The sequence below is a fragment of the Salvia miltiorrhiza genome, chromosome 3 (genome assembly GCF_028751815.1).
Source record: "Salvia miltiorrhiza cultivar Shanhuang (shh) chromosome 3, IMPLAD_Smil_shh, whole genome shotgun sequence".
Taxonomy (NCBI): domain Eukaryota; kingdom Viridiplantae; phylum Streptophyta; class Magnoliopsida; order Lamiales; family Lamiaceae; genus Salvia; species Salvia miltiorrhiza.
The window spans coordinates 20,293,662-20,365,750 of record NC_080389.1 but is presented as its reverse complement, the minus strand read 5'-3'; the positions used below and the strand labels follow the sequence as shown (position 1 = coordinate 20,365,750).

Genomic DNA, 72,089 nt, shown 5'->3' with positions numbered 1-72,089 from the left:
TTTCAGTAAAACAGGAGTCCTTGTTTGCGTGCAAAGTTTCATTTTGATCTCTGACTGAGATCCCTCTGATTGAGGTCAGTAGATTAAGTGAAAAATAGCCCATAAGTGTATTCCCCCCCTCCATACACCTATTCGAGACCCTCTGGACCTAACAATTGGTATCAGAGCAAGTTGTTCGCAAGAACTGTCTGCATCTGACTAGGTTCTACTTGAACTAGATCATTTTTCTTAAAGGTCTCGAAAAAGTTTTACTCTTTTTTTTTTGCTTGCTATTTGCTCTATCTGCTGTTATCTGTTCTCTCTTTTTTGATGGAGACTAACCACAACAGATTATCTTCTCTACCTATGTTTAGTATTGAAAAATACGACATATATAAGTTTCGGCTTGAAAGCTTCCTCACCGCCCAACATTGCCGAATGTGGGAAGTCATCACCAGCGGACCGATCACCATCACCAAAACTGTTCCTAATGATCTCCATCAGGATCCTTACGATGAGGTCCAGCCCAAGTCAAAGGCAGACTTCACCACAGAAGAAAGGAAGCAAGATGAGTTAGACAACCTCGCCAAAAGTATCATCTCCGGCACTGTTCCCGACAAGCATGTCATGAAGATCATCAAGTGCGGAACTACAAAGGAGATGTGGGACATTCTGGAAAGAATGTGCGTAGGTTCCGAGGAAATCAAGGAGAATAAGCTATCGATAGCTTACCAGAAGTTCGACTCCTTCCTCATGCTCAAGAATGAATCTGTCGAGGAAATGGAACAAAGATTCAATCTCATCTTGAATGAAGTTCAATCCATTTCCAAAGACAAATACACTCAACGAGAAATCAACCTGAAGATTCTTCGAGCACTGCCACGTGGAGAATGGCAGATCTACTCAGTCGCTCATCAACATAAGCCAGGATTCAGTCAGCTCCCGACAAATAAGCTTTTCTCCGATCTCATGGCAAATGAGTTCGACCTTCTGAGAAATCTTGGTAACAAGAAGGCTGGAGGATCAGACGAAGATGGTCCATCAACCTCAAGAGGAGTGGCAATGAAGGCCTCAACCAGAGAAGGCAAGAAGCAGATCAGGGAACCAACGGAACTCAATCCAGAGGACTTCTTCAGTCAATATGCCTTGTTGACTGAAAGATTCAACAAGATGGAGTCCAAGTTCCGGAAGTACAGAAGGTTCCACAAGCAGCACTACAAAGGAAAAGAAAGAGAAGACAACTCCAGACATTCCACAGATCGAAGCGGAGAAGGGAAGTCAGCCGCTTACGACATCAAAGATATGGAATGCTTTGGATGTAGAAAGAAAGGGCACTTTCAACATGAATGCCCTGATCTCCAGCTGAGCGCAGAGAACTGAAAGCTAAGAAAGATCGTAGCATTTCGAAGAAGAAAGCGATGGTTGTTGACGATGCTGACTCTTCCAAGGACACATCAGAATCATCCGACTTTGACAGTTCCAGCTCAGATGATGAGAGCCGAGCCCTGATGGCCAATGAATCAGAAAGCGTGGCTGACAACAGCTACGACAATGGAATGAATGGCTCAGAGGTAAACTCTCACTCAAAAACTCCATTTACTGATAACTTCCTGATGCTTTCAGGAGACCACTCAGAATCTGGAGATAGCTCATCCGATGAAACTGACGAGTTTGATCAGCTCATGACTGATCACTGTTAGCTGAGAAAAATGTTCGAAGATCTCCTCAAGCAGAATCAGAAAATGGACAAGGAGATCAATGATGAATGAGCTAAGAATCAGACAATCATCTACTTTCCGGATGAAACTTGTCTTGATCAGCTAATCATGGAGAACAGCCGACTGGAAAAAGAGCTCAGAATCTCCAATTCAGAATGTGAAAGAGCGTCTCATGAAATCAAGAGGATCAATCACAAGCTGGAAGAAACAGTCAAGAACTGCATGATGTAGTCTCCCATGATGAGCAACTTTCCATCGAAAGGACTGGTCAACAGCATCGGAGGAAAGGTTACAGCTGTCAAAGGAAAATATATCATGATCATCTCAAAGGACGATCCTTCTGAAATCACAACCTCAGAAGAATCAAGAGATCATGATATGGATGAAGTTCGCAAGCGCAGACTGATGGCTAGATCAAATGTTCCACCTCCACGAAGCTTCAGACGAGCTAAGAAGGCCCCCAACCAGATCATTCTATTGAAAAGGCTGGAAAGCAGATTTCAGTCAAAGATCAGGGAAGAAACATCAGGAGCCAAGAAGAATCTTCCTCATCAATCCAGGGGGAAGAAAAGCCACATCAGTCAGAAACTGACATCCTCAGTTCAGTTTCAGAAGGAACAACATCCATGGAGACCAAGCAATGCTGAGTCCAGACGAACTGAGAGCCAACCACGACAACTAGCTACTGGATGTCAGTCAAGTCTCCAAAAGTCTGCAAAGACTCAAGTATCTCAGGGAATATACTTCGCCGAGCAAAGAAGACCTCAACCACTCATCAGACAGAATTGCTACAAGAGTGAGGCCTTCAAAAGGATTTCTCAACAAAAGAATGCTCATGTGCCACATGAAGCGCCAACGACGTCAATCAGACATTCAACAAAGCGCAAGAGATCAGCCAGACCAACTCTGAAGCAGATATGGGTTCCAAAGGGAACTCGAGCTAACATCGAAGGACCCAAAGCTTGATTGGGTGCCTGAAGCAACTCTTCCTTGCAGGTCAATGTTAGGAAACACAAAAAGAAGGAAGAGGCCAAAGCTTCGATCAGAACGTGGTATCTGGACAGTGGCTGTTCTAAGCACATGACGGGCTACAAAGAATATCTATCTCAGTATGTTGAGAAAGCTGGATCCAAAGTTGCATTCGGAGACAACTCAATCGGAGAAACAAAAGGCTACGGTGTGCTCAACATGGGTAACGCCAGTATCAGTAATGTTAGCTTTGTTTCTGGTCTTAAACATAATCTGTTGTCTGTGAGTCAATTTTGTGACAGTGGTTTCACAGTGAAGATCAAGAAGGATGAATTCGCTGTTAGAAACAATCAAAAGAAGGTGGTTCTGAAAGGATTCAGACAAGAGAGTCTCTATGTCGTTTCTTGGGAAGACAGCCCACCAGAAACGTGCCTCATCAGCAAGAGCAGCTTGGAGCTTAATTGGCTATGGCACAAGAGACTCAACCATCTCAACTTCAAGACGATCAACAAACTTGCTAAACATCAACTGGTAGAAGGCCTTCCTTCTATTGTGTTCCAGAAGAAGCAAGAATGTGAAGCATGCCTCAGAGGAAAGCAGACGCGGACATCATTCAAGTCAAAGTTAGGACACTCCTCTGAAAGGATTCTGCATCTACTTCACATGGATCTGTTTGGCCCGATCACTCCAAGAAGCTACAACGGTAGGAAGTACACCTTAGTAGTTGTGGATGATTATTCACGATATACTTGGGTTATCTTTCTCTTCAAGAAGAAAGAGACACTGGAGGAACTGCCAAAGCTGCTGAGAAGACTGAGCGTTGAAAAGGAAGTCAACATCATCATCATCAGATCAGATCGTGGGACTGAGTTCCTCAATACTGTCATTCGTAAGTATTGTGATGAACAAGGAATCAGTCATCAAACTTCTACAGCAAGAACTCCACAGCAGAACGGAGTTGCAGAAAGAAGAAACAGGTCTCTAAAGGAAGCAGCAAGGACGATGCTAGCCGAGTCAAAACTCCCCTTGAAGTTTTGGGCCGAAGCAGTCAATAACGCATGCTACACGCAGAATCGCTCCTTCCTCACTCAGAGACATGGAAGAACTCCATACGAGTTATGGAAGAACAGAAAGCCATCAATTGTCTACTTTCATGCTTTCGGTTCTAAGTGTTTCATACACAACAATGATAAGAAGAGGTTGAACACTTTCGATAGCAAGGCTGATCCAGGAGTCTTCCTTGGATATTCTGGAACAGAACGTTCAAGCAAAGCCTATCGAGTGTTTAATACTCAAACTCTTTGTGTTGAAGAAACACCTCATGTGATCTTTGATGAGTCTATAGATGGTTTCAGGGAACAAGAAGCTGAAAAGTGTGTTCAGATCGCTGAAGGTTCCAAAGCTGAAATCCACAACACTGAGCCCTCTACTGTCTTGATATGGGGACCAGGCAAAGATGAAGATACTGAGATGCTTCAGTATCAGAAGATCAACCAAAGGTCTGAAGTTCAGACTGGAGCCAATGCAGATGGCATCAGTCAAGGGAGAACTCCAGATGCTGAAGTTCGAGTTGAACGCGCAGAAGCCGCCCCAGCTCAACTCTCCCCTGCTCCAGAAGGTGCTCAACACCCCAGAACCATTCTGACCGAAGAAGCCCCACCTTCCCCAGAAGAAATCAAGAAGTATCGAAGATGGTTTGAACTCCACTCAAAGGAGAACATCATTGGAGAACCATCAAATGGCGTCAAGACTCGGAGATCAATGTGCAACCTCGTCTTCGACATCAATCAGAACTGCATCAACGAAGATAAGAATTTCAGCTGTTTCTTATCAACTACAGAGCCCAAGGATATTGAAGAAGCTCTGAAGTCTACTCAGTGGGTCATCGCAATGCTAGAAGAACTCAATGAATTCAACCGGAATTCAGTTTGGGAGCTTGTGGATCGACCAGAAGATGCAAATGTGATTGGCTTGAAATGGATTTTCAAGAACAAGGAAGACGAAGAAGGAAACGTTGTGAGAAACAAAGCAAGGCTAGTGGCTAAAGGATACAGTCAAGAAGAAGGAATCGACTACGACGAGACGTTCGCCCCAGTTGCCAGATTGGAAGCAGTCAGACTCTTCTTAGCCTTCGCAGCTCACAAAGGTTTCAAGGTACACCAAATGGATGTCAAGTGTGCATTTCTCAATGGAGTGCTCACAGATGAAGTCTATGTAGAACAACCTCCAGGGTTTGAGGTTGCTGGACCAGAAAAGGTGTACAAGCTGAAGAAAGCGCTCTATGGGTTGAAGCAACCACCAAGAGCGTGGTATGATACTCTCTCGGAGTATCTGGTTGAACAAGGCTTCAAAAAGGGATCTGTGGACAGAACTCTGTTCACTCTCAAAGAAGGAGAAGATCTCTTGCTTGTTCAGATTTATGTCGATGACATAATCTTCGGATCCAAATCCGAACGCATGTGCAAGAAGTTTGCTGACATCATAACCAAGAAGTTTCAAATGTCCATGATGGGAGAAATGAATTTCTTTCTCGGATTGCAAGTCAAGCAGACCAACGAAGGAATACTGATCAGCCAGTCCAAGTATGCAAAGGAGCTGATAGCTAAGTTCGATATTCAGCACATGAAGTCAGTCAAGATCCCAATGAACACAAACTGGAAAGTTGATCCAGGTTCAGAAGGAAACTCTGTCTCTTCGAAGAAGTACAGAGAAATCATTGGATCTTTGTTGTATTTGACTGCGAGCAGACCAGATATCGCATTTGCAGTCGGTGTATGTGCAAGATATCAATCAGATCCTAAGGAAGCTCATTTGGATGCAGCAAAGCGGATTCTGAGATATCTAAAAGGCACGCCCAATTTAGGAATGTGGTATCCAGCAGACGACGACATTAAGCTCACCGGATATTCAGATTCAGACTTCGGTGGATGCAAGCTTGATCGAAAATCAACCTCCGAAATATGTCAATTCCTAGGCAACAAGCTCATTTCTTGGTTTTCAAAGAAGCATACTTCAGTCGCTACCTCTACAACTGAAGCTGAATATGTTGCTGCCGGAAGCTGCTGCTCACAAATCCTGTGGTTAGTCCATCAACTAAAGGACTATGGGATCGACGAAAAGGAAGTTCCTATCTATTGCGACAGCTCCAGTGCTATTGCAATCTCCCAGAATCCAGTTTACCACACCAGAGTAAAGCATATTGAAATTCGACATCACTTCATTCGTGATCATGTCGAAAAGAAGAATGTCTCTGTGGAATGGATTCCCACTGCTATTCAGAGAGCGGACCTGCTGACCAAGGCTCTTCCAGAAGAGAGGTTCAATGATCTATGTGCAAAGATCGGCCTCATCAACCCTGAAGAGTGATGCTGTGTTTGAAGATATTCTCAAACAGTCATGCTGACTGGTGGTCAACCAACTGATGCTTCTACGATAGACGACGTGGAAAGCAATGAAGTCCGAATGCTCATCTGAAGAAGAAGTCATCCTGATGAATCAACCAGGATCACGTGGTATCAACTGACTACTATGCTCAATTGATCAGTAAGTATTTTAAATGCTTACATTTCAAAATCAGTTATTTCAGTTAAGAGCTTTAAGTTTTTAGTTCAAAATCTTTTCTCTAACTGATCAGTTTCTTTCAAAAACTTTAACTGATTGTTGGAAATTGTTGGAAAATGGAATATCCGAGAAGGACAAGATTTTTATAAAGTGAAAATCTGTTTTGATTGAACTTGTCCTGATCTTATTGCCAAAAATCTTTCCAACCTTTTTGCCTCTGCAATAAAATTTCTTGAAAAGCTTATTGACATGACAGTATGTAATGATGCCTTTCAACTTTTTGAAGACGCAGTTGTCACAGCCCACTATCCCAATGACGGGTTAACCGGGGTTATGACTTGGGTGAACGATAAGAAATGGAAATTTAAAAGGGATTTACTAAATAACCAACATTAATAACAACAAACTAGTGGTATATATATATATATATATATATATATAACCACTTGGGTAATTAACAAATGAGCCAGCCATAATGACTAAACCCCAAATGAAAGTTAAACAAAATGAAGGAGTAATAAGTTCCACAATACGATAACAAATTCAGAGTGTTTGCAGCGGAAAAACGTGTGAGTTATGCATATGGAGATGCATACTCAAGGTTTCATTACATAAACATCAAAAGGGAAATCCGCTCAACACCGATCCATTCCATCGCCTGCTCAACCTGCACATTTAGAAATACATGCAGGGCTGAGTATAAAAATACTCAGTGACATAAGCCGAAAATACAACATGCATACATATATAAATTGAACTGCCATAACAGTAACACACAGGGGTTTTCATAAATGACCTGCGCTTACTAAAACATTTCGTTCATTTTCATAAAGGTGGATGCATCCCATTTTCAGTCTATATGATCCATATCTGCCCTTTCTATCACGCGCCGGGAAGGAGGCCTCCTTACCACGGACGCCAAGACCGGTCGCAAGCGACTCGCGGTCTCCATGAGTGTACACGTTAACCCTAGCTAGCGACCTTTGTCTAGCATAGGATCCCAATTGGATTTCCTTTAAAGTTGGCGAACCAACACAGATAGGATACATATAAAAACATAAACATTTTTGGCAGTCAATCATTTCATAAACATTTCATTTCATTTCATGAACATTTCATTTTCATTTCATAAGAGTCATTTATCATTTGGGCATAATAATAAACTGAAATTAACAGTTAAAATCATCTCATGCATATATTCGTATAAGAGGCCTACGACACGCAGGGGATCTCTATATACGTATAGTAAAAGTAATGCCCACCTCAATTGTTCTTAAAGCTGGCGTGGAGTCGTTTCTTCTTCTGCTTCACTTTCTGTTGCCCGGGCCTTCATTGATGAAGAGTCGATAAGTTCGTGAAGAAATTGTCATAAGACAAAGTCTAATTCTACGTGCCTAGGGTATCTTTTAAAGTTTTAGGGTTCTAGCAGCATCCATATTAATCTCGTTTCATTCAATCAATAAAATGTAATCACTTATCATGTAACTATCATATAGGTTCGAACATCAACATGTACATAATCCATAACTTCCTTCTACACCCGTCATTTAGTCAAGTACTCCATCAATTAAGAACAAGCTATATATTATTACCCTGAAAATTTAATCATTATAAATCATGCTTTCTCATACTTCGCACATTTTCATCACTTAAATAAATAAATCATTTAAAAAAACACATGCTTAGTAATTTAATATCTCAATTAAATCCCAAGCTCATTTGATAAAGTAAATCATATACTTAATCATTCTATAACACAATTCCACATTTTTTTATCATGTAAATAAATAAGAAATTCCATTATTCATTTATAAATAATAAAACATTTTAAAAATCCATTGAGATGAAATAAAACATTTTAACCATTTAAAAATCCATACTCAAAAAGCCTTGAAATATTATAAAAATGAGGGTTTAATCCCAAATTATTTTTTTTTAGTCCTTCAATAAATTAAATAAAAGAACGGACTTCATTTAAAATAAATAGTCCCAACCTTAAATATTAAAAATTAAATCAAGATATTTAAATTCACTAAATTAATTTAGTGAAAATTCAAACATTTTAAACTAAATAAGGCCAAAAATTCGTAGGCTTTATTAATCAATTTACAGTTCAAAACTTAATTAAAATGGGCCCATTACATTTTATTAAATAAAAATCGGCCCGTTCCTTTTTTTTTTTACAAAGCAGGAAGGCCCAGCAACATAAAATAAAATTGGCCCATTTTATTTAAAATTTTCGGCCCAAGCTAAATAAATAAATCGGCCCAAACAAAATTAATAAAGAGCCCAATTAAATCCTAACCCTAACACCTATACACACATATACATAAACTCACACAACACATAAAACACTCACAGCTGCTCTCTCACTCTTACGCCTCTCTCTCCCTCTCAGCTTCCTGCCTGCCGCCGCCACCGGACGGTCGCGCCGTCGCCGGAGGCCGGCGGCTCTACCTCCCTCTCTCTCTCTCACTTCTCGCCCTCTTCCCTCAACTCTATCTCACTCGATCGTCTCTCTCTCACTGTTTTCCTCGCGAGCTCCGCCGTGAGCTGCTCCGGCGACCACAGGACAGCCATGGCCGCCGCCCTTCTCTCCATCTCACTCTCCATCGTTGGCCGGACAACAGCAGCAAAGCCGCCGTTGCCGGCGCCTCCCTCTGCTCACTCCTCTTCTCCCTTCCTCCCTCGGCCATCTCCCTTTCTCTCGGACTCACGGTCACTGGGGCTACCTCCTCCGTCGTCCGTCTGGCTGGAATCGTGGTGGAGGCCGAGCCTTGCCTCGCCGGAAAGGTAGGTTCCAAATCTTCCCCTTTTCCTCTCTTTTCTATTTTTAAACCCAGATCTGAAATTTCCCTTCTTTCCCTCTTTTCCGGCCGGTCAGGAACAGCCCGTTGCTCCCGCCGCCGTGTCGCCGCTGCCGATGCCGCCGCGTCGTCGTCACCGGAGAAGATAAGTCCTCCCCTCCCTCTCTTCTTCCTTTCCCCTTTTTTTTTCTTTAACCTAATCTCTCTCTCTCTCGGTTGTTTCAGACAGAAAAAGGAAAAAGGCGGTGGCTTGCCGTCGCGCCGCCTTCGGCCGTGAGCAGCCGCCGCCTGCTCTCACCCCCATTACTCCGTTCCCGGACACACATACAAGACAGAGTACAAGAACCCCCAAATTCAGTCCAGATTCACAAGTATAGCAAAGCTAGGGTTTTGTTTAGAAATCTGTTCTTTCATCATTCATTTATCATTTTCTTAGCAAAAATCGAACCTTGTAAATGTAATAGCTTAGAAAATATATTAACATGTGTGCGTGCGTATTCTTCTGTTCTTTGATGCTTGAATCGATATTAACTAGAAAAAAAAATATAAAGAGAAATTTGGAGTAACCTCGATGTAGCTGGTATTTGGTGTTTAGCTGGAATCTGTGAATTATAATTCAAGCATAAGAACGTATGGCTTGAATCAGAATGTTAGAAACTGAAAATTAATGGAGTATTAAAGCAAGTTTTACCTCTTGAGGTTTACTGTAAGAGCTTTGAATGAAGTCAATCTCTTCTTTGGCTATTGAAGAACTAAGGAGGAATGGGAGGAATGTTGGCTGCTGATTTTGGTTAAATAAAAGTAAGTTGCATGTTGAGATGTTAAAGGTGTAGAAGATGGCTGGCAAAAGGAATGGGCTGATCTGGAGAATCTCTTTATTTAGTGGAATGGTTGGCATATGATGAGTGTTTCCAACACCATCAATTTATTTAAGAGTAAGATGGATGTGGAAATGAAACGTATGTGTTATTTAGTGGAATGGTTGGCATATGATGAGTGTTTCCAACACCATCAATTTATTTAAGAGTAAGATGGATGTGGAAATGAAAAGTATGTGTAGGTGCTAGATGAATGTGATGAATAAAATCCTTATTCTGTATTTGTAATACTAATTTCGGGTTCCCATATAACGAAGCTTCGTTATAACTCTCTATAAATTACATATTTTATAACTCGTTTTATAAGTCGAAAATTAATTACAACTTCAAGTAAATAATAGAAATACTATTTCTATCGTATATAAATTAATTAACATGACTTTGCTAAGTCAGTTATAATCCGAAATAATAATTATTGACTACTCAATAATCCTTTAAATCTCAAACGGATTCAAATAATAATAAGAATTTAGCACATCAAAACACATATATAACAATTAAATCACATCAGATAAATCAAATCAGTTTTATTATTAATGGATGCCGAACCCTAATTATTAAGTCTTTAATCAGTGATTAAAAACTGGGATATGACATACTATCCCCCTTAAAATAAATTTCGTCCCGAAATTTGTACCTCAGGAAATAATTCTGGGTATTTCTCCTTCATGCTAGACTCGAGTTCCCATGTCGCCTCTTCTTGATCATGGTGCTTCCAAAGGACTTTTACTAAGGGTATCGACTTATTCCTTAGTACTTGAACCTTCCGATCTAGAATAGATTCGGGTCTCTCTTCATAGCTCATATCTGGGCTTAGGATAACGTCGTCCCTTTGGATCACGTGTTTTGGATCATAAACATATTTTCTCAACTGCGACACATGAAACACATTATGCACATTCCCAAGGCTTGGCGGCAACGCCAGCCTGTAAGCTACCGGGCCCACCCTTTCTAGGATCTCATAGGGTCCTATAAAACGGGGTCTAAGCTTACCCTTTACGCCAAATCTTGTAATCCCTTTAGAGGGAGAAATCTTCAAAAAGACTTTATCCCCACACTCAAACTGCAAGTCGGTTCGACGTTTGTCGGCATAAGACTTCTGTCTATCTTGGGCCTCTTTAATACGCTGTCGAATCTGACGGACGATCTCAATCATCTCGCCTACTGTATCTGGCCCCAAGATTCTTCTTTCGCCGACTTCATCCCAGTAAAGCGGCGATCTACATTTCTTCCCGTATAACGCCTCATAAGGTGCCATGGCGATAGTTGCTTGATAGCTGTTGTTGTAAGCAAATTCGATTAGTGGCAACACACGCTCCCAATCTTCTCCTCTATCTAGCACGACAGTCCTTAACATATCTTCTAGCGTTTGAATTGTCCTTTCGGACTGACCGTCGGTCTGCGGGTGGAAAGATGTGCTGAAATTCAACCTTGTCCCCAATTCCTTCTGCAAGCTTATCCAGAATCTGGAGGTAAACTTAGAATCTCTGTCGGACGTGATTGTCTTCGGCACCCCATGTAAACGCACGATCTCCTTGATGTAGAGTTGGGCTAACTTATCTGATCTATACGTGATAGGGATAGGCAGAAAGTGTGCACTCTTTGTGAGTCTGTCTACAATGACCCATATTACCGTGTTACCTCGTCTTGTTTTTGGCAATCCTGTAACAAAGTCCATTGCAATATCGTCCCATTTCCATTCTGGAATCTCCAAAGGCTGTAGCTCGCCGTAAGGTCGTTGGTGTAAAGCCTTTACTTGCTGGCAAACTAGACACTTTTCGACGAATAAAGCCACGTCTCGTTTCATTCCTTCCCACCAGAAATTCTCTTTTAGATCTTGATACATCTTAGTGCTTCCCGGGTGGGCGACATAAGGAGTGTCATGGGCTTCGCTCATGATCTTGTTCTTGAGTTCCTCGTCATGAGGGATGCATATTCTCCTCTCAAAGAAAATAGCATTATCGGCTTCTTCGTGGTAGTTCTTAAGATTTCCTTATCTTATCTTAGCTCGTAATTTCTCCAATTTATCATCCTTCCTTTGAGCTTCTACCACCAATTTCCTCAAATTCGGTATAATCGCGACCACCCCCGCTATTGTAGCAGGTGGGTTTATCACCTCTAATTTCATCCTATCAAAATCTCGTATGAGCTCTTCTTCCTTTGTAAGGATGTATCCCAGTTTCAATGGGACCTTGCGGCTCAATGCGTCGGCTACTACATTGGCCTTCCCCGGGTGATAATTTATACCACAGTCATAATCTTTTACTAATTCGAGCCACCTTCGCTGTCTCATGTTGAGATCTTTTTGCTCGAAGAAGTACTTCAGACTTTTGTGATCGGTGTAAATCTCACACCTGACACCATATAGATGATGTCTCCAAATTTTTAGTGCGTGCACTACCGCCGCTAGTTCAAGATCATGGGTCGGATAATTCAATTCGTGTGGCCTAAGTTGCCGCGATGCATATGCAATCACTTTGCCTTCCTGCATCAAAACGCATCCTAGTCCGTTCTTTGATGCATCCGTGTAGACCACATACTCCTTGTCTGGTTCCGGAATTGTTAGCACTGGCGCTGTAGTTAGCTTTTCCTTGAGCAGCTGAGAACTTTCTTCACACTCGTTAGTCCATGTGTATTTAATTCCCTTTCGGAGCAATTGCGTCATCGGCCTTGCTATCTTGGAAAATCCCTCAATGAATCTTCGATAGTAGCCAGCCAATCCCAAGAAACTTCTGATCTCGTTTGGGGTAGTTGGCGACTTCCATCCTTGTACTGCTTCCACTTTGGCGGGGTCCACCTTAATACCTTCTGAAGATACAATATGTCCCAGAAATGTAACTTCTTTGAGCCAAAACTCACATTTGTTGAATTTGGCATAAAGGCGTTCATCCCTAAGAGTTTGCAAAACAGTTGTCAGATGTTCCCTGTGTTCTTCTTCATTCTTGGAGTAAATGAGGATATCATCAATAAACACCAAGATGAATTTATCCAAATAAGGATGAAATACTCTGTTCATGAGGTCCATGAACACAGCTGGTGCATTTGTTAGTCCGAACGGTACAACTACGAACTCGTAGTGACCATATCTTGTTCGGAAAGCCGTTTTGGGTATATCTTCATGTCTAACCTTTAACTGATGATACCCAGACTTCAAATCGATTTTGGAGAAAACACTCGCGCCCTTGAGTTGGTCGAATAAATCATCAATTCTGGGCAATGGATACTTGTTCTTAAGCGTTAGCTTGTTCAGCTCTCGATAATCGATGCACAATCTCAAGGTTCCATCTTTCTTCTTGACAAACAGCACCGGCGCTCCCCATGGGGACACACTAGGCCTGATGAAGCCTAGGTCCAGCAACTCTTGTAACTGGATTTTCAACTCTTCCAATTCCTTCGGGCCCATTCTGTACGGTGCTTTTGATACCGGCGCCGCTCCTAGCTCTAGATCGATGGTGAATTCTACTTGTCTGTCAGGTGGTAATCCTGGCAAATTTTCTGGGAAAACATCTTGAAAATCCCGCACGATCTCTACATCTTCTATTGTCTTTTCGGTCTCAATTCCCCCGTTCAGGTATACGAGGAAGGCTTGGCAGTCTTTCTTGTTCATCATTTTCCTTGCCTGTAAAGCTGAAATAATCGGCACTCTGTTCCTCCTGCATATTCCGTGGAAACTCAAAGCGTCCCTTCCTGGAAAGTTGAAAGCGATTCTCCGCTCTTGGCACAATATCGTGGCATAGTTCTCCGCTAGCCAGTCCATCCCCAGGATTATATCAACGTCCTCCATCGATATGACGTGCAAGTTGTTCGCTATGACCTTAAACGATCCTATGGTCAGTTCTAGGTTCAAGCAAGCATGTGTTACTACTGTCGTCCCTCCTATTGGTGAAGAAATTCTCAAGTCCTGATTAGTCTTTTCAGGTTGGAGCTTTAAAGTTTTTATGCATGCACTTGCAATAAAAGAATGCGAGGCACCCGTGTCAAACAGAAGTATAACAGGTGTGTCGAGTAATGTGCCCATACCTGCCAAATTCCTTTGGTTGTTTCCTTGCTTATTCTTGTGCAAGGCATAGGCTCTTGCCTGTGGAATTTGCGGTGGACGTGCCGCAGGTCGATACTGCTGCTGTGGTGGTGGGTAGAGTAACTGTTGGCCTTGGATAGCTCTGAGTGGTTGTACTTGGCCCGGCTGATTCGGCCCTCTCATTCCTCCTTGAGGTTTTCCTTGGCAGTCTCTGGCAAAATGGCCCTTCTGGCCACACTTAAAGCAGGTATTGCTGCCAGCCAAGCATATGCCGTGATGTGACTTGGAGCATTTGGGACACAAAGGTGCCCTGAGCTGGCCCTGATTGTTTCCAGCTGATCCTGGATTGACTGGTCGTCCTTGCCATTGCCCTTGTGGCATCATGTTTCCTTGCCATGGCCTCTTGTTATCTTGGTTGTTGTAGTAACCCCTATTATTGTTGTTGTTGCCATCCCATTTTCTCTTCCCACGATCGTTGTTTCCCGAAGCTTGAGTTTGGGTTGGGCGGTCTTCAGGCATGGCTGCTTCAACATCCAGGGCTCTGCTAAGTGCCTCAGAGTGGGTGAGATTACCATGACCAGCAAGCGCCATCTTGATCTCATGCCTAAGGCCTGAACGAAACTTCTCGGCCATCTTTTCATCAGTGTCGATCAGATGAGGGGCATAGCGAGACATGTCGCAGAAAGCGCGATCGTATTCCATCACGGACATCTTGTTTTGTTTCAGATTGAAAAACTCCGTCTCTTTCTTCTTTCTGTAGCTCTTGGGAATGTATTTATCGTAGATCTCCGTCTTGAAGTCTTCCCAAGTCAGGTTTTCCAATTGTTCGAGGGTCATTGCCCTCTTCTTGGTTTCCCACCAAAAATCTGCCGACCCAGTTAGTTGGAATGCAACACAAGAGAGTCTCTCTTGGTCAGAACAGTAAAGAAAGTCGAAAATCCTTTCCATTGCTCTAATCCAGATTTCGGCATCAGTCGGGTTGCCGGTCCCGTTGAATGTTGGCGGGCTCTGTTTAAGAAAAAGTTCCTCAACCCTTCGTGGGGGTTCGTTTGCGGTTCCCACATTGTTTCTTGGGGCTCTTCTGGGAGGCATTATGTGCTTCAAAGATAAAAGATCCTCAGTATATTCCTTACCTCAATTCATAACATATTCATCTTGATTTAATCATGAAAGCATCATAACAAAACATCTAAATCCTTATTGATCACAAGAGGGTACTAGGACAACTCAACAATTGTAAGGCTCAATTTTTGAACGATATCAAAACAAAGTGGTGCAGAAAAATTTGTTGAGAAACTCAAACGAATAACCAGATGGTAGAAAGGAGTAACTACTAGGTCGAACAAAATGATCTAGAGTAAAAACTCATCTGGCTTTTCAACCGAAAGTTGAAACACATGGGTTTTCAACCCAAAATACGTCTACTGATATTTGGATCATGTGGACTGGCTAGGTCCAACATCATCACCTTCCAGTCACACGGGAGACATCATCCCGAACTTAGAAAGCCGTGGACAACTATTCATAATAATAAAACTCAAGTTCGTACTGGCAAACCAAAAGCTTAATTTAAAGTTCTATGTCCTATTGAACCCAAACCCCCAACGTATAACATGTACACAAATATATACATATATATAGGCAAAGCATACTGTTCTTAAAATCTATCATGTACTAAAAGTCGATTCGGTGTTCCATCGCGTGTGAACATTTGAACGTAGAGACTATGCTCAAACCCTTGATGCAGCGTTTGCCTTGAATTCGTCTTGTATCATCATCCCGTGTTTTTCCTTCAACGTGTACATGTCTTTTCATTCCTCTTTGTAGTTCAAAAGAACCATTGTTTTCTTGTGGGAGCTGAAATGTTCTAGGTTCTCTTTCAGTCTTCTACATCATCACTTTAAGAATCTAGATTGTAGAGATATCCTACTAATCCAGCAGTCTATGTTCTTTTAGAATAGTGATCATGCAACTTATAGCAATCTATGTTTTCTGGGGAAAGCATGTGTCAATTCTCTATCATTCTTCTCTTATCATAACATCATATCTGCAATGATATGCCATGAAAGGCAAAACATTCAACATTTCAATGAAAGGCAAAACATTCAACATTTCATCATAGCATGCTCTTTACATAAACATTTTCATGAAACAGTTTAGAACAATAACATCTTTAAAACGTTGAAACCGCAGTTACCTTTTTCCTTGATTGAGCACGATGTAATGGAGTGTTGAGCGGTGTCGTATGAACCCACGTATGTCTAGTGAATCAAACTAGACTTGGCTTTTTAGAATAAGGTTTCTAGGGCCAGAGCAAACGAACTGCTCTGATACCACTCTGTCACAGCCCACTATCCCAATGACGGGTTAACCGGGGTTATGACTTGGGTGAACGATAAGAAATGGAAATTTAAAAGGGATTTACTAAATAACCAACATTAATAACAACAAACTAGTGGTATATATATATATATATATATATAACCACTTGGGTAATTAACAAATGAGCCAGCCATAATGACTAAACCCCAAATGAAAGTTAAACAAAATGAAGGAGTAATAAGTTCCACAATACGATAACAAATTCAGAGTGTTTGCAGCGGAAAAACGTGTGAGTTATGCATATGGAGATGCATACTCAAGGTTTCATTACATAAACATCAAAAGGGAAATCCGCTCAACACCGATCCATTTCATCGCCTGCTCAACCTGCACATTTAGAAATACATGCAGGGCTGAGTATAAAAATACTCAGTGACATAAGCCGAAAATACAACATGCATACATATATAAATTGAACTGCCATAACAGTAACACACAGGGGTTTTCATAAATGACCTGCGCTTACTAAAACATTTCGTTCATTTTCATAAAGGTGGATGCATCCCATTTTCAGTCTATATGATCCATATCTGCCCTTTCTATCACGCGCCGGGAAGGAGGCCTCCTTACCACGGACGCCAAGACCGGTCGCAAGCGACTCGCGGTCTCCATGAGTGTACACGTTAACCCTAGCTAGCGACCTTTGTCTAGCATAGGATCCCAATTGGATTTCCTTTAAAGTTGGCGAACCAACACAGATAGGATACATATAAAAACATAAACATTTTTGGCAGTCAATCATTTCATAAACATTTCATTTCATTTCATGAACATTTCATTTTCATTTCATAAGAGTCATTTATCATTTGGGCATAATAATAAACTGAAATTAACAGTTAAAATCATCTCATGCATATATTCGTATAAGAGGCCTACGACACGCAGGGGATCTCTATATACGTATAGTAAAAGTAATGCCCACCTCAATTGTTCTTAAAGCTGGCGTGGAGTCGTTTCTTCTTCTGCTTCACTTTCTGTTGCCCGGGCCTTCATTGATGAAGAGTCGATAAGTTCGTGAAGAAATTGTCATAAGACAAAGTCTAATTCTACGTGCCTAGGGTATATTTTAAAGTTTTAGGGTTCTAGCAGCATCCATATTAATCTCGTTTCATTCAATCAATAAAATGTAATCACTTATCATGTAACTATCATATAGGTTCGAACATCAACATGTACATAATCCATAACTTCCTTCTACACCCGTCATTTAGTCAAGTACTCCATCAATTAAGAACAAGCTATATATTATTACCCTGAAAATTTAATCATTATAAATCATGCTTTCTCATACTTCGCACATTTTCATCACTTAAATAAATAAATCATTTAAAAAAACACATGCTTAGTAATTTAATATCTCAATTAAATCCCAAGCTCATTTGATAAAGTAAATCATATACTTAATCATTCTATAACACAATTCCACATTTTTTTATCATGTAAATAAATAAGAAATTCCATTATTCATTTATAAATAATAAAACATTTTAAAAATCCATTGAGATGAAATAAAACATTTTAACCATTTAAAAATCCATACTCAAAAAGCCTTGAAATATTATAAAAATGAGGGTTTAATCCCAAATTATTTTTTTTTTTAGTCCTTCAATAAATTAAATAAAAGAACGGACTTCATTTAAAATAAATAGTCCCAACCTTAAATATTAAAAATTAAATCAAGATATTTAAATTCACTAAATTAATTTAGTGAAAATTCAAACATTTTAAACTAAATAAGGCCAAAAATTCGTAGGCTTTATTAATCAATTTACAGTTCAAAACTTAATTAAAATGGGCCCATTACATTTTATTAAATAAAAATCGGCCCGTTCCTTTTTTTTTTTACAAAGCAGGAAGGCCCAGCAACATAAAATAAAATCGGCCCATTTTATTTAAAATTTTCGGCCCAAGCTAAATAAATAAATCGGCCCAAACAAAATTAATAAAGAGCCCAATTAAATCCTAACCCTAACACCTATACACACATATACATAAACTCACACAACACATAAAACACTCACAGCTGCTCTCTCACTCTTACGCCTCTCTCTCCCTCTCGGCTTCCTGCCTGCCGCCGCCACCGGACGGTCGCGCCGTCGCCGGAGGCCGGCGGCTCTACCTCCCTCTCTCTTTCTCACTTCTCGCCCTCTTCCCTCAACTCTATCTCACTCGATCGTCTCTCTCTCACTGTTTTCCTCGCGAGCTCCGCCGTGAGCTGCTCCGGCGACCACAGGACAGCCATGGCCGCCGCCCTTCTCTCCATCTCACTCTCCATCGTTGGCCGGACAGCAGCAGCAAAGCCGCCGTTGCCGGCGCCTCCCTCTGCTCACTCCTCTTCTCCCTTCCTCCCTCGGCCATCTCCCTTTCTCTCGGACTCACGGTCACTGGGGCTACCTCCTCCGTCGTCCGTCTGGCTGGAATCGTGGTGGAGGCCGAGCCTTGCCTCGCCGGAAAGGTAGGTTCCAAATCTTCCCCCTTTTCCTCTCTTTTCTATTTTTAAACCCAGATCTGAAATTTCCCTTCTTTCCCTCTTTTCCGGCCGGTCAGGAACAGCCCGTTGCTCCCGCCGCCGTGTCGCCGCTGCCGATGTCGCCGCGTCGTCGTCACCGGAGAAGATAAGTCCTCCCCTCCCTCTCTTCTTCCTTTCCCCTTTTTTTTTCTTTAACCTAATCTCTCTCTCTCTCGGTTGTTTCAGACAGAAAAAGGAAAAAGGCGGTGGCTTGCCGCCGCGCCGCCTTCGGCCGTGAGCAGCCGCCGCCTGCTCTCACCCCCATTACTCCGTTCCCGGACACACATACAAGACAGAGTACAAGAACCCCCAAATTCAGTCCAGATTCACAAGTATAGCAAAGCTAGGGTTTTGTTTAGAAATCTGTTCTTTCATCATTCATTTATCATTTTCTTAGCAAAAATCGAACCTTGTAAATGTAATAGCTTAGAAAATATATTAACATGTGTGCGTGCGTATTCTTCTGTTCTTTGATGCTTGAATCGATATTAACTAGAAAAAAAAAATATAAAGAGAAATTTGGAGTAACCTCGATGTAGCTGGTATTTGGTGTTTAGCTGGAATCTGTGAATTATAATTCAAGCATAAGAACGTATGGCTTGAATCAGAATGTTAGAAACTGAAAATTAATGGAGTATTAAAGCAAGTTTTACCTCTTGAGGTTTACTGTAAGAGCTTTGAATGAAGTCAATCTCTTCTTTGGCTATTGAAGAACTAAGGAGGAATGAGAGGAATGTTGGCTGCTGATTTTGGTTAAATAAAAGTAAGTTGCATGTTGAGATGTTAAAGGTGTAGAAGATGGCTGGCAAAAGGAATGGGCTGATCTGGAGAATCTCTTTATTTAGTGGAATGGTTGGCATATGATGAGTGTTTCCAACACCATCAATTTATTTAAGAGTAAGATGGATGTGGAAATGAAACGTATGTGTTATTTAGTGGAATGGTTGGCATATGATGAGTGTTTCCAACACCATCAATTTATTTAAGAGTAAGATGGATGTGGAAATGAAAAGTATGTGTAGGTGCTAGATGAATGTGATGAATAAAATCCTTATTCTGTATTTGTAATACTAATTTCGGGTTCCCATATAACGAAGCTTCGTTATAACTCTCTATAAATTACATATTTTATAACTCGTTTTATAAGTCGAAAATTAATTACAACTTCAAGTAAATAATAGAAATACTATTTCTATCGTATATAAATTAATTAACATGACTTTGCTAAGTCAGTTATAATCCGAAATAATAATTATTGACTACTCAATAATCCTTTAAATCTCAAACGGATTCAAATAATAATAAGAATTTAGCACATCAAAACACATATATAACAATTAAATCACATCAGATAAATCAAATCAGTTTTATTATTAATGGATGTCGAACCCTAATTATTAAGTCTTTAATCAGTGATTAAAAACTGGGATATGACAGCAGTCCCTCGCAGTGACGGCGGACGCGAATTTTCTCTTCAATTGCATTTTAGGCACTGTTTTCGAAAAACCTTTCATCTTCTTACATGGTTCAAATCTTGTCTATTTATACCATGTTGTCTTCACGATTTTTCTGCATCAACTAACAACTCTCCACAGCCTTGACTGTGAGAAAAATTTTCACTCTTTCCAAAAGTTGCAGAGAAAAATTGTTCCGACTAAAGGAGAAATCTATGACTGCAAAGTCATGGAGTGGAAGAATGACGCTCACATACCTGGTCTTCACCGGACCCTTCCACTGGATCTCAACGTCTCTCCGGCGTCAAAGTTTGCTCTACCCTCACTTGTATCCAGCGAAGCGAGTGTCTTCTATCCTCATGCCCGGTGCATCGGATTGAAGTATCTGTCTGAAATAACACAGACTTCATCGTCTTCACAAAAAGGCCTCTTGCCCACTGTGGAGCTTCGATGCCAAGCAACAACAATGAGCAGGAGCTCATTGTCAACCGGTGCCACATCGACAGTGTCTATCCTCACGATAGTCACTGATTCGATTTTTCTCCTCCACACACTTCTCCTCACGTGCTTCTTTCTCTTCATCATCAACCCTCTCCTCAACCTCCTTTGGTTTGCATGATTGTTGCTCTCTTTTTCCCAGTCTCGAGAGCCATGCAAACCCGATCCCTCCCCGTTCTCCGTCTCCTTCATATCTCCACTCACTCTTTATTTTTCTTTTCTAAACCCTCCGCGTTCTCCGTTTACCTCTGACTCTCAACATCTTTCTCTGGACCATTCTGCGATTCTGTTTCCACGCAGTGGTCTTAGCTTCATCCTTCAGTCAAAATCCCACCTTTTTTATGTTGCCAAAAAGGGGGAAATTCTTAAGAGACTTATTCTCAAAAGACTGAAGACGATCAAGCAAAATGATCATCCTATTTCATCAGGATGATCATGAGGAAGATTAACCAGAGGAAAAGACCTCAATTCAACGGAACACAAGTGAGAGTGGAAAAAGCTTAGGAACATGAAGACACGAAGAGAGAAGATGAAGATCAAGAAGTTCAAGGCGCAGCCAAGCAGACTGCTGGAGTCCATGGGTTTCCCATGTTGTTTTTGTTTTTCTTTTTACTCCAATGTAAGTCTTGCCCTGTACCTCGACTGATGGCTTATCAGTCTTCTTTAATGAAATGAACTTCTTATTGATCTCAACCTGAAGACAATGACTCTTTGTCCAGGCTCTGATTATGGTTTTTCTGTCTTCTTTTTGTTCTGTTTTTAGAACTGTTTTCGTTCTTGCTCTAAGTACAAGTTTTTAGGTTCTATTGTTAAGGGGGAACTGTTTTCACCCCGTGTTTAGAACTTGTACTGTGAGTTCAGTCTTTTTGCTGTCTAGAACTGCTGTGTGGTTTTGGCATCATCAAAAATGGGGAAATTGTTGGGAACCTTGTGGAATATCCTAACCCTTGTTTTGATGATACCAAAATGCATAGGACTTATATGTAATAGACTAGAATCGTTTTGAACTCAAGTGTTAGAGTTCGTTTCTAGTTTAGTTGCGGTGTCGAAAACTGAAGACTGAAGAACAAAGACTGAAGACTGAAGACTGCAGATACCAACTGAAGTATCAGTTGAAGAATTAGTTCAAGACTGATTATTTAATGCGCGCAAAGGACTGATACTAAAGTCAAGTATCAGTTGAACATTCCTCCTAGAACTGATCTTCCAACGTTCAGAGGAAACCACGTACGCACAAGTACAGCCGCATTAAATGCAGAGATCTCAGAATATCTTATCTCTGCAGAGGTCATTCCTATCTGGTGGTGACTTTTCAGAGATGTCACATCTCCTGTCCATCAAAGAGAGCTATTTCCACACAGACAAGGAACCTCGAAGATTGAAGCCTCAGCCCAAATTCGAATTGCTCTCCAACGGAAGAAATCTTGAGGACGATTTACGCCAACGAATCTATTCAAGAGTTCTCCTACAAATAGCGCTCGAGGATCACTTCAACCTTCACCGATTCAACGACATAAGCTGAAGCTCTGCCGAAATTGCTACTCAGCCTAAAGCTTAACCGCCCCAAAGCTTGAATCGAAGAAGAGAATTCCAAAGCCAAAATCAGTCACTGCTGATTACATACATTCTCTTAGACCCTAGGCATATATCTGTTTACCCAGAAGCCAAAGGTCAAACTTGCTTCAAAGAACTTGTTCTTTGTAAGTATAGTTGGCACTCGTTCAAACCTCCCCCCCATAAGAGTGTTTGAGTGGTTCGGAGTTCAGGAAGGTACTCTGAACTCTGAGTGAAAAGTCTGAGCACGAGGTGTGCTTAGCAGGGAAATCCTACGCGAAGTGTGTGGGTGCTGAAGAAGGGTTTTCTTCATTTTACGGTTGTGTGCACCAGGCAAGCACACGGGTACGGTTTGCAGTGCACCAATGAAGCACTTGCGGAGTGGATCGTTGGTCTGATCAACCAGCCATGGATGTAGGAAAGGGTTTTTCCGAACCACGTAAAAGTCTCTGTGTTATTTACAGTTTTCAGTTTTACATTCTTACTTGTGCTATTTCTATTGATAAAACTGAACACTGACTAACAGCAAAGAGAAACCTTAATCCAATAATCTGCTCCACCGAGGCTATTACGAAACTAAGTTTAATTTCCGCTGCGTATGATATCAATCTGACTGAACTATCCTATGATAGTAAGGAAGAGTGATATCATATCTATCTTTGCAAACACGACTGAAGCCCTTACTTGGATCAGTTAAGTTCCAGTAACTTAACTGATAACTCATTACTGAAGAGCTTTCAGTATCAGTCGTCAACCCTGTTGGTCAAAACTGATTTCAGTAAAACAGGACTCCTTGTTTGCGTGCAAAGTTTCGTTTTGATCTCTGACTGAGATCCCTCTGATTGAGGTCAGTAGATTAAGTGAAAAATAGCCCATAGGTGTATTCCCCCCCCATACACCTATTCGAGACCCTCTGGACCTAACATCTTTGGAGACAGAACCCTTAGTCTGAACTCCATCTTGGCTTAACTGGTGCCAAGAAAATCGATCTGTTTAATTTCTTGGTACTAAGCAACCACTCAAACACTCTTTTCTCTCGGTTGAAAAGGGGTTTGGACTCTTCCAACTAAGACTACTGAGAACAAGCTCTCAAGTAATCCATCCTAAGCTTAAGATAAAGAAAGAAGTGCCTAGTTTACTAAAAGAGTTTAGGTAATCAGCTAGACTGATTTTACAACGATTAGTTACTCACTTATTCGATTCGAAATCTATCTATGAAAATGTTAGCTCTCAAATTTGATAGAGCTTCAGCGTATGTCTTCGAATCGGTAAAGATTGCAGACGTTCCTCAAGCTCTATTTATAGGCGAAGTCTTGAATAGATCCGTTGGAGAGATGGTCTTTAGGATTTCTGCCGTTGTGAGAGGATGTCACTTCTTGGGCTGAGGTGGCAATCTTAAAATATTCCATGTAGCAAACATTTGAATTGTCTCGTCCTTAGAGTATGTTGTTTCTGCATCTTTACACGCAAGGGGAAGCATTAGTACTTGCAAGGACGATCTTCAAATTTTCGGCATTTAATGTTGTTGTGCTTGAGCATTTAATGCGGCGTGTCTGGTACTCTTCACTTCAGTCAGATGTAGAATGTCGACCGGTGCATGATTCAAGCTTCAGTTCAATACTGATATTGCGTTTCATGAATATTTTCAACTGGTAACTGTAGTCTTCCAATCGGGATGCGTCCTTCAGTGATCCAGTGCGAAAGGCTTCAGTCAAGCTGCCTTCAGTCTTCGGTCTTCAATCAGTTGATCTTCAGTCTTTGCAGCTTCAGTCAAAACTAGTGAGGACTAAAACACTTGAGTCCATAAAAGAAATATAAACAAGATAAGCTTTCTAATGGTTTTGGTATCATCAAAACTAGGAGGTTGGATATCTTTTTGTGTCCCAACAGTTAATTAAAATGATGTTTAATTAACAATTAATTAGTCCCTAAAATTTTCCTAAAACGAAAATCAGACAAGATTATTGGGACAAACCAAAAAGGAAAGTGGGACAAGATTATTGGGACGAAGGAAGTATATACTACCTCCGTCCCACTATAAGTGAGACTCTTTATATTTTGGGTGTCCCACCATAAGTGAGACTCTTTCCGTTTTGGGTAAAATTTTTACCCTTTAAACACCTTTTCACTTTTTCACATACACACTAAATACACCTTTCTTAATTTTCGTGGCCAAAAAAAGGGTCTCACTTATAGTTGGACGGAGGGAGTATCAAATTAAAGCTAATCTTATGATCTTTAATTTGATATGCATATTGAATATTTTATTGTTACTTAAATTACACGATTTTTAAAAAGAAAGAAAGAAAAAAGTGAAAAACAATAAAAGAAAATAAGAAAAGAAGTTTAACTTGGAAACAAAAAACTGCTCTTCTACGTTTTAGTAGAATTGAATTAATATGTACTTTAATAACTAAAATTTTAAATTATGGTGGAAAAAAATAACCGTTAAACTGCTCTTTTATACTCCATCTGTCCTAATAATGAAGACACACTTCATTTGGGTACGAAGATTAAATGGAGGTAGTTTAGGTGATAAAGTGTTGTAGCCCACATCATTAGTGTATTTGATTAGTTTAAGTTTAGTGAATTTATTTACTTCTATTTAATGTTTGTGTTGGAATTTAAATTTTTTAACTTCATAAATTTCAAAAAATTGAATCAATTTAATTAAATTTATTTTTATTTTTGTCTAGAATTTATATTTAATCATTTTTTTCCCTACTGTTAACAATTTATATCAAATCTAAAGACAAATTCAATTCAAATTAAAGGGGGGCTGAAATTGAAATTGAATTCAATTGAAGTCGGATTACAAATTTAAAGACAAACCAAAACTAAAATGGGTGAAACCTTCTCTGTTTCCGACCACGCCCCCGCCATCCTCCGCCGCACTCCCACTACCCCCCACCGCCACCACAAACCTCCGCGGCAGCGGAGACATCAGCCCATCAAACTACCCCACATTCTCTCCGACTCAAGCTTCACTTCTTCTCCGCCGCCAAATCACAATTTCACCTACAGTGCGAGGCCCAATTCAACCTACTCGACCACTCCTTCATAGACCTCTTCGATATGGAATTGGGAGAATCTCCAACCCTCGCCTTCGTCGCGAGACTCCGAGTTCTTCGACCATCTCAACCAAAATGAAGCTCCAACGAACCAAAAAATGAAACTCAGAGAAAATTGAACTCAAAATCGAACCAAAATGTTAACCAAAAAATGAAACTCAAAATCGAACCAAAAAGAGGACCAAAATCGAGAAGGGGAAGGAGAAAGAGGGATGTTCTACAGGGCCAGGGCTCGGACCTCTACCCTCGTCAGTGTGTGGGCGAGTGGTCGGAGGCTCCGCCAGAGACTCCGGCACGAGGTGGTGGAGAGGAGAGATGAGAGATTAAGGTTGGAGAAGGAGGCAGCATTGTGTGGAAGAATAGTTTAGGTTTTTTAATTTATAGGATAATTAAGGAATAATTGGGGGGTTTTAATTAATGCCTAATTGTTTCTAGTTTTTGAAGTGTGACTTTATTATTGGGACAATCCAGTAAGCAAAGTGTGTCTTCATTATTGGGACGGAGGGAGTATAATATATAGATTAGTGTAATCAAATAAAGTCTCCATCCCAACTTTTTGATGTTGCAACATCTAGAACATATTTGATGGAAATCAAAGAGGGAAAGGCTACTCCGAGTCAACTCAGTATGGAAAATGTCGAAAAGTAAAAATCGAGTTGAAGTTTTTCAGTTACACACTTCGCCGCCATTGTTGACTTTGGGTAGCTCTGCACTTTCTCAACGGCATTGAACCAAAATAACAATCAAAAAAGTTATAAACATTTTTCTCTCGGAGATTATGTAATGCTGAACAATTCAAAGAAAAATGTCATTGGAAAATGAAAACCAGAAAATGGGAAAAATTCAGAGAGAAACACAAACACATACACACATATTGTGAGGGAAAGCTGTAAAATTGCAGCAATAATGTTCATCTTTTCACGGGATCAAATGCGAAAAACAATAAGCAAAAATCGAAAGCGAAATAAAACAATTTTGTGCTTTGAGAGTTCTCAACTCTAGTCATAGCTCCCACGAAAAACACAAACACCAGCGCTGAAAACAGAGATACTGTCAATTTCTTCGAATCCATGGACATCTTCACAATTATAACACTAGTTCTGTAAATGCGGATTGAATTGATTTAGAGAGAGAAAGAAATGAAAATGAGCTAGGAAGAAGATGCGCTACGTGAAGGGTTGTATACTGAAAGCAAGACTTTATGCTTGTATACATTGATTCCTTTGTTCACTGTGATTCTTCTATCTGAAATATTGTTATTGCATAATCCTATTATAGTCCAATTTATCTCATACTATAGATTATATGGTGTGTTGTAGATCACAGAAGATCATATAATTGGAAAAAGTTGAGATATAAATTGAGTTCACAATCGAGGCAACTATGGACGAGTTGCTGGTTTAGATTGTAGCATAAATGGATAAATAGTTTATCTTGGCTATTTATTTATGCTAGTACCTTCGTGTATTGAACAGGATCACAGTGAGATGAATTCTTATATTCTGACTAATTATGAATCAAGATCTCGGCGACTTAAATAATCTTAACCTTAGTTGGATTAATCGGTGTAAATAATATATTGACTATTGCTTTGATTTATCATGGGTGAGAGTTCTCTTGAAGCTCAATATACTCGATACTTTGGGTGATAGCAATTATTATTTGACATGCGATTATATTGCAATAAGGATCCGTGTCCTGCTAATAACAGGATGATAATATCCTCTCGAGGAACTTAATAAGTTTATCGTATTAAACCCTGCAGATGGAATTAGTTCCGATACGATAATAAGTTTAAGTGGTAGCACTCGAGATGTCGTTTATAATTAAACGACTAATTAATTAATTAATTGATCGTAAGAGGAATTAATTAATTAATGGATATTGGATATCTTAAACACGGGGATTAATTAAGTCTAATACTAGCCCCGACTCACCTAAAGAATAAAGAGATAATTCAGTATTAATTTTCTAATGGAATAAATTAATACTTGTGTCTCGATTTTATTCTGGGCTGAATAGGAAAATCGAGCACTGGGAGGCCAAACTTTATTCAAGCTAGTAGATCCCCGCTTGGCCCAATAAAGGCTTCACTCCATATGGGGGCTGGGGCGTCTGTCCATCTATTTCTCACTTAAGCCTTTGGGCTTTGTTTTAGTTTAATTAGATGATGGGCTTATTATTTAGGGTTTTAATACCCAGTATAAATAATAGGTACGACCCTAATTCTAATTACTTGTGACATTACGTGAGATAAAATAGAGAGAAATCTGTGAGAGCACAGAGAAGTGAGGCGGCGCGTTTCCCTAGGAAAATGAGAGGACTTGAAGATCATTGCCACCCAACGTCAAGTTTTGCCGTGGAAACAAGTTGGAAGATCAACACTGGAGTCGATCATTATTCGGATTTGCAAGTAAGATTCTATCCTCTTGCTATAGGCACATGGTTTTTGTATGTATTCGTTTGATATCCGAAATGGATCACGGGCACGTGAATCATATGTCAAAATATGGTTCCTTCACTACGATGAAAGGGAAGACGGCGAAGAAGAGGAGATGGGGAAGGCGACGAAGAAAATGTAAGAGAGTGAGAGAGAGGTGTATGTGTGAGAATTAGGATCTGTGATAAGAGCGTAATTAAGAACTTTAATTATGTTTTTTAATTATGGTTCAAAAGAGAAACATATCATGTTACATGTGATAACCTAAAAAAGAATATCTGTCATAAATAATAATCTCTTCGTCCATGAAAGAACTTTCTATTTTTTTTGGACGTTTACAAGAAAACTTCCGATCGACATGTTTTTGGACTATACCCCACCACTTATAATACTTCATTTACCCTTACTTTTCACATTTTCATCACTCTCAATATTAATTATAACATATTTTTATTATTTTTATACATTCAATAATGTTTTTTTCATTCTCAATATATTCAATAATAATATTTTAAAATTCATCACTTTATCTTAAAAAATTCTTTCATAGATGAAGAGAGTATTCGTCCAACGTGCCAATAAACAGGTCATGTGGCATGGCTAGGCATTCCTCAGCGGCAAATCTTCTTCCAATGGTTAAGTGGCTGAACCCACCTACCAAGATATCTTGGCCAATCCGACAAAATGTTTGATGCACCTAAATCAAAATTGCATCTCATACTCGTGCAAAAATCGATGATGCTTCCAAGAAGCTCACGCTCTTTAACATGTGTAACGTGTGCCAACATTAATGGGCATACTGATTCTATGTTGACGTTAACACGACAAAACCACCGAGGGTCGGCGACGGCCCCACTAATAATCAAGTGAATTCAGCCATAACAAGACCACCTACAATTGTTCAATGTCACCATTAATTATTGAGCTATAATTAAGCACCTAATTTCTTCAGCAGATGATGAAAATAGTCATGTATTAGTGCAAATCATGTGCAGGAGTTAGGCTTGCTTACAACGTGAATCTGCAATTAAGGATGGTATTATATAGTTCAATCTTATTTTTCTACTCTAATCATTACTAATCACACACTCTTGTCAAAAAAGATAAATTTAAGTGGCCTAACGGATGGTTAATACCCGAGAGTTCAAAACTTGGTAGAAGGTTAATGCTCAAGACCTGAGTTCTCCGTGGCTCGGTCTTTAAAATTTCTTATTTACTTATGTAATTTATCAAAAAAAAAAGATAAATTCAAGTTCTCTTGGGATTGTTTAATGTTAGTGTAGATATATATTCGTTAAAGCCAAATATTTCAAATTTAAACCACACCACCGCATCCATTATGAGGCATTTACTTTTAAAAATTAGCTTAATCTACTTTGTATTAAGATGGATTAAAATTTTAAATATCTTAAAGTACTTCATAATTTATATGGTTCCATCAAATCAAAGATAGAAAATCAATCACGCATTTTATGGATAGTAAAAGTATATGCCCATATAGACATGAGCCTATCACATCTGATCATATTCTAAATGCGGTTTGCTTGTCTTTCTGAAGGAGAAGAAGAAAGAGGAAACTCAAACACTACACAAGCACGATAGATTTGTACATAATTAAGCCGTATATATTAATTTAAGAGTACATCTGATCAAGTAATAACACAATAGCCATCGCAAATCTGCAGTGGAAACCGGGCTTAATGATTAAATGAAAGACCTCTAAACCAAAAGAAGCACCTTCTGGCATGGCTTCTTTCTTCTTAATATCTGCAACCACCCTCGCCGATTCATCCAAAATCTTGCACGATCGATGCGTGAAGGAGCCTTTAATCACATACATGCATCTCTTTTCCGACATCCCACAGTAAACATACGCTACCACATCATCCACTTTTGTCTGCCTCAAACTTATGTTTTTCCTCACACAAAACACAGGTTTAATCTTCTCTTTGTTGCTGTATTTGCAGACCTCACCTTCGTAGACAAGCCAGTAGTCCAATAGCCCTAGCTTCTGCAGATTATCAAATTCAAAACAAAGTTAATTACTACTAGGAGAATTAGAGATTAATTGCACTTTATTGATAAGATACATGGAGGGTATTTTTATCATTATATTATTATAATTTCTCTGATCTTACCCTTAAAATGAGATGTGAATCAAGTAAAACGAGCTCGAATGAGCTTGGGATATCCAAAGTTCATCTTAGTTAAAAAAATAGAAAAACACTATATATATATAAGTATCTAAATTGAGCACCCCTTAGATCCGCGGCCAGGCTAATCCATTATTTACTACAACTGATCAAAACTTTAAATATATCAAAGACTTAGATAAAAATGAGAACAAAAATACTTTTCAATTATAAAAAGTAACGCTCAGCTCTTAGGTTAATCCTCGAAAATAAAGGCAATTAACATATATATACCTTGCGACGGCGGATGGTGAAAATGGGATTGCCCGAACCGTCCATGAGGACGGTTTGACCGGGTCGACCGGTGTAGTTGTCGACCCGATAGGCCAAAGCGCCGTCGGAGGCGATGACGGTGAAGCCGGTGCAGCTGAAAACGAGGGATTTTGTCCAAACTGTTAGAGAAGTGGATGCTGCTTCATCACCGCCGTCTCCTGTGCTGTCTTTTTCTCTCTCATCGTGGTAGTGATGGACTGTTCTTGACTTGGATTTCGAAAAGAGTAGCATTTTATCTGTTATCTCTGTGTGTGTGTGAGTGCGTGGAAGTGAGAGATGGAGCTTTGGTATGTGTATATATATATAGGGTGAGAATGTGAACAGGTGTGTTGCATTATCTGTTTGCATTTATGCTTTCTACCGTTTATGGACCAATATTTTCTAACCTTTGACATGGGCACCTCGTTATTCTTTAATGGTTTCATTGAATCTATACACAGTTTTTTTCTTTAATTGTAACAAATAAAAGTAAATTTTATTAATAATTAGGAATGAGAGTTAATTAATAAATACTGGCAAAAGTCAAGTTTAATTAACATGAAACACAAGAACATAATAGGCCAATTGTAAAATAATTTGGCTGTACATGCAACATTTAGTTTCTCTATAACACTAGTGTATGGTGATTTTGAAAACCAGCCTTTCGGAATGAAGGCGTGACCAACAGATGCTCTACTGTACCATGCGGAGTTGAAAACCCCAACGCCGTTAACTCCGGAGTCCGGAGCTCGGCGTTTCGCCCATCGCCGATCCGCCCGATCCGCCTCATCGCCGATCCAGCAGCGCCTCCAGTCGGAGCTCGGCGTGGCGGAGAGATCAAGCAGCAGTCGAACATTATACTGTTCATCGACGACTTTTCCTGCAGCGCCTCAAGTCCGGAGCTCGAGAAACGCCGATCCAGCAGCAGTCGTCCAGCAGCGGTGCTCCCGCCTCATCGCCGGGCAGCAGCGACTTCGCCGCGCCACCAGCCCGGCGTTGACTTCGTTGCCACCAGCCCGGCGTTGCTCGCTGCACACCGGCCGTCTCCGTTCGCTGCTGCTGTGCCCGTCAGCCCGGCGCTCGGAGCAACCTCGCCGCCGCTTGAGAGCAGCGACGCCATCGACGTCGCGCGGCCTCGCCGTTCGCGGCTCAAAGCTGCGGCGACGTCGTCACAGATTGCCTCCGTTTGTGAGAAATGGCATCGCTCCAGCCTCCCCTCCCAAATTACCCCATAGTGTCTAATAACTTTGCTCCTGTCAGTCGATCATCATCGACACTACACAGTTCTACTAGGGATTTCACCACTGCTGATCAGACGACAATGAACTCTACGACAGTAATGACGGTGCTTCTCTTCCCCGAGTCTGGGATCACGATGCCTCCGAGCATCACGGTCACAGATAGTTCGGCGGAGGCTGCTAGAGTTACTGCTGATGTTTCATTCCCGGAAATCGCTGCGGTGATGACTGCCCATACTGTCGGCGTCTCTACTCAGGCCGATGGTCCTAAGGGCCTGATCCCGCCTCGCTCGATCGGGACTGCCCATTCGAATGTGGTCAGTCCATCGTCTGCTACGAAGGTGTCGCCTCCTCCTCAGCCGAAGGCCTCTTTTGCAGATAAACTGAAAGCTAGGGATGGCAGTCCGACCGAGCAAGTTTCCAAGCCTAGGGACGTCCCCGCTCATGACTTTACAATCCTCCGGCCTGAGTTGGTGGATCTCAAACGTTGCCTTGTTTTAGAGCCTTCTTTCCACCAACGACAAGTCCGGCGTTTCGCCCATGCGGTTCACGGCCGGCTGATCCTCCGCAAAGGTGAGTCACCTCGGTTTGCAGCGGATCTTTGGCAGGAACTTCAGCAGCTTTGGAAACCGTCTGCTGGTTGGTCGATTCATCCTCTCGGAAAAGGTTACTTCACTTTTAATTTCACCACCGACGAGGATAGGGCAGCGGCTTTCGCTAAAACGACTTGGCGTCTACGCTCAGGTATACTTCATCTCCAGGCTTGGGTGCCGAATTTTGATCCCTACAAAGCGCATTCTACCCTTGTTCACGTATGGATTAGAATCTTTAACTTGCCACATGAATATTGGCACCCAGAGGTTCTTTCCGGGGTCGCACGAGAAGTGGGTATGCCTATCTTGATTGATGGTCAATCTGCACAGGCTCATGTGGGTCACTTTGCTAGAATTCTTGTTGAGTTAGATGTTTCGGCTGATCTTCCTGAGGCTTTAGATATTAAGTGTGGCGACATTGATTTTACTGTCAAGTTTGGATATGAGAATTTGCCTTATTACTGCTTCGTTTGCAAGGTTGTGGGACATATTTCTAACGAATGCAGAAGGAGGAAAACGACCACGACCGAGGAGGGCTTTACGGAACATCAGGGCCGGGAACGTGGTCAGTCCAAGGTAGATGACCACAGGGTTCATCCTCGTCCCTACACCGGAAATCAAGAATCTCCAGCAAGGGCTGGAAAGGAAGCCGCTTTTGCTGAGGTTGGACAGGAACTGAACTCTTCTTCAGACTCTCCTACCTCATCCAATCCCTTTGCTGTGTTGGTTTCTCTAGAGTTGCAAGATGAACAGAGACTTGTTTGTGATGATAACATGGACAAGCCGCCTTCTGATGGAGGCCGAGCTTCAGATGCTTGCATCTATCAGGACAATCAGGATAGAAAGGATTTGGAACAGCTTGGGTCAGATGACGAAAAGAGCCAAATTGAGGTAGTGGAGCAGGAACACGAGAGGACTACTGCACCTCTGCTTGTTCAGCCGCTTGCTGTTATGACTGACAACAACGATGTGCTAACTTTGACTGGGACGACAGGACCCATTTCTCGTAGACGAGGGCGTCCGAAAGGGGCTATCAACAAGAAGGGGAGAGTTTCTGATTCTTCTATCAAGCACAGGCTCCGTCGTATCATAATCAATGGCATGTCCTCGAATTTCCAAAACTCAGCACGCCGTGATGATATGCAGGGCCCAGGTCTTGACACTTCTTCTCCTGTGGAGTTCCTGAATAAAGTGAAGTATGCTCAGTCTAGAGGACAGATTCTGCAAAACTTTGTGATCAACTCCTCTAACTCTACCGATGCAGCCCATGCTATGTCGGTTGTGGCCTCTTCAAAAATGAAGAAAAAATGGGGAGATATGTTGGACGATGAAGATGACGATGTTTTAGACGAGGACGACCCTCTTAAAATGTTCTCTTAGTCTTGGTTTCTTTTTTGGTTACCCGGGGTTTCTTGCGGGTGCTTTTGCTTGTTCCTTATGTCTCTGGTCTCTTTTTTTTTTTTTTTCTTTTCTTTTTAATAAAACTTCTATTTCAGCTATAACACTAGTGTATCTCACGCGCTATGCGCGGTGAATGTGAACTTAGACTCGCATAAAATATACATATATATGTTTTATAATATTAATATAAACTAATAAAATTAAAATTTGATACAAAAATTATTTTTTGCAAAGTGATATAATATTTTAATATAACCATTATAATTTATACAAAAATATAACATGTGTTCATATACAGATATTGTATCACCTATATAGGGAGTTTCTATAATTATACAAATGAAATCATATTTATCGCATAAAATTAAGTTGTGTATAAGTTTGTTATGTAACGTTATGAATTTGGTATGAAAAATGATGAATTAAAAAAAATCAACCTATGAAATTTAAATTCTGGACCAAAAATTCATTCTGCAAAGCTATAATTTCACCAAAGATCTTCATAATTTAAGGGATAAAAATGGTTGCTATATATAAGGGATGAAAATGGTTGCTATTAAGCATATTGGTCCTTGTGTTAGTTGGTCCTTGGTCTGATTTTTGTGTTTCCATGTGATTTATGTTGGGCGTTGTCACTTTTGGACAACGTCATATATGAGATATTGGTTGATGCTTTATTTACAGGCTGATGGTCTGCCTAACCCCTCACCCATCGGGTGTTTTTTTTTTTTAAAGCATATTGGTTCTTGACAAACCATATCTCACCACATATTTTTGAAATATTAATAAACACGTAAAGATATCTGAACTTAATTTAATACCTATCAAAGATAAAAAAAAAAAAAAAAAGAGTCGAACTGATGAAACCTCTCGCAACTAAACCCTAGTTGCGCCGCCTCCATGCAAATCGCCGGAACGCCGCCGATCAACCAACAACCGCTGACGACTTCGATGCCAGTCAGCCAACAACCTCTTCTGTTTGACAAGGCGGGGCTAAACCTGCCGCAAGTCTCAAACAATTTCTCGCCTGAACGTCTTCATGGAGTTCATTCTGAGAAAGACATAATCGATGTTGAATCTTCAAAGGGTGCGGTTGAGGAACCGAATTCAATCCCTGTGAGAAATCATGGGATTACCCATGACGCTAAACTCACACCTTCCTTTACTAGGGTTTCGGATTCTCGTGAGGAAGACACTAATAAGAAGGCCTCGGCGACGGAGTCTCACCGGCCGAACACTTCTTCTTACGCTTCGCTTATGAGATCCCGACAAATTGAACGTACGCCGGATGTGCTTGTTCATCGTTTCACTTCGCTTCAACCGGATGTCTCTGTTGAAATACCCACCCTTAGGGTTCCTAAAGAGCATCTGCTGCCTAAGATAAATCAATTTGAACATGCTTTAATCGGTCGCCTTCTTGTTCGGAAAGGAGAGAAGCCTCGCCTTCTCAAGGACCTTAAACGTGATCTTCAGACGGTTTGGAAGACTGCTAATGATTGGCAAATCATCCCCATGGGAAAGAGCTTCTACACGATTAAATTCAATACGGCAGAAGACAAGGTGCTAGTTCAGAAAAACACTTCTTGGGAGTTACCTTTCGGAACTATGCGGTTACGTCAATGGGTGCGATACTTCGACCCTTACAAGGAAATTTTGTCACTTTGTGAAGTGTGGATGCGCATTTACTATTTACCCTTAGAGTTTTGGACTCTGGATGTCATTACGGGTATTGGAAGAGTGCTGGGATCGCCCATCAAAGTTGATGGTGCCTCTGCTCGTGGGGCTGCTGGGCATTATGCTCGCATTCTGTTGGAGATGTACCTCTCTCGTCCTCTCTCGGAGGCATTGTTGGTTGACGGGGATGAGCGTTCCTTTCACGTCGAATTCGAATTCGAACAACTCCCGGCCTTTTGTTCTAAATGTAAGATTATGGGACACTCAATTGACAAATGCAACAGAATTAAAAACAAGGCCAAAGATGACAGCAGGAAAGGGAAAGCTATAGATATATCTTTGGATAAAGATAAGGAGATAATTTCTAAGGGAACTAATAAGGAAGATAGAGCGCCAAACTGGAGACCTCGCGACCAAAATAGGATTGCCCATGCTCATACGTCGCCAATTATTACTGATAATCAGTTTGGAGTTTTGGACCAAGTTTCTGTTGAAGAAGAGCATACTCAGCCAACGCGGGGGACGAAGTGCCCTGGTCAGGCTTTGGCTTCATCTGATCGGGATGTTGGAACTGATGATGTGGAGGGAGGAAGATCGCTTTCGGGGCCGGATATTTTACAGGCGATCACTGTTCCTGTTCTTGAAGAGAAACATCAGAACACTCAAGAGCAAGATTTTTATGCACAGCACGACACCAATGATGTGGAGGACAGTGACTCGGGAGAGGAGTTTGATGGGATAGCAGATGGTGGTACGAAGCTGGTAGAAGCAACAACACAACAGACCGCCAACTTGGAGGGAACTCGGGACTTCAATTGTGACAAGCAGGAAAAGATGATGGATAGTGCCATTAAAGCTCAGCGAATCGTGGATACCTTCAGGAATAATGAGGTTGAGGCTCAGGTTAAAAAAAGGGGGAGACCACCGAAAGATGCCGCTGCCAAGAAACAGTTGATTCGTGGGGAAGATAGTATAAAGAGTCGCCTTCGGAAGGCGGTGGATCAACAACCTAATCATCAGGCCGAAGACTTTATCAAAAATAAACTTTACAAAGCTTGGGAAGCAGGTGACAAACCTAGAGATTTCATTATTACGTCTGGGGGATCGACGAGTGATAGAGCTCTGAATAACGTTGCGGCTAAGAGCTGGGAAGCAGAAGTGGAATCGGGTGAAAACCCGGCCACGAATTCTCATTCTTTTTAATGAATGTTCTCGTATGGAACGTCCGGGGTCTCACGGACGAAACCAAACGAGTTTTAAAGGAGCATTGTCATTCCTTCTCTCCTGTCATTGTTGGGATTATTGAACCGAAGACGGATTTCAAGAAGACGTATTCTAGATTTTGGCGCTCTCTGAATCTTATGCCTTGTTTTCAAAATTCTAGAGGCAATATGAGCTCGAACATTTGGGTTTTTTGTCATCCCTCTGTGAGTCATGACGTGATTTTTTCCTCGGAACAGGTTGTTATCATGAATTGCAGCTGGTCGACGTGGAATTTTAAAATCGCGGTGGTGCATGGGGCCAATACGCATGCTGGTCGTCGAAGCCTTTGGCTTGATCTTCTTAATCATATTGATGGCAATGTGGTCTTTATTGGTGATTTCAATGCTGTAAAAGGCGCCCATGAAAGAAGTAGTGACTGTATGCCTAACTCTACTGCTTGTGCGGAGTTCTGTGATTTTATTGAGGCCACGGGCTTCATTGAAGCGCCTACGGTTGGATTACATTACACGTGGTCCGGACGTCGATTCATGCCTACACATGTGGAGTCTCGTTTGGATAGAGCTCTTTATGCTGATTATTTTGCTGGTCTCTGGAGTTCGGTCTATGCTCAAGCTCTCCCGCGTATTACTTCGGATCATTCCCCGCTTGTGCTTCATTGCATGTTGGACACGCCTCCTCGTCATCACTTCTTCAAGTTTCTTACTATGTGGACGTTACATCCGGAGTTCCTTTATACGGTTGAAGGTTCTTGGCAGATGGCTACGGATATTCGTTGTCCTATCTACAAAGTAATGTATAAACTTAAGCGTCTCCGGTAGGTTCTGCGCTCGTGGAATAGGACTATTTTTGGAAATGTCGATTCTTGCATCATGAATATTCAACAAGATCTTTTGGAGATTCAAGATCAGATTGCTAGGGATGGTTATACGGAGGATCTCTTTGATAAAGAAGTGGAAGCTCAAGCTAAGATCAACGTCGTGCTTTCGAGGCAGAGTTCGCTCTTACAACAAAAGAGTCGTGTTTCTTGGCTTCAAGACGGTGATAGGAATTCGAAGTTGTTTCATGCTATGTTAAGGTTTCGTCGGAAACCTCACATCGTCTCCCATATGGAGATCAATGGAGATATGAATTATGATCAGAAGGCTATTGGGGATCATATTGTGGATTTCTTCTCTTCTTTGTTCTCGACCAACAGCCATACGAACACTGATATCACGGCGGTCGAGGCTATCATTGAGGATATGGTCGATGATCAGCATAATAATTTACTCATTCGTGTGCCGGATGAAGAGGAAATTTCTGCTGCGGTTTTCCAGATGGAGCTTAACAGTTCACCGGGTCCGGATGGCTTCTCGGGTAAGTTTTTCCAGCATTGTTGGTCGATTATCAAAGTGGATATCTGGTGTGCAGTTTAAGCCTTTTTCCGAAATTCTTATCTCCCTCAAGGTTGCAATTCTAATACTTTGGTGTTAATTCCTAAAAAAGAGGTCGTCAATTCTGTCTCGGACCTTAGACCGATCGTGTTGTCTAACTTTCTCTACAAGATTATTGCCAAAGTGTTGGCTTCTAGATTAAGCACGGTGGCTGCTGTTTATGTTTCCCGTCATCAGTTTGGCTTTATTAGCGGCCGCTCCATTCACGATTGTATTCTGATGGGCTCGGAAGGTGTGAACTGCATCGCACTAGTCGTGGTCAAAACATGGCTTGCAAGATTGACATTAAAAAAGCTTTTGATACTCTTAACTGGGATTTCCTGCTTAACGTGCTGCGGGTTGCTGGTTATGATCCCAAGTTCATTCGTTGGATTGAGATTATTCTTCACTCGGCGAGGATTTCCATTCTTTATAATGGTTAGCTCAAAGGGTATTTTGCGTGCTCCAGGGGCGTTCGACAGGGAGATCCTCTTTCTCCTATCCTCTTTGGCATCGCCGAGGAGGTACTTGGTAGGCTTTTCACGAATTGTGTGAGTGCGGGAACGCTGACTCCGATGCAAATGAGACGGGGAACTAATTTTCCCACTCACCTCTTATATGCGGATGATGTTCTGGTTTTCTGTCATGCCACAGTCAATAACGCTCGTACTATTCAGAAGATTTTGGATTATTATGGCCAAATCTCCGATCAGATTGTGAGCCAGGATAAGTCGCAAATTTTCTTTACTAATAAAGTTCCTCTTCAGACTTGCAGGGCTATAAGGAATTTTTTGAGATTTCTTCAGGGGAATTTTCCGATCAATTATCTTGGAGTTCCCATCTTTAAGGGCAGAGTGAGAGCCTCTTATCTCCGCCCGATCCAAGATCGTGTGATCAACAAGTTTGCGAGATGGAAGGGCTTACACTTGTCTATGGCTGGGAGGCTTTGCCTGATTCGGTCTGTTATCCAAAGCTCCCTGACGCACGCAATGATGGTGTATAGACGGCCGACTGCGCTTATCAAAGAGCTTGATGCGTGCTATCGGAACTTTCTTTGGACTGGCAACATTAAGCAGGTGCCGTCTTGTTCTGTTAGCTGGAATAGGGTTTGCTCGATTAAGGAGGAGGGCGGCCTCGGTGTCAGATCGTTCGAGCTCATGAATAAAAGCTACCTCATGAAAATGGCATGGAAGGTGGTTTGTGGCCGTGATTTTGGATATGATCTAATTCGTGAAAGATATTTGGATTGTTTTGGGCGTCGTAAACCTTTGGTGGCCGCTTCTACTATCTGGATGAGCTTACGTGAGGATATTGATGGTCTGGTGGCTGATTCGTATTCGCATATTGGGGATGGGGTTTCCACCTCGTTCTGGTATGACGACTGGTTGGGGTACAATCTTATGACTAAATGCGATATTCCTCACTTCATGACTCAGTTCCTTACTCAATCTGTGGCAGATTATTTCTATGATGGTGTCTGGCATTTTACCCAGGCCTTTGTTAATGCTTTTCCAGAAATTGTGTGTGACATTTTACTCACTCCTCTTGGCAACGAGGGAGACGTGCGGTTCTGGAAGCCTTCGTTACACAGGAATGTGACTGCTGCGCTTGCCTTTAATAAGCATTGTCATCACCTTTCGAAGGTGTCTTGGGGAACTTGGCTTTGGGAGCCTTTTATTTCGATTCGCAGATCCTTGATCTGCTGGCGGCTTCTTCATAATCGTATGCCGACTTACGATCGCCTCATCCGCCATGGCATGATCACGCCTAACACCTGCTTACTCTGTTTTAATGAGAGCGAGACTCAGGATCATCTTTTCTGGAATTGTGAGCAGGTGAAGGAGATTTGGATTACGTTTCTTGGCTGGTTCAACTTCCCACAAGGTTTGCATGCGCATGATATTCATAGTTTTCTGGTGGAAGCTTGGCGGTATAAACTTAGCCCCCTCGCCGGTAATTTATGGAAAGCAGGTATCATCACGGTCATCTGGGCTATATGGACGCAGCGGAACAATTGCATCTTTGATAATCAAAAGTTTGAGGGCCGTCGTGTCATTCACTACGTGAAAGTCGCCTTCAAAGATATTGATGCTAACTTTCCCAAATTAGGCTATATGTGGAATTCCTGGTCGGAATACCTTATTCTCCGTGCCGTGGGTGTTACTTCCAGGAATGCTACTCCACCGGAGTTTGTGGAGGTCCATTGGTGGCCGCCGGTGGCACCATGGATCAAAGTGAATACGGATGGCTCGACAATGGGAGCACCGGGCACTATTGCAGCAGGCGGGGTGTTTCGCGATAATTGGAATGTGGTGCGTGGTTGTTTTCACTTCAAAGGTGGTTCGGGCTATGCTTTTGAAGCCGAGCTTATGGCTGTTATCTCGGCTATTCAAATTGCTAACAGTCACGGGTGGAACAAGCTTTGGATTGAAGCAGATTCCACTTACGTGGTCTCTCTTTTAAACTCTCGATCCTTGGCGGTGCCTTGGAGATTTAAGGCAGTTTGGAACAAGACTTTAAAGATGTTAGAAGGTTTCTCGCTGCAGGTTACTCACATCTTTAGAGAGGGCAACAAAGTGGCGGATATTATGGCCAACCAACAACGTTTAGAAGGGTGGTGGCCGCATGAGATTGAGGAGATTAAGGCTGCGGTTCGTCTTGATATGGCTTCGCATAGCCATCTGCGCCTGAAACGATAATTCTTGCTGATGGGGGGTTGTTTTGATCGGTTTCTTTTTGGACTGGTTGGTGTGCGGTTGTGGTGGTTTTCTTGGGTTTGGCTTTTTTTCGAACACTTGGCTTGCACTCGGTTTAGGCGGAGTGCCTCTGGTGTTCAGTTTGTCCCTGCGTTTGGCTGTTGTGTGGATGATGAGGCGGAGGTCAGTTGCTGGCTGGCGGTGATCTGGCGTCGTGAGGGTTGGAGTGTCAGTAGAGTCTTTTCGGGTCTGGGTGAGCTCGGCTCGGGGGCGCTGCTGGTCGGACTCCGTTGGTTTTGGGCCCTGTTCCTCGGGGTCAGTTTCTTCTTGGGACTCAGTTGTTTCCGTCGTCGATATGCTGAGTCCCGGAGTTTTATCTCCTTTTTCCCGGATGCGCTTACTTACGCTGATAAGGGGTTGTTTCTTAGCCTTTTTGGTGGTATTTTAGGGCGGCTTTTTACCGAACAGTTGGTTGGCGCTTGGTCTAGGCTGGGAGATCTTGATGTTCAGTCCGCTTCCGCGCTGCTGGTTGCGCAGATGATGAGGCGGAGGTTGGTTGTTGGCTGGCGGGGGTCTGTGGTGAGGATTGGAGTGTCAGTAGGGCCTTTCCGGGTCTGGGTGAGCTCGGCTCGGGGGCGCTGCTGGTCGGACTCCGTTGGTTTCCGATCCCGCTCCTCGGGGTCGGTTTTCTATTAGGATTCAGTGGTTTCCGTCGTCGATTTGCCGAATCCCGGAGTTTTATCTCCTATTTCCTGGAGACGTTTGGCTTGTGCATGTGGGTGTCTCTGGTGCGGGGCAGTTTCTTTAGTTGATTTTTTATTTTTCTACGATGTGTTTGTTCTGTTTGTCTGTGTTGGGAAGCCGAGCGGCTTAGGGGTGATGGTTAGGCCGGAACCTTTGAAGTCGTCTCACCTCCGCTTCCTGGCACTTTTTTATTTCTATTACGAGTACTCTTTTTCCCTTATAAGGATTTTCCCTTGCGGGTTTGCCTTAGAAAGGTTTTAACGAGGCTCGGCCCTTAGTTTTCTCTCTGTGCTCTCAAGGGTTTTTTGTTTTCCTTCTTTTAATAAAATTTTAATTTAATAATAATACCTATCAAAGATAATTGTATGGATACAAAAAAAATAAATACATTAATAAAAAATAAAGAAATTGTCATATTTAGAAAGCAACACTAATTTTAAACAAATTAATTACAACATGTAAGATTTTATTTATCTCTTATAACTTTTGATTCAATAAAAAATGAATTATTTAATCTTGAATTTAATTTTCATTTATTTGATGATGAAGCAAATATTGAAAATTAAAATTAAAATTAAAATTAAGAAAATAATAATATCTGATAACATATTTTTAAAATATTTTTTTATGTAAATAATTTACACATAATTTTAGACTCAAGTAATAAAGATTATTTAAATATTTAACATATTCAAATGGTTTAGTAAAAAGATTATTTAATATTGAATGAGTTAGCTTATTCGGGGAAAACAGTTAGCAGCACATTAAAAAAAATCAATTATTTAATATTTATATTTAATTTTATTTTTGAAATAGGCGATTATTTAATTTTTTGTTTCGGCACAAATCATTTAAGATTGTTTTTGCTAATATTGAACTCATTTGTCAGTTAACAATTTTCGACATTTTTTTAGGAGTATAAGTGTATAACTAACGCCAGTTTTGTAGGAGATTTTTGTTAGTATAATTATTTTCTCAATTCCAGTTATGTCCTTCAAATTGAATTAAATTACATTTACTTTGCTTTTATATATATAAAGATTTCTATTTTATATTTATTTTAAGAAAAAAAATACTATGATATATATTATGCATATATATATGATTTATCAATTTAATTATTATACACAAGATTTATTTATTTAAGAATAATGTAATAAATATATATATGGGTTTTATATATTTCACTACAAAAAAATCGAAATTGATGACGAAAATTAACGAAGGAAACGAAACTGTAGTTAAAAATGCAGAGTTAACGATGAATATTAACAAAGAAAACGAAACTGTAATTAAAAAATATTTTTATTATTTCCATTGTTTATCTGTCGTTAATAATAGTTTAATCTAAAATTAGTTTTATTTGTATTAAATATGTCGTTGATCCGTCGTTAATTTAAAATTATTTTTATTTTTATTATTTTATTTTTATAATTTTTTATACTTCATTTGTCCCGTAGTAGAGTATCACATATATGATTACAGGACTTTTAAGAAAAAGCTTGTAGATAATGTGTTGAGTGAAAATGAATGGTTGTGGTTGAATTGATTGTGAGCTTATGTAGAAATGATTCACTACAAGAAAACACTCACATAACGACCGAATTTTCAGTCGTTAATTTAGCTGGCCTAACGATCGATTTACGAGAGTTTCACGATCGGATTTTATTCATTTTTTTTAATTTTTTAACGATCGAAATTTTGGTCGTTACTTTTTTATTATTTTATTTTTTTTAACTATCGGAAATTCGGACATCAATATTTTATTATTTTTTTATATTTTAACGATCGAATCGGTAGTTATTTTTTTAAAATTTTTATTACAGTAATTTTTTAATTAAAAATATTTTTTTTTAAAGACCGAATTTTCGGTCGTTAATATTATTTTTTCTTTATTTTTTAAATTATTATTTTTAATATTTTTAAGACTGAATTTTCGATCGTTCAAATTATTTTTTATTTTATTTTTTATTTTTATTTAAATTTTATTTTTTATATATTTTTTATTTTTTTAACGATCGAAAATTCGATCGTTAATATATTTTTTAAAATTTTAATTTTTTATTTATTTATTTATAATTAATTTTCTATTTTATTCTTATTTTTAAATTATTGAGAATATTTTAAAATCGATTGTTATTTTTCATACTAGTATTTTATTTCTTTAAAACAAAATTAACGATAATATTAATTTTTTTATTATTTTAAATTCGATGGTATATTTGCCGTCACTCTTTCACCGACACCACAAGTCTTAGATATCATCTCGACATATTCTAAGGTTATAAATGAATGATATTGTATATTGAAATAAAGTTTAAATAAATTAATAAGTGTTAGTTATATCAATAATACGCGTGTTTTGAACTGGTGACTATTCGAATGGAACTTTAAGGTTAAGAGTTAATATATAGATATGGCCACTTCCATATAGTAAAATAAAAATTTGGCATATGGAATAAAAACGGGAAAATTGCACCTAAATACACAAACTTTGCCAAAAATTCATATTTGACGCGAATTTAGGATTTTACATTTTAATACACCAACTTTCGTTGTTGTCCAAATTTGACACGACTTAATTATTAAAAATTCAAAAAACAACCCATTTTCGTAAATAATTATACAAAGACCCACTTATGTTATAGTTTGGGACATTTAAACCAAAACAAGATATTTCCTTATAATGTTTTTTTAAAACCATTTTAAGCGCGGATCAAAGATTAAAAGAAAACATCATAAGGAAATATCCTGTTTTGGTTTAAATGTCCCAAATAATAACATAAGTGGGTCTTTGTATAATTATTTACAAAAAGAACATGTTTCTTGAATTTTTAAGAATTAAGTCGTGTCAAATTTGGACAACAACGAAAGTTGGTGTATTAAAATGTAAAATTCTAACTTCGCGTCAAATATGAATTTTTGGCAAATTTTGTGTATTTTCACGCAATTATCCCAATAAAAACATTAAAAATTGGTCAATTTTTGAACAAAAAGTCAGAAATACCCCTTCCTTTAAAATATTAAAAAATAGCCCGTCATTTCTCTCTCTCTCTCTCTTAATGTGTACAGCTTCTCTCACTACCGCCGCCGCCGCCGCTTCTTCTTCCTCCGCCACTCCTGCTGCACCCCACCGACACACTCTCCGATGTCGACCTCCGCGCCACCGCCTACGAGATCTTCATCCGCGCCAACCTCCCCGCCTAATCTGGAAACCACCATTGTTGCTCTCGAGATTTCTCGAGGAGGAAACAACAGGCGGTCTGGGAATCGCCGTGAGCGAGCCTACCGCTGCTCGCGCTACCGCCGCGCCGATCGATCCTCTCTGTCAGCACCCAGGTGGCGGGCCTTGTCGGATTTCGAAAGAGAAGGGACGCCGGAGGCGGCGGAGCTAGGGGGTTTTGCTGCAGAAACTCTAGATCTGAAGCGGCGTTGTCCTCGCTACTTCTTCAGGGGCGGCGGCGAGCCACCGTGGCTATAATAGCCACCGGAGCTAGGGTTTCGTCGGATCTCTGTGGGGCTGTGCGGTGGTGGTGGTAGTAGCGGTGATGATAGGCGGCGATGGTGGAGAGGACGATTCATCGACTGCAACGACGACGACGTTTCCTTCACCGTCGCCCAATTCAGAGGCCACGAGCTGTCGGAGCATCTGGTAAATCCTCGCCTGATCTCCTGCTTTCGGTTCTCACGGTGCTACTGGTTGGGATCGAAGTAATACAACTATGTAACACCTCAATTTTCATAAACTTTGCATTCCAAAATTTTAAGAACTAATAGATAAAATAAAACTTCTTGACTATCAAAATTTAAACTAATTTAAAAATTAATTTGCCAAAACTAAAGTAGGAACATAAAATATAATAAAAATAAAACGATAAACTAAGACTTAACAAGTTCAACTAAAAAGTTCAATGTAAATTCTCTATCCCTAGTCATTCTCCACTTCCATGGCCACCTCGACTCTGGAACTGCAAAACTGAAAAGATAAGGGGTGAGCATATTGAAAATATACTCAGTGAGAAACCATGCAAATATTCACATACGCTTGAACATGCAAATAATTCACATTGTCATACACATATACTGATAATCTGATGGGCAAACTGAGAGCCCCTGAACATGTATTTCAACATGGCTAAATTTCTGAACATGTATTTCTACATGGCTGAACATGTATTTCAACATGGCTAATATTCTGAACATGTATTTCTACATGGCTGAAATTCTGAACATGTATTTCTACATGGCTGAGCAAGTATAATCAAACATGAAATAAGAGCATATAAAAACATACATGAATATAACCACAAGCATATAATCCCTCACCTTAATGTCGAAACTTATAAATTCAATCAAAACCGGAAAGAAGATCCTAATTGCACCACACCGGAAGTAACTCAATTTGACGAGGAAAGACTCTCACAGGCGAAACAACTTCTGACCTTATTAGGAAAATTTGGGAGAGCGCAAAGAATATTTTTGAAATCTTGTGAATGTGGTAGAAGAGGAGTGCCGAACGTAATGTATATATATTGACGTGATTTAAGGGTATGCAGTTATAACCCTAATAGGTATTTCACTCCTTCTCTAATAATAATAATAATAATAATAATAATAATAAGAATAATAATAATAATAATAATAATAATAATAATAATAATAATAATAATAATAATAATAATAATAATAATAATAATAATAATAATAATAATAATAATAATAATAATAATAATAATAATATAATAATAATAATAATAATAATAATAATAATAATAATAATAATAATAATAATAATAATAATAATAATAATAATAATAATAATAATAATAATAATAATAATAATAATAATAATAGTCTAAATGAAAAAAAATTAATGGTGCATATCTATATTTATCATGTAATTATCTAAAAAAAAAACTATGAAAGAAAATACTAGAAATTTAACTTATATAATAAATCTAAAAAAAATATGGGGTGTTACAACCTTCCCTACAAAAAAATAATTTCGTCCTCGAAATTCTAGTCATGCTTCTTGTGTCATCATAACTTGCCCTATCATAAGCGATCTTACAGGCACATTAACTTCTATTTTATCAAAACTTATCGTACCTTTTTTTTTAAGGTTTTTTCGTCTCGTCTTGTTGTCCCATATAGAATAATCGTCCGTTTCCTCGCCTTTCGGGTTCCCTCCCTCTCTTGTCTGGACAAAATGTTGCTTTATGCCCCGGTTTGCGGCAAAAATAACAAACTCCCTTTCGATACAAGCATTCTCCGGTGTGATACTTGTTGCACTCAGAACATTGTGGATAGGATCGTGGCGTTGCCTCGTTGGGTTTGTCGTCCATTCTCTCCTTCTTATTTTGCACATCTCTTTTTCCATCATTTGGATCCTCCCATTTCCTCTTTTCACTCCTAACCATATCCTTACGTGGTAGTTTATCCACTTCCAAACCCGCCTCCACTTCTTGCGCTCGTCTCACGGCCAAAGCATAATCCACAATTCCTTGTGCCGCCAATATTCCTCGGATTTCTGGTCGTAATCCCCTTAAGAACCTATCCGCCTTTTGGTCATTGGTGTTGACTAGGCGTGTGGCATAGCATGAAAGTTGGTTGAACTTCCTTTCGTAGTCGGTGATGGACAGCTCTCCTTGTTTGAGATCTAAGAATTCGGCCTCCTTTTGATTGCGGTAGGAGCGTGGAAAGTATTGGTTGGTCACAATCTCCTTGAACCTATTCCATGTCAACCCTTGTCGTGCTTGCTCAGTCATGGATCTCTTAAAGGACTCCCACCAATAGCTAGCATCCTCGCATAATTGAAAGACAACACATGAAACTTTGTGGGCATCGGTGCACTCGATATGTTCAAATATTATCTCCAGCTCTCTTATCCATTCCTCCATTGCTAGAGGTCCGCTCATCCCGTCAAATCTTGGTGGATTATAACGTCGGAACTGCTCTACGACTACGCTTGTGTTATTGCGTTGTGGGTTTTGCGCACCTTGAGCTTGTTGTTGAAAGAATCCTTGCATTGCGGCGATAAATTCTTGCATCCCGTTTTGTTGATCGGTAGGGGCTCTACGGGGCGGCATGGTTCTCACTTAATCAAGAAGAAAAACAAATTAAATTTCTAAGTGAAACCTAAATTCTTTAAATCGCAAATTCTCGCTTAATCTTTCATGTTCTTCTTGCAATTTCCTAATTCGTGCGTATAAAGTAACTTCGGGTCTAGTATTGGTTTGACGTGTACATGTCATCTAAACAATTTACAATTACAACTATTTCTAATAGAGCTAAACATAATAGTACTAGAACATAAAAGCATCATAAATAAATTATGTCATCTAAAACATCATATTTGCCATATACTTGAACAATTTGAACATATACCTTGAAGTGGAGTCGATGCAGCGCATGAGTTTCGAATGACTAGGCTAGCTTAAAATTTTGAAAGCTATTTTTCTTTTAAACACGAGTCTACAGAAACGTAGACCCGCTCTAATACCACTTGTAACACCCCAATTTTCATAAACTTTGCATTCCAAAATTTTAAGAACTAATAGATAAAATAAAACTTCTTGACTATCAAAATTTAAACTAATTTAAAAATTAATTTGCCAAAACTAAAGTAGGAACATAAAATATAATAAAAATAAAACGATAAACTAAGACTTAACAAGTTCAACTAAAAAGTTCAATGTAAATTCTCTATCCCTAGTCATTCTCCACTTCCATGGCCACCTCGACTCTGGAACTGCAAAACTGAAAAGATAAGGGGTGAGCATATTGAAAATATACTCAGTGAGAAACCATGCAAATATTCACATACGCTTGAACATGCAAATAATTCACATTGTCATACACATATACTGATAATCTGATGGGCAAACTGAGAGCCCCTAAACATGTATTTCAACATGGCTAAATTTCTGAACATGTATTTCTACATGGCTGAACATGTATTTCAACATGGCTAATATTCTGAACATGTATTTCTACATGGCTGAAATTCTGAACATGTATTTCTACATGGCTGAGCAAGTATAATCAAACATGAAATAAGAGCATATAAAAACATACATGAATATAACCACAAGCATATAATCCCTCACCTTAATGTCGAAACTTATAAATTCAATCAAAACCGGAAAGAAGATCCTAATTGCACCACACCGGAAGTAACTCAATTTGACGAGGAAAGACTCTCACAGGCGAAACAACTTCTAACCTTGTTAGGAAAATTTGGGAGAGCGCAAAGAATATTTTTGAAATCTTGTGAATGTGGTAGAAGAGGAGTGCCGAACGTAATGTATATATATTGACGTGATTTAAGGGTATGCAGTTATAACCCTAATAGGTATTTCACTCCTTCTCTAATTCTGCTTAATAATAATAATAATAATAATAATAATAATAATAATAATAATAATAATAATAATAATAATAATAATAATAATAATAATAATAATAATAATAATAATAATAATAATAATAATAATAATAGTCTAAATGAAAAAAAATTAATGGTGCATATCTATATTTATCATGTAATTATCTAAAAAAAAACTATGAAAGAAAATACTGGAGTAGAAATTTAACTTATATAATAAATCTAAAAAAAATATGGGGTGTTACAAATGTACGTATTGATTTTTTGATATATTACTAATTCATAGATCTAATTGAAGTATTCATACTTGTTTTGTACATATGCCGGCGTCGGTGAGTTAAGAAGGCTGAGGTACTAGCTCGGGAGAGATGAACTGAGCTGGTTGTTAGGCGCGACCGTGAAGGCGAAGCCGTGGCCGCCGAGTTTGGGGTACTCCGGGTGGATGGAGAAGACGAATCACGTCGAGAAGGAGGAGATGATTTTGGTGGTTGAATTTTTGAATTGAATCTGCGATGGGTAGAATGCGTGGCCTTTCAATCTGCTGGTCTCGTTTGTGAGCTGCAGGATGCCGGATTTTTGGATCAGTGCGGCGCCGTTTAAGGTTAGATTTGGTTTGGGTTGGTGGAAGCCGGTGTAGCAGAATTCCTCGAGCTGGGATAAAGATGGGAATTTCGTTTCTTTTTTCTTCATTAAACCTATATTTTGTAATATGGAATACTGATTTTACTTTGAGCTTTAAAAAAAATCACAACTAGCTCTATAAATTCATAATGTTCTTGAATTCACAATCAAATCTATGAATTCACAACTTAATGTTTTTAAATTCACAACTAGATCTATGAATTCCCAACCATGCTTGATGAATTCACAACTTAATATTCTTGAATTCACAACCAAAATAAATTCTAGGTTTAGTTATAAATTCAAACTTTAAAAACTCAAATTCACAACTACTTGAATTCATAACCAAAATAAATTGTGGTTGTGAATTAAATTTTAGTTGTGAATTCGGCTGGTTGTGAATTCACAACCAAAAAATTCTGGTTGTGAATTAAATACTGGTTGTGAATTCGACTGGTTGTGAATTCACAACCAAAAATTTTTGGCTGTGAATTAAATTTTGGTTGTAAATTCACAACTAAAAAATTCTTGTTGTGAATTCGACTGTGTAGGGTTTAGGGTTTAGAGTGGGTTTAGGGTTTAGGGTTTAGAGTGAATTTAGGATTTAGGGTTTAGGTTTTAGGGTTTAGGTTTTAGGATTTAGGGTTTAGAGTGGGTTTACGGTTTAGGGTTTAGGTTTTAGGGTTTAGAGTGGATTTAGGGTTTAGGGTTTAGAGTGGGCTTAGGCTTGTGAATTCACAATAAAAAAATTCTTGTTCTGAATTCGACTGTTTAAGGTTCAGGATTTAGGGTTTATGGTTTAGAGTGAGTTTAGGGTTTAGGGTTTAGGGTTACGGTTGTGAATTAAATTTTCGTTGTGAATTCGACTGGTTTTGAATTCACAACCAAAAAATTCTTATTGTGAATTAAATTTAGGTTGTGAATTCGACTGGTTGTGAATTCACAACAAAAAAAATCTGGTTGTGAATTAGATTTTGATTGTGAATTCGACTGGTTGTGAATTCACAAACAAAAAATTCTGGTTGTGAAATTCACAACCAAAAACCAGTGTGAATTCACAACAAAAAAAATTTGGTTGTGAATTGCGGAATTTTTTAAAGGGGTGATGTTTAAAGGGTAAAATGAAGTGGACATTTTTTTAATTTTTAATGTGAAGGGTATTTTGGTAACACTGGCCATTTTTTAATATTTTTATGTTAGTGGACAATTTTTAATTTTACAATATGAAAGTGGCCATTTTAAAAATCCACTCCAAGGTTAATTGTGTTTGACTTAGAACACTACTAAGATGAGTGACCGTCAAATCGTATACAATTAAGTTCAAAATACATTAGAAATTAATACCAAAATACTTGTGGGATATAAAGATAGATTAATATAATAATAATAATAATAATAATAATAATAATAATAATAATAATAATAATAATAATAATAAAATTATTGTTTTTGGAAAAAAAATTAATACTCCCTCCGTCCCACTCCAATAGGCTCGTTTTCCATTTTAGGTTGTCCCACTCCAATAGGCTTAGTTTTAATATGAAAATATTTAGGGCTTTATTAAGTAACAATAAGGAGTACTAGTCTTTTCATAAGAGAGTACTCTTAAAAGGAAAAATTTTGGTGGGCCACACACCATTTAACTAACAAAAAGTGAGTTTCTTAATCTCTGTGCCGAAAAGAAATGAGCCTATTAGCCTGGGACGGATAGTGTATTTTTTATTTATTTTTAACGACCAAAAATATTTTTTTTCAGAAATAATAATTTTTTTTACGACCGAAAATTCGGTTGTTAAAAATAAAATTTCGTTCGTTAAATGTAACAACCGAGAAAAATGGTCGTTGGGCCCCGAAACGACGATTCAAACAACGACCATCGAAAACAATCGTTAATTCGGTCGCTAACACGATTAACAACCGTTTTCGAGGAAATAACGACCGAAATATCGATCGTTAGAGCCGTGTTTTCTAGTAGTGATTGGATGTGGTTAAAAAGAAAAAAGTGAGGTCATGTCTCAAAATAGAAGTGATATTTTTTATGGGACATACAAAAATGAAAAATGTGATACTTTCTTATGGGACGGAGGAGTACTATATTTTTTTCTTATTTTAAAAGTGATGATAATATCTTAAACATTTCTTAGCATTAATATTAATTTTTTTATTATGTTAAAATCGATCATTATTAAAAATTAACAAGTTTAGCTTGACTTGTATTGATCGAGCATGTCAAGCAAAGATCGGGATTTCAGCAAAATTTGCGACTTAATTAAGAACAATTTTGTCCTTTTAAACTTAAAATGAATAATTATTATAATTTTTCTTTTATAATGAATATATATTCTTTTTTTTTTAAATTACAAGAGGTATTTGAATATGATCAATTATGCGACCTGCATACAGGCGAGACCTCAACACCACCCAACCGTGGGATTGAACCCAAGAGCTTTCACAAAGGAGAATTTTTGGGTTCCTCAACTTTGCCACTAGAGCAAGGCGTCAACGGCTTTTATTTTTTATCTTTGAAAGGTTAAAAGCAATCATTAACCCTTTTAATATATGACCAACATAATCCCTTTTGAATATCCCATGTTTTTCTAGTGTTTATAATGAGTTTTGTTGGAAAAATACACGTATCAAATAGTGATTACACTATATTTAATTATGATAAATCCGTTGGGATTTGTTGAGATTTAATTGTAGATTTGGATCTACATTTCGAGCATATAAATTTAATGTATTTGATTGTTCGTTTTTAAGTTATAATGAATGAACAATTAATATATGAAGTTTGGTGGCTCGTTCGTAATCGCATAGGAGGGTGAGGTGGTAGAGGGCACGCCATGTGGCGTATGGTGAAAAGACATAGCCATTTAAATCTAACCACTCGCACCCTTTCAGGTTCAACCACCTCACACACTTTCGCAAACAAACACACCTGTTTAGGGTTCAACCACCTCGCACGCCTTCACGAACAAACACCTTCTGCCTATAAATAGGAGGCCTTAGGAGTGATATTCATTTCCACATATCGAGTTAATTCGTCAAAGTATCAAGCCTGTTACTGTCCAACACCTCGAATTAGTTGAACCGTTGTATCTTGAAAATATTTTCGGTCAAACCGCAGAGCACTTATTGCGGGACAATTTTGTCTTGCGGATATAGTGTCTAACACTAACCTCAGTTCTTTCTGTATACCTACTTGTATTTATTATTATTGTTATTCAATTATACGTTTCTACGTTATTAATATGTTATTGTTATTTTAACAGCTACCCTATACATAACAAGTTTTACTCCAAAAAAAAGGAAGCCTGGTAAACTGTTTGAGTTATTTATTTAAAGAAATATAATCTCCAATTTATAAATGAGAAAGTTATCAAACCTTTAAATTTTTGTTCCTTGAAAAATAAGTAATTTCTATTTGACTATTAATTCTCTGTTGTTTTTTTCTTCTGAAAAAATCAATTTTAATTCTCAAATCTTGATTTATTTTTTTCTTCTGAAAAAATCAATTTTAATTCTCAAATCTTGATTTAATTCTGACTGACGCATACACATACATCTCTTTTAATTTTGTTATTGGGATGATTGAATATGTAAATGTCTATCAATGTGACTCAGCATAAAAGTACAAATATTTTTAATTTTGTTATTCGGATGATTGAATATATAAATGTCTATCAATGTGACTCAGCATAAAAGTACAAATATAAAAATAAAACGTCATCGAGGTATGTTTATATAAAACTATTACTCCCTCCGTTCCAATAGTAATATTTCATTTTTCTTAATGGAACGTTATAAGTATCTCATTCTTTTTTGGGATTATAGCCAAAAAATACACGAACTCTGATAAAAATTGCAATTTTCACCTGAACTTTCAAATTAGCCAAAATATACCTGAACTTATATTTTTTGTTGTAAATTTCACCTCGACGGAGTTCAATCATTGCAAGTTCAGGTAAAAAATTTACAACAAAAAATATAAGTTCAGGTATATTTTGGCTAATTTGAAAGTTCAGGTGAAAATTGCAACTTTTATCAAAGTTCGTGCATTTTTTGGATAATCCCTTCTTTTTTTGATAATATATTCTCTATTTATTTATACCTAATTAAATCTATTATTGGGACGGAGGGAGTATTAATTATCAAAATGTTAAAAACTATGGTGAGTTCAGTCACGCACGAATAATTGATTTTAGCAAGATAAATTTAAACGATGGCCCGCCGTTTGCCTGCTTCCGGGAGACCGGACATATATAGCTAATTTAATTCGACTTTTATTATGTAAGTGATACGAAAATGATAACAATCTCCAATACATAAGAAAAATCTTACTTGGTCTTGTTTTTAATACCTAAATTGCACTGAAGTAATACTTTTCAAAGGTTACGAATTATCAGAGTGACTACTTTGACTCGGAAATATATTCAACATTTCAATTTGCATTGAGCTGACACATACATATATATTTGCGAATTGTATAACAATATTCAATGAATATTATAAAAAGACAGATTTTTTCGCTGGCTATATAAAAAAGTGAAAATTAATAGTTGTCTAAAAAAGTGAAAATTAATAGTAATTATCTAACAAACATAGTTCAACAAACTATAAATAAAATTAAATATTTTGAACGAAATTACCCTGTCCCTTCTCTCTTATATGTAAAAAAACATGTATTATTTTTTTTTCTTTTTCTTACTTTCGCAATCCCTCTCACTTTAAAACCCTAGTTTCTCCGTCGCACCTCCATCGCTCTGAAGTATTTCTCTTTTTCTCTCTTCGATTTTTCTTATCGCCGCCGTCAGCATTATCTCCTCCAGAATTCGGCGAAATACGAGTTTCAGGAGTTGTAGAAGTTCAATGAGTTCTAGATGTACGAGGATTATAAGATGCAAATCCAGATCAAAGAAAATTTGGAACAAAATGGTAGGAATTCGTACCATCTGTTCCAAGATCTGTCGTGTCACTCATATAAAATGGAAGGGGCCAATGCGCCCATTAGCCTCATCCATGTTGTCTGTACCAAGATTTGTCGGGGCAAGGACGGGTACGAATAATGTTAATGGTTCCATTCGTGCCAGCCGCCCCGAGATCTGTCCTGCATATGCGAGGAAAGAGTGAAATGAAAAAAATATTTTGTTCCAACTGTGAAGATTCACGGTGCCCACCCAAAGACGTATTGATGTGAATAAGACAACAATCTCCAGCCTATCACAATTCATCACCGTTGCCGTAGCACGACGCTTTTATTCAGTGAAAGAAAGTGAAGGAAATGATGAAAAATAGTACTTCATCCGTCCACTAATTCAAGACCTAAGAGGCAAAATACGGCCTTAAGAAAAAGTGTATTTTTATTAGTTGAGTGGAGAAAGGGACCACAAAATGTATTGTTTATTGGTTGAGTGGAGAAAGGGACTCACAAAGTGTATTATTTATTAGTTGAGTGGATAAAAAGTGTATTATTTATTGGGACCCACCAATTTAAATATGAATAAATACTTACTAAAAATAGATAGGCATTGAGTTGGTGGACGGACCAAAAATAAAGTATGCCTTGAATTAGTGGACGGATGGAGTAATAATTTAGTTTATGAATTTAGTTAGATTTTGTATTAGTTGTAAGACTCTGTATTGATTTGGTTATATGATTTTATAATTGTTTTGTTCACAAAATAATAATGAAAAATGAATAAAATATTAATTAAATTATAGTTAATTTATTAGAACAAACTGCAAATCTATATAGTTTTTGTATAGGGCCATTTTTGTGGGATATGATGAATGATACGAAATTAATGGCATATTCGCACACCATTCCCACTGCTAGTACGATAGACTTGACACGAATAGTACGAAATGACATATTCTTACAAATAAATTATTTTGAAAGGCAAAAGCTTGGGTAAGACTAAGTGTATGGATGAGACGGATCGAGATGAGTTTGGGTGCGAATCGCGGATCACAGGCCAAATAATTCAAATAATTATTGTTGGGATGAAGTAATAATCAATATGAAGAAATATGGATGAAAGGTAACTTATTCGTATCATTTGTTCCCAACATTTGGCACCATGGACCTTGAACGAATAATGCAAACATGCCATTAAATATCATTCTTCACAACTAATGTCGAGGCAATTGCTGAAATGAATTGTACGAATCAACAAAAAATAACACGAAACAACCAAATTTAAATAACACAAATTCGAAACAATATTTTATTCATCTCCTTCATTATACAAACAAATACAAGTACAAATCTCCAAAAATAACCCTAAATGCCTGAAGTAAATATACAATTATTGTAAATAGATGTATTATGGGGAATGTTCGATATTAATTGTTACACCACCCCCAGAAATTAACCATGTCACCTTCCCTGAACGTTGCAAAATGCTCTATTTCTTACCATTCGTGTCACACATATGTACGAAGGGTCTATGAATGGACAAAATGGATGGACCAAATAAGAGCATTGACACATTTCTTTCCTTCGAGTAACACGACTGATATTGGAATGGATGCTATGAATTTGTACCATTTTGTTCCAAAGGTTCTTAGATATGCATTTGCATCTCACAATTCTCGTAGATCGGGAACTCCTGGAACTCATAGTTCACCGAATTCTTTGAAAAGAGGACGTCCATGTATATAGGCGAGAGAGAGAGAGAAACTCGTCGGAGATACAAAAAGGGAGCAAGTCGGCAACACGGCTCAACGAGAGGATTAGTGGTGGAGTAGTGTTCACAATTGATCTTTTCGCTATAATTGACAAACTAATTTGTTCAGTACGCCAGTTACGTGAAGAGATTAGTTCTAGCGAAAAGATCAATTTTTTACATGCATATTCAAAATTTTAACTTTTGAACCATGTAATTAATTTTCGAGTTTCAGTGTGGCTCAAATTATCATTCGGGCTAAATTTTAAAAAATTAAAAATTCAGGTATTTTTATCAAGAAAATAAGGTTGGTTAAAAGTAGGGCTGGCAAATCGTGCGTGTCGGATCGTTATCGGGTCGACCTGATATCGACACGATCTGATAAGGCCAAACCTGAACACGACCTGTTAGGGAAGTGCTCGACACGAACACGAACTCGATACGATTCACTCAAACCCGAACACGACACGAATCCGACACGAATACGATAACAACATGATTTGAATCGTGTTGACGCGATATGATAACAATACGATCTGATTAAGACCTGATGAAACACGAAACCCTAAAGGCTAAAGTGTAGAAAGAATTAAAAATTTAAAATAAATATTTAATCAAAATAATAATATTAACTTTATCAGGTGACACGAACCCGACACAAATCCGCACGAACCCAACACGAAATTATCAGGTCCTTATCAGGTCGACACGATAAGGAAACGAACCTGATAAGCCTTGACACTATCACATTAACCTATTAATTTCGTGCGATTTCGTATCGTGCTTTCGTGTCGTGTCGAAAATTGTCAGTCTTAGTTAAAAGCTGAAATTTGAATATATTTTGTGTGTTTTTGAACAATTAAATGCTACTGTAACTATTTGACCGATTTAACTAAATTCATCTTTCCATTGACGTGGGAAGATACACATACACTTTGATGACCTCCAAAAGTGCAAAGAAAGATGGAAAAGTCCAGCTCAAAAAGCAAGATCCTTTCCCGATTTAGTCAATCAAGACTCCAAAAGCAGACAAAATTTAAGGTAAAACTTTTGTGCTCATCAATAAAATTATGGGGCAAATTAATGTCGCACTGACACGGAGCTCACATTAAATTAGATTATCTTAAATATTCGACTGTTCCACCCCCCATATTATTCCCTGCACTTTCCACTCAGATAACAACACCTCATCCACAACTTGCACATTTGGGTCCATGTTTAGGGACTATGCTCCTTTTGCCTACCCTCGTGTATTTGGTCTCATTAACCTTTTTCTTTTTCATTACTTTTTCAATTTTCATGTGGGTGTCGTGTGTGTTTCGAGAACTCCAATCATACAAAAAACGTAGGCTAAAACCGACCACTTTGAAATTAATGGATATCATCGCATTTGTAACTGATCGATCATGATGTAACATTAATTCCTATTTCCCCACCATTCAAACAAAATATATTCTCCAAAATACTAATTAAAAACTTACATCTTTGTCCAAATCTTCTCTAGTTGACTACTAATGCGACCGAGTTTTGATTTAACATGCATGCATCTTTTCATTCTTCATTTGCAACTATACATAGTAGAATATTGGTTAGATATTTTGATGATAACAAGAATTATTGGTATATAAGAATGTTACAAAGAAAAACGAGGAGGCATTATTCTAACGAGTAAGTTTATTGTTGATTATGGGATTATTGTTATTTTTGAGAAAATATCATCACTTATCATCCTAAGCTCATTTGGTACAACCACGACGACTAAAACGACGCGACCCATTATAAATTAGAAGTAATACGAAACACACGACCCATTATAAATTAGAAGCCTGAAAACATTATACCGATTTGTGGGATTCTGTATACCACCTACGGAGGTGGTATACAGAATTCTAAATATAACTATTATTAACTTTATATAGTCTTTTTTTTTTAGAATTAACTTTATATAATCTTAATACCTTATTGCATTCTACCAAATATGATATTTTAATGCATTCTACCAAATATGATATTAATCTAATATATACTGTAAAAAAACATTCTAATCAAACATATGACAACTTATCCCATACCGTGAACCAAACGAGCCTAGCTACAAGCTTAATTGAAAATTTACTTACAGCGTATTTGGAATTTTCATTTTAATGTCCGGGATTCGGGCATGACATGTCTAGCTGGCACGCCATAAATCTCGCGTGATTATGTTAATTTTATTTTATTTAATTTTTTTAATCAATATAAACAAATAGATCAATGTATATTTTTCATATTTGGAGCTTTTAATGAGCTTTATTGTATCCTTTCATAGCAGGAATCAAAGAAATTGTTGTCGAGATGACTCGGATCGACTGAAGCCGAAAAATGGGACTTCGGTGCAATTTTTGAAAATTACAAAGATGTGAGAAGTGGAAAATAAATTGGCATTTTTTTAAAAAAAATTTCGTTAGAAATTCATTTATTATTATTTTTTAATTTATTAAACATAGTGAATCGGCCACCAGGAAGATTTCGTGTCACTAATTCTTTTTTGGGTCACATGTCTTGGCGGCGGCTTAGATGAAGTGTTTTTACTTTTTCATTGTTTTTTAAAATAAATATAAACAAATATTTATTTCATACACTTTTTCTCTTTATTAAAAATGGGTGAATAAATTATTAAATAGCTATATTACATTTATTATTTAATTCATTATTATGTGCTTTTCTTAAAGCACACTTATTTACTTACTTTTATGTGTTACTATATATGGACATCCACACAAAATGAGCCTCAGCCAAACAAAAAGTTTTTTTTTTCTTTTCTTTTTTCTTTTCTTTTACATTCTTATTTATTTATTTTCATGTATTAGCATTATGAATGTACGTGAATCAAATAATTTTAGTTCGATTTATATTCAGTTCAAATTTTTCATATTCAAATTCTTAATTTTATTATTCGAATACCAATACAAATACTTTTATTCGACTAGGTATTCAAAAATATTTCACGAATCATTGTATGCAAAGAAATACACAAATATTTGTTTTACTAAGTTAAATATATATATATATATATATATATATATATATATATATATATATATATATATAAAATTAAATGGGTAGCGTCTTTACATGGGCCTATTCTGATTAGCCTAAATTTGAATTGGGCACCATTGGGCCTATGTTCTGTAATAGGCCTCAATTCTAGTGTTGAACCCATAATAATGGATTACCATCATATGGGCCTAGGGAAGGCCCAAATTCAAACTTCTATTACATAAAAAGAGAGAATTATGGTGAATCTACTGACAATTCCTTAATTTTCTTAATGTGTTGTAAATATATATAGTATATATTTCTCAATTTAATGACTTAACCGTAAACCCTAACTCTAGCTTTGTATGTTCAACACGTTATCAGCATGATTGTTCCGAGATTATTTTTCATTCTCTCTTCTTCTCATCTTCAACACGTTATCAGCATGATTGTTCCGAGATTATTCTATATTCATTGTTGATGGTATGCCCTTGGAAAGAATCGTGTCTTTCCTGCAAGGTACTATTGTAGATTTATTAAATTTGATTTTGAGACTTGCAATCATGTTTATTAAAATTATTTTTATTCGATTGCTTCAATTTCTTATTAAATCTGCCGTTTTAGATATATGAATTAGTTTTGAATCTATTCGATTTGCATTGGAAAAGATAGTGTCTTTTCTTATTTGAATGTATTATGAATTAGTTTGTGATATATGTTAAATCTATGAATTAGTTTGTGAATTAATTGAAAATATGTATAGTCAATTAATATATATTATGTTCAACTACATCCAATCAATATGTATTTGTTTCGAATGCTTTTATTCTGTTATTGCCGTTGGTGATTTAAGTTGTTGCAAACTAAAAAAAAATTATTTGGTTGCTTTGTACATATTTACTCATTTATTTGGTTTCGTCATATACCGGCATATTTGGGATATATAGCTTCGGAAATTGATAATCGATGGTTTCTCATTTTAATTTGATTTCTTTTAACTATCCAATTAATGATCATGTTTGTATTCACGTCATCGGAAAGAGGGGGTGAAAGAGTGGTTCTCTAAATTATTAGAGATTTTTAAAAAAGTGAACATCAATATACCACTGGTGGAAGCCTTACAGGAGATGCCCCAGTATGCCAAGTTCCTTAGGGACGTTGTCTCGCGCAAGAAAAAGTTGGGAGATTTCGAGACTGTCAACCTCAACGAGGAGTGTAGTGCAATTCTACAAAGAAAGCTGCATGCGAAGATCAAGGATTCGAGCAGTTTCACCTTATCATGCATTATTGGAGGCCAGCAGTTTGGAAGGGCGCTCTATGATTTGGGAGCGAGCATCAATCTTATGCATCTCTCTATTTTTCAGCGACTGGCCATTGGGGAGATGAAGCCTACATCTATGGTGTTGCAGATGGTAGATAGGTTGGTTACCTACCCACATGGAGTTGTGGAGGACGTGCTTGTAAGGTGAGGGATTTTATTTTACCAGCCGATTTTGTGGTGTTGGACATAGAGGACAAGAATATCCCGCTGATTTTGGGTCCCCCGTTCTTGGCAAAGGGAAGAGCCTTAATTGACGTGGAAAAAGGGGAGCTCATGCTTCGTGTGAATGATGATAGCCAAACGTTCTGTCTATAGACCAGCCCGCAGCCACGAGGACGAAGTGCTAAAACAAGCCAAAGATATGTGAAAGGTAAGAGTTGAAGCTCCTAACATATTTGATGATGACTATTTTTCTTGGCAGGACCCAGCTGAGCAGAAATCTCAGGGAAGAGACATGGCTGGCAAGTGTGGAGCAGAGCGTGGTTGGTCGCAGCATTGCTTGTACCAACCTCTTTGAGGAAATTATTTTTCCGTCGAGCTAACGACGTTTAAAATAATGCTTATTGGGAGGCAACCCAATTCTGGTGAGTTCATTTTTTTTTGTTTATTAGTTTCATGCCCCACAATTCCTTTTCAAACTTATTCTCTTTTGTGGTGAATAAGTTTGGGGGGATGTGTCTTTGTGGATGCACTTATATTTTTGGGTAAATATCATGAAAAACTATATCCACTTTATCAAAAATACCCTAAAACTTTTGAAATGTTCTCTAAACCCTCAAACTATCAGGTTTTTATAAAATATATCCCGCATCTATTTTTCGGTTACATAAACGTGAAGTGGCTCGCCGGATGCCACACTGTAATTTATATTCTATTTTTTTAATGACATGAAAAAAATGACTTCGTTTCGTACGATATTCTGTCGTGTTTATCCCTAATTCTAGGTTGTTAGCGTAAATTTCAAACACGATAGGAGTGAATTTTAAATTTTAGAGTGGATTGTTTTAAATGATATGGTACGAAACGACGTCGTTTTTGCCATTGCATTTTAAAAAATAGAATATAAATTATATTGTAGCATGATAGCATCCGGCGAGCCACATCACGTTTTTGGTGATCGAAAAATAGATGCAGGATATAATTGATAAAAACCTGATAATTTGAGGGTATAGAGAACATTTTGAAAGTTTGAAGGTATTTTTTATAAAGCAGGTATACTTCAGGAGTTTTCATGATATTTATCCTATGTTTTTGTTGGTTGTTTTCCGTTTAATTAAGGTCTTTATTTTTGCTGTTAAATCTGTTAGTCTTGCTTGATGGTTGATCTGTTGTGAATCCTAGATGAGGATTTGAGTTGTATAGAGATTTTGTGATGACTGCCTAAGATGATTTTTGCTTAAAATTTTGAAAATACATGCATTTTGTATTAATTTTGTTGAGGCTAAGTATGATTGATGAACGATGATTATGGTCTCTACGGTGTTGTAGCCAATGAAATAAGCTGTGAGATTTTTATCCTAGACTGTCATTATTTTACAATCTTATTTCTTTTTCTTGAGTGTTTTATTTGAGCTTGCATGTATTTCACTATAACTTGTCTTGATTTCTCCCTCGAGGCCATCTTTTGTAACAGCCCGGCTCCAGACTTGACGGCTGTCCCCACAGACCAATACGAGTCTTTTCTAGCGTGTTTTGTTCTCACTCGCACGCTCCCCAAGAAACTTCCGAGGGGATCACCCATCCTGAAATTGCTTCAAGCCAAGCACGCTTAAGCTTGGAGTTTCTTCCACGTGGGCACCAGAAAAGAAGATGCATCTTATTGATATGAGTAGCCCAATCAAATCCTTTAAGCTCTCCTTGAATATGTTGTCACATTCCAATATATTCTCGAAATCCCTCTCGTTCGGGTGTGTTTCGGTTCATCCCCGCGCCCCTCCGCTTGGAAGCCTTAATCAGAGTCGCTCCTTGTCCATGTCTTTTTTGCACCGGCAATCACTCCGTACTTCATCCCCGGGCGTCACAGGCCCACCAGCTTCCGCTTGGTTCATCCCCGAACCACACCGTACTGGAAGAGGTTCGGCTCTGATACCACCTGTAACAGCTCGGCTCCAGACTTGACGGCTGTCCCCACAGACCAATACGAGTCTTTTCTAGCGTGTTTTGTCCTTACTCGCACGCTCCCCAAGAAACTTCCGAGGGGATCACCCATCCTGAAATTGCTCCAAGCCAAGCACGCTTAACCTTGGAGTTTCTTCCACGTGGGCACCAGAAAAGAAGATGCATCTTATTGATATGAGTAGCCCAATCAAATCCTTTAAGCTCTCCTTGAATATGTTGTCCCATTACAACATATTCTCGGAATCCCTCTCGTTCGAGGGTGTTTCGGTTCAGCCCTGCGCCCCTCCGCTTGGAAGCCTTAATTGGAGCCGCTCCTTGTCTGTGCCTTTTTTGCACCGACGATCACTCCGTACTTCGTGCCCGGGTGTCACATCTTTGCTAGCTTATATATATATATATATATATATATATTATTGTCCTATTACTATATATGTAACTAGTTCGCCCTTTTGAGCCTTGTTATCCATATTTTTTGATTAGCCGCGGGTGGAACTTGGAGATTGTTGATATGGGGTAATTGGCGTTTGGAGATGTATGAATTGTGGATTATGAACCTTGATCTTGATTGAAAATTCCTAGTACGTACCTTACAAGTTTTTAAAATGAAAAAAAAGAAAAAAAATATATGATTGTTGAAAAAAGAAAGAAAAGAATTGATGAGATGAAAAGGTACACATGATGCATTTAGAAAAGTGAAATGCTTATGAAATTACTGATTGGTTGAGAGCAAGAGTTTGTGAAAAATATGGTGTTGGATGGGTAAATGATGTTGCTGCATTAGGAGTTATAAGGTCTGTGATGCTATATATTCATTATTTATATTAATTGAGTCACTTGACCAAGTTTATCCTACCCTACCAAAGAGCCTACGTTACAACCAAATCTAAGGTCCTTTTTTATCTTGGTTATAGGAGCACACATTTAAGTGATGGAGAGGTGAGATGATTTACAAGCTTATGGCTGATTTCATGTCTTGCTTGAATTGAGTGCATACACGCCCTTATCTTATACACTCGAGAATGAGTGATTTTCATTGTTCATATCATATTTGTGAGGATTGCAAGTCAAGGAGACCATATTTTGATGTTTTTCATGATTGCAGTGACTTGATAATAGGAGATACAAATGTATGTTGATATTTTTTTGACAAATCTGAAGCCATAATGTCGTCAATTTTCCCCATGATCTCATTGATTCATTCTTGGTTCATCTTTATTGTTTCCGAGGACGAACAGTGGTTCAAGTTTGTGGGGTTGATAAACATGCATTTTTGCCTCTTGGTGTGTCATATTTGATGTTTATTTGTGAGGATTTTGTGTATTTGATAGTTTACTTGAAACTATATTGATTTATTGTCGAGAACTTGTTACTTCCTTGTTGTTTGAACGAATTTTTAGGAATATGAAAGCTTAATATGGCAAAATGATTTTCATGGAAGTTAAAGTTAATCTCGATACAAGTTCGTGAGCGCAAACGGTTCGAAAATCGGACATCGGAGAACGGGCCAAAACAAAATTATTGCGCGAAACTGAAAAACGCACGCGGCCGCGCGCTAGGGCCGCATGGTACGCCGATTTCTTCAGTTTTGGATGCACGGCCGCGTCTCTTTGATGCCCAGGGCCGCGTGTTTGCTATAGTTTGGGCGGGTTTTAGTGGATTTCAAGCCCAAAGTCGATTTTCACTTGATTTCTTCAGTATCCGATATCCTGGCCTATAAATACCTGTTAGGTCCAGAGGGTCACTACTAGAAAAACGCTCATAGATAACGGATTTTTTCCGTTATCTATGAGCAAAAAAACCGTTGTGTATAGTGGTGTTATCTATGATATATGTCATACACAACGGTTTAAAAACCGTTATCTATGAAGGGAAAAGATAACAATACAACCGCACATACATCACGGTTATGAAACCGTTATCTATATTGATTATACATAACGGTTTTCTACTGCTATGTATTATAATTTATCCGTTATGTATTCTATAATATATTTTTTTTCATATTATAGTTAACAGTTTTTTATACTTTTTATAACGGTTTAAACTGTTATCTTTGTAAGAAAAAGATAACGGTTTTCCACCGTTATGTATTAGAATTTATCTGTTATATATTATATAATATTTTTTTTTCCATATTATAGTTAACAGTTTTGTATACTTTTTATAACGGTTTAAACCGTTATCTTTGTAAGACATAGATAACGGTTTTGTATTGTGATACATAACACTTACTTCCGTTATCTATGACTTTCATACATGACGGTTAGTAACCGTTATATATGACTTTTATTTTGTTGTCTTTTTCATTATAGATAACAGTTTTGCATGTATTAGATGACAGTTTTCCGCATATTTTTCATTTATTCTCAATTTTTTCTTTTATTTATATCTAAAAATCAATAAGAAAAATTCAAATAATAAAATAAGATTGACAAGATAATATTAGCATATATAACATAGCATCCAACAATTCGAGCTACACAAGTTGCCTGTTAATACATGTTTTACTACATGCGCATGTAGTAAACATCACATACATTTATGTCTAATAATTCTCCCACCATACAAGCACCGACTTCTTAATATCGCCTAAATAGCAGCATCTTTTCCATGGACTTATCATGGAACCTTATGTTCCTAACTCTTCTAGACTCTTCAGCGCTGCCCGATTCAAGAACCTACAGTTACACCAAAACATATGGCAGCATGCAAGACATAGATGGATGCATGAAGTATAAGGCACATTTAATCTAAAAAGCAGACAACAAAAAAAAAAGATTGGGCACGAAAATCACCTTAGCCCAGGTGCCGCACTCATTTGGCTAAGTTCATTGCCCATTTCATCACTGAAATCTGAGTTCCCACCTGCTCCCCTAGCAAACAAACAATATAGACGCCAAGCAATTAATGAATAATTATATTACTTCAGTCTGTTCAGAGCTTCAAGCCCATCACATGCAAGCAACACCAAAGTCTTAAATTGAAATTGCAAGCAAGCTCATCCATCAAAGTCAACAACTGACCCATAACTAGTATCATAGTAGCAAAATGTTGGAAGCATCACAAAGTTAGTATCAACTATCAACTGTAAGAATACAAGAGATCATTCTGATAGGCACTCAACACCGCTTCACAACAATACAATTCCCAAGAGCCAAAAACTAAAGATCAACATTATCTAAGTGGTCGAATCATGATCAGGAAAATATTAACACCCACAGTAAAGTAAGATGAAACTGAACAATTATTGCCAAACACAGAGGATTTAGAAGCAGGGTCATATTCATAATTAAATGAAGACAACTTGTGGTCTTATATTCCAAGTGGATAAATCAAGCCAAACCATAATACTTCCTCCGTCCTTGAAATAAGTTCCTCTTTTTCCTTTTTGGGACGTCCCCCAAATAAGTTCCTCTTTCTTTCTTTCCAGTTTTGGACAACTACCCCACCACTAATAATACTTTATTTATTTTTACGTTTCACTTTTTCATCACTCTCAATACTAATTATAACACTTTTTCACCTTTTCACCACTCTCAATACTAATTATAACATATTTTTCTCCACTATCAATACACTTTACAACTTTTCCTTAAAACTCGTGCCGTCCCCAAAGAGGAACCTATTTTGGGGACGGAGGGAGTATACAGAAAGATCCCCCATTCTGCGGCCATAAGAAACAGCATTCTTGGTAGCACCCAAGTACAGCCATGAGATATGTTTTGAATTGATAAACGAACTAAGTTAATTCTTTATATATCCTAACTAAGTAAACTATAAAACTGGTAAGAATGAGACATTACCTGCTCGCGGATCCAAAATCCAGGAATACCAAATGATTCTAAGAGATCAGAACCACATACGAGCAAGACATTAAGTGACTCAACGAGAAAAAGACAAAACCTCATGAGCTTGCTCACTTGTTACTAACTAAAAATGGTAGCATTATCAGTATTGAGTAACTTGCCTGTTAAGAGGAGATATAAACATATCCATTAATCAATCCAGGAAGAGGAGATATTAAGACCCTCACTCTGAATTGTATACATGCATTACAACCCAATTATTAGGACCAAAGGAAAAACTTTTAAAGATCAATTGATGAAACCTGTGAACTGTATCTGCAAACTCATGTTACAAACACAAGTAGAAACATCCAACAAAACACTAAAAAATATCATGCAACAGACCTAAATAGACCTAAACTGAAGAAAAAGGCACAACAGACAATACATTAAAGCAGATCAGAGAGCTTCGAAGATTCTTACATACACAAGCACATACCATTCAAGAATACACTGGAGGTGGAACTCATGCAGGCAATTTGTCACCTACAAGGCGGTACGAGTCATGGAATTTCATTAAGCATAAGAGATTCTATCAACTGTAAGAATACAAGAGATCATTCTATCACCGTGGAAGGATTGGTGTGAGAAAAGGACTCAAGGCATATGCTACAAGCTCATCTTGAATCCCCTCGTTGACAAAAGCTGAGGCTGATGCAATGTCATTCTTAGCCTTCTTGACCTCATCCATTCCTGGAACAAACTAGAACAAAGACCACAATTTTTTTTTTAAAATAATTATGAAAAAACACCATTCACAGGTTTATTCAATTGAGCAAACTGATCTGGAAATGAGCTACATGGTATGGGGAAATGATATCAGAAAACAAAAATACCATTGAATGCATCATACACCATATCAGATATAAAGTTTAATGAAACAATTAAACCAAAATCGAGAAAACGGATCGAGAATCATGAACAAACACAATTAACTTCTTCAACACACACCACTAATTCTCCATCACTAACGGTATAACATTCCAAAGTAATAAAAAATTAAAGGAGAGAAAATTCCAGAAAGGAGTATTGGTCAAGAAATGGACAAGACGACCATGAGTTTGTACAACACGGGCAGCGAACACGTCCTTTGCTTGATGAGGAGAAATAATAACTTCGATGTACCATTCACGCAAGCAGACGGACCTCATAATTTAGAGAGAGACGGAGAAAATTACGCAGAGAGAAAATAGGGCACCATAAATGAGCTAAATTGATCATTGAATTAGCGCATCATAAACAAAAAAACTCGATTAAACACCTGTTACTAACCCCCAATATCCCAACTCTTCTGCAATCACCCATCTCTCGCTCTCTCTATCTCTCTCTAAACGAGTAATCGACAGAAACCCAAAAAAATGAGCAGTGCTTGGCAATGACCTGTTTTGGGCATTAATTGGGCGGTGAGAAGTGGAAGTTGCTGGTGCACGTCCCTTAAATCGCAGTCGTTTTTCAAGGTTTTCTTCGGTGGTTTGAGGTTCGTCTTCGTCGACAGAATCTGCGTAATCCACCAGCGACATACCCTCAGCGAGAAAAGAAGAGGGCACGGGACCCGCGGGCGGCGGCGCTGCTACCTCGGATGCGCTGCTGCTGGCGCTGATGGGCCGTGGAAGTGAGAGAGAGGTGATGTGGGGCGACGCCAGGCTGGAGAAGATGGCGGCTACGGCTGCTCGCCGGAGATAAAGATGGCGCAAAGAGGAGGTTGAGAGAGGGAGAAGGGTTTGATTTGTGAGTGTGTGCGCTGAACAGAGAGGAAAAGTGAGAGATAGAGATGGGGTGAGAGACAAGAGGCGAGACGCCGGCGGATTCGCCGGAGGAGAGGTGGCCGTGGCTGGACACGGCGAACTAGAGAGAAAGAGAGCGAGAGATGAGAGATGGCGTGAGAGGGAGAGCTGAAAACCCTAGAAGATTTTATTTTGGGTAAGACTTTGGGGATTATTAATTTTAAATATAATATAATATAAGTTTTAAAAAAATTATACATAACAATTTTTAAAGCGCTCATACATAACAGTTTAATAAATTGTTGTAAAATATGTTCATACATAACGGTCGGCTTAACGGTTTGTAGTACCGTTATGTATGCAACTAATAGATAACGCACAAACATAACGGATTAACATAAACCGTTATCTAAACTTATGGACAACACTACATAGATAACGGTTTTTTGTCAAACCGTTATCTATACCTAAAAGTGCGCTCATACATAACGGTTTTTAAAAAAAACCGTTATGTATTGAGTGTTATGTATGTGTAATTTTGTAGTAGTGGGTCTCGAATAGATGTATGGGGGGGAGGGGGGGAATACACCTATAGGCTATTTTTGTTCGATGAACCAATTAAAATAAAACTTCAAACACAAACTGACTCAACCTGTTTACTGAAAATAGTTTTAACCAAAACAGGGTTGACGACTGATACTGAATACTCTTCAGTATGGAGTTATCAGTTAAGTCAAAGACTTTAACTGACACATGTAAAGCTTCAGTCGAGTCTGATAAACAGAGATATGTTATGAATCTTACTGACTATCAGAGGATAGATCAGTTAGACTGATAACATACGCAGCGGAAAACTTTTATTTCGTAATAGCCTGTGAGTTAAGCACGTTGTCAGTCGTTAGGTTTCTCTTTGCAATTAATTAGTTTTCAGTTCAAAAAGATACAAGCGCAATTAAGAAGGTAAGAACTGAAAGCTGTAAATAACACAGAGATTTTTACGTGGTTCAAAAAATACTTCCTACATCCACGGTCGGTTGATCAGACCAACAACTTCACTGAGCAAGTGCTTACGGGTGCACTACAAACCGATGCTCGTGCTTACGGGTGCACAGCAAACCTGAACGTGTGCTTACGGGTGCACACAACAGAGATGACTTAAGATCCAATCTTCAATACCAACACACCTTGTTGGATTTCTCACTCCTAGCACACACTGGGCACTAGGACCTCACGGAGACAGAACACCTGAACTCCTTTTCAGCACAAACACTCAATTCGGTTGGTTGAAGAGAGGTTTGAAAACTTGTCAACTAAACCACAAAGAACAAGTTCTTTGCAGTCAGTTTAACCTAAGCTTTGGATAAACAATATTTACCTAAGGTTTAAGAGAATGTATGTAATCAGCAGTGACTGATTTTTGGCTTTGTGATTCTCTTCTTCGATTCAGACTTTGGAGAGGCTTAGTTTAGCTGAGTAACAAATTTGGCAGCGTTTCAGCTTATGTTGTTGAATCGGTGAAGATTGAAGTGATCCTCGAGCGCTATTTATTGGAGACGTCTTGAATAGATCCGTTGGCGGAGATGGTCTTCAAGATTTCTTCCGTTAGAGAGTAATTTGAACTTGCTTTGAGGCTTCAATCTTCGAGATTCCTTGTTTGGTGAGAACGGCTACTTTGAAGAGTAGGAGATGCGTCATCTCTGAAAAGGTAATCAACAAAAGGAATGGCCTCTGTAGAGAAAGGACGATCCTGAGATCTCTGTATTTAATGCGGCTGTACTACTGGAGTGCGTGGCTTCCTCTGAACGTTGGAGGTTCAGTCCGAGGAAGAATGTTTTACTGATACTTGACTTTAGTATCAGTCCGCTGAATCCACGTGGCACGCATTAAGTAATCAGTCGAAACTGATCCTTCGACTGATACTTCAGTCGGCATCTTCATTAAGTTCCCAACAATACCCCTCAAAAGCTTCAAGAAAAGGTTCGAGACTTTACTTTTAATCATATTCTATTTTCCCTGAGAGTTGCAGAGACAGATGGAGAAGACCACAAAAGCAAGAACTGAAGATTTACAGATTTTCCTACGGTTTATTTGTTGAATGCTCATCTTTTCCTTTGATATTTATATTCTAGTTCATATGTGTATGTGTGGCTAGAATATTTTTATTCTAGGGTTTATGAAGTAAACAGATTTGGATTCTTGACAGTTTTTTATTCAATTTATCAAGATTTATTTTCATTTTTATATTCTTGTGCATGTTGTTTGCTTAATTGATTGGCCACCTATTTAACATAATCTTAGGTTTTAATTTGATATTGAGAGATAATAATTATTACCTGAACGAAGAACATAGAACATACTTGTTGATATTCGAGAGAGGGTTGATATAAGTGTGAGGACATTAATCCTAAGAACTATTTGGAGTTTCATGCTTAAGAGTGATCTGGGGATGGTAGCCTTGTATGTAGTCAACTGTTTGTATGCCACAGTATAGACTAGCTTTGAGATTGTCTTAGGAAAATTTATCTTGGTCTTTTGAATTGAATATGTTGAAACCTTTACCTTGGGATAATTTACTTCCATTAGTTTTTCCCTGCAGCTTGAATTATTTTTCTTTCCAATTATTTATTTCCTTTGCTTTAAACAAACCCATCTTTTATTTGTTTTCCAGATAAAGAATAACGATTTAGGATAGTAATTAGTTTTAATCAGTCTCTGTGGATTCGACCTTACGTGCCTATACACAATTGCACCCGTGCACTTGCGGCGTGTAAAGAAACACCCTCTCACCAACTCCAATTATCTCTGAATTACTCTTCCGTCACCGATGAAACCCGGGGATCCCATAGTTGAGTCGTCCTTGTTAACCTTGATCCAATCTGAGCAAGGAGGCCACCATTGCACATTAATGAAATCTGGGGGGAGGGAAAGCTCTAGGCAAGACAATAATCTTTTGGAGAATTATATAATCGTTCCAATTGGTGTGCATGCTGTCGAGTTTGATAAAGTTAGAGTCTGTCTCTTTAAAAGCTACTTTCACCGCACGGGGATTATGCTTATGGTGAAAGGACCGCGCGCCCATCAAAATAGCAGTGATTCCTAATCTGCCAAATGAAACCACAACATATTGATAATGCCAATTTTCCAGAAACAGCTAACTTGCAAACTGAATTTCATGTTCCAAGCCATGAGCATGAAGTTCTGGATGTCTGCGCAGTCCCTTCCCTGCTGTACAACCAGCTAAAGAATTCTTCCCAAGCCTCTTTAATTTTGATGCAATCCCAGAACATGTGATTTGTCGACTCGCCAGAGTGAAAGCATAGCGAACAGAAGTTAGGCATGTAAGACCATTCCGAATAAGTCTGTCAAAAGTGGGCATTCAGTCATGTAAAATACGCCAACTAATATGAGATATCCACGTCGGAATATGTTTTTCCCAAATCCAGGAACCCCACGAGAAACATGTGCATGTAATGTGGGATATCCATGAGATATCCCAACCAATAATCTCTCCAAAATAAAACATCGAACCTATCCCCACGTAACAAAATGTGTTGTCAATAATCTCGTTGATCTCATGCTTTAAACCCAATCACACCAAAGATGAGACTAAAGAGATCGCACCCTGCCAAATTTACTCAAGTAACGGCTCCTGAGAATGTCAAGACCAATGTCTTGTCCCGCGATTAGTTTCCAGGCCAACTTCATGAGAAAACATTTGTTCATGAGTAAAAAAGACCTGATGCCCAACCCTCCCTCTTCTTTAATGGCGCATACACGATCCCAGTTTACAGAAACAGCTCGAGCGACAATCAATGTTTCCAGTCCAAATGAAATTGCAGCAATTCTGATCCAAATTCTTGATGATCAATTTAGGCGCTTAAAAATCATCATAGAGTGTGATAGAACTTTGAATCACTGATTTGACTAATTATTAATTATATGTTATTTTGGATATATTATTCATTCTTTAATTATTAATTATTCTTCATTCTATAATTGTATTGAAATATATAATATTATATAGGGTTAATTATGCCAAAAATCATGAACTTTGGGCCTATTTTCAAATTTTCCATGAACTTTGTTTTTTATCAAATTTTCCCTGAACTTAAATGCCTGAACA

At 38.5% G+C, this 72,089-nt stretch overlaps 4 protein-coding genes and 2 long non-coding RNA genes across 6 annotated transcripts; 4 read left to right on the top strand and 2 right to left on the bottom strand.

Moving 5' to 3' along the window:
- Positions 1-8,708: 8,708 nt before the first annotated feature.
- LOC131018055 (uncharacterized) lies at positions 8,709-9,542 on the top strand. The gene is made up of 2 exons (XR_009100002.1): positions 8,709-9,020; positions 9,112-9,542. It is a non-coding gene; the product is annotated as an uncharacterized LOC131018055 (long non-coding RNA).
- Positions 9,543-18,451: 8,909 nt separating this feature from the next.
- Positions 18,452-19,290, top strand: LOC131018058 (uncharacterized). Its single transcript, XR_009100005.1, has 2 exons — positions 18,452-18,767; positions 18,860-19,290. It is a non-coding gene; the product is annotated as an uncharacterized LOC131018058 (long non-coding RNA).
- A 10,151-nt stretch (positions 19,291-29,441) lies between these two features.
- LOC131018049 (protein LURP-one-related 17-like) lies at positions 29,442-30,620 on the bottom strand. The gene is made up of 2 exons (XM_057946785.1): positions 30,265-30,620; positions 29,442-29,849 (listed from the first exon to the last, which is right to left on the bottom strand). The coding sequence occupies exons 1-2, from the start codon at positions 30,532-30,534 to the stop codon at positions 29,472-29,474; spliced, it is 648 nt and encodes a 215-aa protein (XP_057802768.1). The 5' UTR covers positions 30,535-30,620; the 3' UTR covers positions 29,442-29,471.
- Positions 30,621-30,969: 349 nt separating this feature from the next.
- LOC131018045 (uncharacterized) lies at positions 30,970-33,558 on the top strand. Its single transcript, XM_057946783.1, has 2 exons — positions 30,970-33,266; positions 33,378-33,558. The coding sequence occupies exons 1-2, from the start codon at positions 31,478-31,480 to the stop codon at positions 33,491-33,493; spliced, it is 1,905 nt and encodes a 634-aa protein (XP_057802766.1). The 5' UTR covers positions 30,970-31,477; the 3' UTR covers positions 33,494-33,558.
- A 12,823-nt stretch (positions 33,559-46,381) lies between these two features.
- On the bottom strand, positions 46,382-47,353 carry LOC131018511 (uncharacterized). The gene has a single exon (XM_057947229.1). It carries the CDS (start codon positions 47,351-47,353, stop codon positions 46,382-46,384), a length of 972 nt encoding a protein of 323 aa, XP_057803212.1.
- A 12,732-nt stretch (positions 47,354-60,085) lies between these two features.
- LOC131018510 (uncharacterized) lies at positions 60,086-60,796 on the top strand. The gene is made up of 2 exons (XM_057947228.1): positions 60,086-60,418; positions 60,701-60,796. The coding sequence occupies exons 1-2, from the start codon at positions 60,086-60,088 to the stop codon at positions 60,794-60,796; spliced, it is 429 nt and encodes a 142-aa protein (XP_057803211.1).
- Positions 60,797-72,089: the final 11,293 nt, after the last annotated feature.

Bases quoted from the DNA above. Each gene is read 5' to 3' on its own strand.
- LOC131018049 (XM_057946785.1), bottom strand. From the start codon at position 30,534: ATGCTACTCTTTTCGAAATCCAAGTCAAGAACAGTCCATCACTACCAC. The intron at 29,850-30,264 runs GTATATATATGT...GATAATCTGCAG, and splicing joins TCACCATCCGCCGTCGCAAG to AAGCTAGGGCTATTGGACTA.
- LOC131018045 (XM_057946783.1), top strand. From the start codon at position 31,478: ATGGCATCGCTCCAGCCTCCCCTCCCAAATTACCCCATAGTGTCTAAT. The intron at 33,267-33,377 runs GTCTTGACACTT...CTACCGATGCAG, and splicing joins TGATGATATGCAGGGCCCAG to CCCATGCTATGTCGGTTGTG.
- LOC131018510 (XM_057947228.1), top strand. From the start codon at position 60,086: ATGCCCCAGTATGCCAAGTTCCTTAGGGACGTTGTCTCGCGCAAGAAA. The intron at 60,419-60,700 runs GTAAGGTGAGGG...TTTTCTTGGCAG, and splicing joins GAGTTGTGGAGGACGTGCTT to GACCCAGCTGAGCAGAAATC.
- LOC131018511 (XM_057947229.1), bottom strand. From the start codon at position 47,353: ATGCCGCCCCGTAGAGCCCCTACCGATCAACAAAACGGGATGCAAGAA.